Here is a 72,089-nt window from a genome sequence, read left to right as displayed (position 1 = left end):
GCATCTGCATTCTGAAGGATGCCCATCTATATAACCGGGACTGGCTTTTGCTCTAACTAGAACTTAAGGAATTCTGGCTTTTTCCTGGCTAAAAGGGGGCACACTGCATTGTGAAATCTGTCACCTAAAAATCTCCTGTAGTAGCAAGCACATGATGCAATCTTGTAAATATCTATGCTTTTCAGTAGTGGGATTTTCACATCCATTACCTCTTATTTAATTAGTGATAGAAACACATTTCCCCCCACAATCCACATTCTTGTCAACCCTCCATCCCCAGACCAGCCCTTCTCATGTGATTGGTGCAGTGTTGCTTTCAGCACAACCTGGCACCTGCAAGTGCAAATGAGCAAGTAAATGAGGTGGAAGGAAAAGCGAACCAAGTTCCCGTGACCCTCAAAAGTTTAGTTCAGATTTGTTTTAAGGTACAGTATGTATCAGCATTTGTAGTGACCGACTCATTCCTAATCAAACAATCATTTTCTTGTTCTGCAGACATAGGGTCATATCTTCACCTCACAGGCGGGTTTTCTTCCCACAGACCTCCTGGGTGAAAAGCACAATCCACATCAATTACTATACATGAGCATAAAGCATGAGTAAAGCAGATAGAGCCGGACAGTGTAAAGATCAATTACCCAGTTCTGGGGTCCAGATAAGTTGTTATGGTCGTCATCAGATCCATGTCAGTCTGATCTGATGCAAGTCCTGCATTGCTCCTGCATTTCCAGTTGTTAAACACTCATTCTTTATACCTTGGCTTGTACCATCACACAGGTGCAGATGATTAGAATAGACTGTTTATAGATGAGGTAGTTTTAAATATATTTTCATACACACTAACCCCAGATCCTTCTAACGGATCCGTTACTCAATCCAGCTGTCTGTTCATTCATGTCATGTATTCCAATATTTCTTACAGCAGTTGTCTTGTTCTCACTTATCTGCTCTTGTGGCCTTGGAGTTACTGGTTGGCTAGTTCTGGTCAGTCAGTATCCATTCTCCCTAGCCTGTTTTGCGAGGAGGGCTGCACCTTGCTAGGAAATTACACATTTGTCTGGTTTGCTTTCACTGTAGATGAGATTGTGATCAAGCGCACCTGGTAATAATACCCTAAACACTATTGTAATACTTGTTGTACAAAATATGCCTTGTGAGGTATCATTTGAAAACTAATAACTCACTAGTCAGTAATATCATGGTGAAATGTATGTACCAACATTATACATTAAGTTACTAATTGCCCCTGTATGATGATGTTGGCATGTGTTCAAACCATTCATTGCTCTGACTAGGCAGAAGTTGTTAAATATGTCTGTCCTAAACAAAGCAATGTGTGTTTACCTTTGTCATGGTACAATTCCCCACTCTGAACCTTAGCGTCCAAAAGATGGGGTACCAGCATGAATTCCTCTAAGCTCAATTACCAGCTTAGAACCAGTAGCGCTGCCACTAACCAGGAATTCCAGTGCCTTGTACACTCTGGTCCCCACAAAACCTTGCCCGGGGACCCCAAGACCCAGACCCTCTGGATCTTAACATAAGGAAAGTAAACCCTTTCCCTCACTGCTACCTCTCCTAGACTTCCCCTCCCTGGGTTACCCTGGAAGATCACTGTGATTCAAACTCCTTGAATCACAAAACAGAGAGGACAATTCACTTTCCTCCCTCCTTCTCTTTTCCCCTCCCAGATTCTCCCTGAGAGAGAAAGTAATCCTAACACAGAGAGAATTTAGCCTCTCTTTCCCCCTTCCCTCCTTTCTCCCCACCAAGTCCCTGGTGAATCCAGACCCAGTCCCCTGGGGTCTCACCAGAATAAAAAAACAAACAATCAGGTTCTTAAACAAGAAAAGCTTTTAATTAAAGAAAGAAAAAACAGTAAAAATTATCTTTGTAAATTTAAAATGTAATAGATACAGGGTCTTTCAGCTATAGACACTGGGAATACCCTCCCAGCCTAAGTATACAAGTACAAATTAAAATCTTTTCAGCAAAATACCAATTTGAACTCCTTTCAGCCAAATGCACATTTGAACTCCTTCCAACCAAATACACATTTGCAAATAAAGAAAACAAACATAAGCCTAACTCGCTTTATCTATCTAGTACTCACTATTCTGAATCTATAAGAACCTGTATCAGGGAGATTGGAGAGAAACCTGGTTGCACATCTGGTCCCTCTGAGCCCCCAGAGTGAACAACAACAAAAACTAACAGCACAGCACAAAAACTTCCCTCCCTCAAGATTTGAAAGTATCCTGTCCTCTGATTGGTCCTCTGGTCAGGTGACAGCCAGGCTTACTGAACTTGTTAACCCTTTAAAGTCAAAGAGATATAAAGTACTTCTGTGCTATTAACTTTTCTTATCTGTTTATGATGACCTTAATATACATATAAGTAGTAAACAGGGTCCTTGGGACAGAAAGACGGGGTAAACCAGTTTCACAAAGACAAAGGACAAGTTGCTGCCTTAGCCAGGTGTTAATCACCCCAGTCAAGAGGCCATTCTTTGGCAACGAAGGTAGGGGCAGGAAAAGGTTTGTTGCTAAAATGCAGATCCACAACATGGAACCTCTTTCACCTTGAGACTCCATATCTCCATCCTCACAGGAGGAAGGAACTTTATTTGGGGTAACTCTCAGGAAAATGCATTTCAGACTATAAAAGTGAGGGGCAAAAAAATACCCCAGCTTATCTATCTTTTTCTCTCTTTTACCCAAGAAGACAAAGGAACCAGCTCTTTGACTTTGGGGGATTCCTGACCTGAAAATTTGGCCAGCCATGTTGCTGGAACCTGTGGTAAGGATTTTACCTTGAACCAAGTGTAATTTAAGTTTTAGCTCCCAGAAAGCATTTTATCTTTATTTCTCTTGTAACCATTTCTGACTTTAATACCTTACAATTGTACTCACTTAAAATCTCTCTTTTTGTAGTTTCATTTTTCATTTTTAAATCAAAACTAATCCACTATTGTTTTTAAACTGTTAACTCCATTTAAAGGCTGTTGGATATTGCCCCCTTACAGGCCACAGCAGGCAGCCTTTGGACCTCTTGCATCTGCTCAGCTGCAGCAGGGATTCCCCACAGCTGCAGTTGTGGCTAGTGGATCCTACAGCTCCCAGCTGCCCGGGGATGAGGGGACCGTGCAGTAACCCAGCCCCAGGGGCAGGGGGACCCCAGAGCTCCCACAGACTGCATCAGTGGGGGACCTGGGAGCCCTAGCAGCAGTGGGTGCTGAACCCACCTACCCTTTTTGTCAGGGATATTTTTAGTAAAAATCAGGGACATGTCACAGGATTTTCCCTATTTATGTAATTTATATAATCACAGAAATATGCAAACTGCAAGAGAGAGCTTAAAGAAGGTTGTCATTTTATGCATAAATTAAATTCATTAGGCTGATGGCTTAGTGTTCTGTTCACATCAGCACCTTAACCCTGTAATTGCATAGGAGAATCCAGAGGTAGATTATGGTATGTGTGATATTTCTGAATCTCTAACACTTCAGCTGCTTTGTGTAGTTATTCATCCACAGGCAGTGATATAAGGCATTCTAGATGTGAAGGAGCTTGACTGAAACGGAGGGCATGACACATTAATGGCTCTCTACCCAAATATTTGACCTAAACATGCAAACAGAATAGTCAAGAGGTTTATTTTCATCCGTCACACATTACAATGGAACTGATTTTCCCTAGTTTACCTCATGTTTATACCAAGCCTGGGAAGTTTCAATACCAAAGGGGTTTTGTTTTGTCTACCTATTTGGAGAAAGAAGAAGATTGAAACTACTACTCAGCCTTATCTAAAGTTTCCTACCAGAGAAGAATCCTCTATCAATACAGCACATCTGCACTGCCTTCTTGAAGTATAAACATGAACATGTTGTATGAAGAGAAAAGACAGGAATAGATGTTACTTTCAGACTGAAAAATACGTATTTAATATTCTGGTATCTTCAGCCCAATCATGTAGTAGCTGAATAAAAAAAGATAACAAAACAATTTTCTTCTACACCAAGAGTTCAGTTCTTGATGTGCAGAGCACTCTCAACTGAATGGTTCTACCCTCTGGTTATGCTAACAAAATATTCAAGGTATTTGAAACAATTATGGAGAACAGTTTTAAGCAACACGCAGAAATTTAATAGAAAGAGATTGTGGAACAACTGAGAAGCAGATGCTAGAACTAAACTGGGACAAAAAGAACCACCTGAGCAAATGGAACTAACATAAATAGAAGGCAAAAGAAAGAGGACGGATGATTTTGTGGTTAATGCACTGGGTTGGGATTCAGGAGACAAACAGTTCAATTCCCAGCTCTGCCACAGACTTCCTTTGTGACCTTGGGCAAGTCGCTTAATCTCTGTGCCTCTGTTCCTTATCTGTAAAATGAAGATACTAATACTTCTCTTCCACCCTGTGTCTGTCTTGTCTATTTAGACTGTAAATTCTTCAGGGCAGGTACTGTCTCTTATTCTGTGTCTGTACAGCACAATGGGGTCTGGATCTCATTTGAAGTCTGTTGACACTACTACAATACAGCTATTTAATACTAAAGGGAGCTACATAATGCCTAACTGCACTGGAATTGTTTAAGATGCTCCTTCAGAAATGCAGAAGTGGCCATGAATATCAACAAATACATTTAAAAAGTGCAAGTGAACTAGGTAACTTTATTTGTATATTTCAGTGCTATAAATAAGTGCATACATTCCAGGAAGCAATTCTGAGATGGGGCAGACACCTGGCACACAGCTCCATGCTTCCCATCCATTGTGAATATTAACTACCCAGAAGAGAGTGTGTTGCAAAAAGCACAAACAGCAAAACAAATAATCCTTTACCACCCGATGCGGCACTTCACACTCATCAAAAGATCAGTAAAACCAATCTCCCAGCCAGGACAACAGCCTATAAAAGAACGTTGAAAAAATTTCAAGACTAAGGGCCTAATCCTCAAAGGAGCAGGCTAATTGGTAAGACTTGATAACTAAAAAGTTTATTAGTAGGATAGTATAGTTCTAAAACATTAATGGTCTCATAATATTTTCTTTTACTACAGTAAACAAACGGTGATAACTTTCTGGACACTGAATGAGATACAGAGCTTGTCTTTGTTTATTTGTGTTTTGCTTTTGTCCTCTCTCATTCTTACAGTCACGTAACCACTGCTACTGTAAACTGTTCTCTTAACATCTGTAATTTTCTATTAAAAATAAAAATGCAAATGATTATAAATGCAGAGCTTTGCTTCTAACTTTGTCATTTACTGTCATCACAGGGACAGGCAATAATAATCTTGTGTTGCATTGAGTGATAGCATTATTATATATAGTGATGTAATATTTTATGGTAATAGCTGTAAGATGCATAGGACCCTTGGAAAAGAAAAATCAGATTGAAATTTCTGTTGCTGGGCATTAGGTGGCACAATTGTTCTGTTTTTATGTTATGTAGTCTACGCTACATTGATGACATCTTCATCATCTGGACCCATGGGAAGGAGACTCTGGAAAAATTCCACCACGATTTCAACAGCTTCCACCCCAGCATCAACCTCAGCCTGGACCAATCTACACGGGAGGTCCACTTTCTAGACACCACGGTGCAAATAAGTGATGGTCACATTAACACCACCCTATATCGAAAACCCACCGACCGCTATGCCTACCTTCATGCCTCCAGCTTCCATCCCGGGCACATCACACGATCCATTGTCTACAGCCAAGCACTGAGGTACAACCGCATCTGCTCTAACCCCTCAGACAGAGACCAACACCTACAAAATCTCCACCAAGCATTCTCAAAACTACAATACCCGCACGAGGAAATAAGGAAACAGATCAACAGAGCCAGACGTGTACCCAGAAGCCTCCTACTGCAAGACAAACCCAAGAAAGAAACCAACAGGACTCCACTGGCCATCACGTACAGCCCCCAGCTAAAACCCCTCCAACGCATCATCAAGGATCTACAACCCATCCTGGACAATGATCCCACACTTTCACAGGCCTTGGGTGGCAGGCCAGTCCTTGCCCACAGACAACCTGCCAACCTGAAACATATTCTCACCAGTAACTGCACACCGCACCATAATAACTCTAGCTCAGGAACCAATCCATGCAACAAACCTCGATGCCAACTCTGCCCACATGTCTACACCAACGACACCATCACAGGACCTAACCAGATCAGACACACCATCACTGGTTCATTCACCTGCACATCCACCAATGTAATATACGCCATCATATGCCAGCAATGCCCCTCTGCTATGTACATCGGCCAAACTGGACAGTCTCTACGGAAAAGGATAAATGGACACAAATCAGACATTAGGAATGGCAATATACAAAAACCTGTAGGAGAGCACTTCAGCCTCCCTGGCCACACTATAGCAGACCTTAAGGTGGCCATCCTGCAGCAAAAAAACTTCAGGACCAGACTTCAAAGAGAAACTGCTGAGCTTCAGTTCATCTGCAAATTTGACACCATCAGCTCGGGATTGAACAAAGACTGTGAATGGCTTGCCAATTACAGAACCAGTTTCTCCTCTTGGTTTTCACACCTCAACTGCTAGAATAGGGCCTCATCCTCCCTGATTGAACTGACCTCATTATCTCTAGCTTGCTTGCTAGCATATATATACCTGCCCCTGGATATTTCCATTACATGCATCTGAGGAAGTGGGTATTCACCCACGAAAGCTCATGCTCCAAAACGTCTGTTAGTCTATAAAGTGCCACAGGATTCTTTGCTACCTCCCAATGCTCTTTATACTAAAAAAATACTTTAAAATGCACGAGTCATGGAAAAAACAGGAGACTATTTATTTTCCTTAATATAATTAGTGTAAACATAATTTGTTAAATATATACATTGCATTCCATTTTTAATTATAGATGACAAAATAATTCATAGTGAATAGTTTATTCAGCTGATTTGGCCTCTATTTTTATTCATAGGCCACCCATGAGCATCTTATGATTCTCTTAGATTTGTTATTGGAAATTATTTTGCAAATCATTTCCACAAATAAATATTTGTCTATACATTGTGAGAATTGTATATTCAAAATTCATGCTGTATTGGCAGTTCTTCACATGGCACTGCAGGATATCTGTTCCCGCAGTGCAGGTGAGAAGCCTGATGTGGCTTGTAATGCAAATATTCATGTTTAAAAGCAGCTCACTATGGACAATCATTACAAAATGCAAAATTCACTGCTTCACCAAACATTCCTGCCTGTGCATTCATTTACTAGAATAGTCACAGAAATCAAACATGCAAAACAAGGTTTCTATCTGAATGGATATTTGCAGAATACAGAGGTTTTTGCCTAGCTCCAGGAAGGATTCTTCCTTCTGCTGTTGCCACAGCTAAAGTGGCCGTGAAATCCCACCTCTCCTCCGCCTCAGTCTAGCTAGGAGATAATTTCTCTGGAACAGAAAATGAGTAGGACACTTGTAGACAGTTTGATGGGTCCCATTCTGCAAGCCCCACTATAGGTAGTATGCCAGAAGTGGGCCATTACAGATGCCACTCTCGTGATTCTGGGCAGGGCTGCTGTGCAGAGGAAGTTTAGTTTGGGCTGCTTAATTACACCTTGAATTGTCTCAGCCTTGAGAGCAGGCTGGAATTGGGAGGGCACAAAGGGAAAGCTGCTCAATTTTTTTTCCATCTCGAAGTTAGTGGCGGAGACAGAAGGTTTTTCACCCAAATTTCTGTTCTCATTTTGGATGAAGATTTTTCCTTCTTAGTAAAACATGGTTGACATTTTTCATTTTGTTTTGGAGGAGGGAAAACATCTCACTCTACTTTTAAAAACATTTTCCTTCCTTTTTTCCATAAGAAGAGGGAAAGAAAAAGAGAAAGCAGTTCCTTACACCCACCTAAATGAATTTTGTCATAAGCACACTGAAGCATTTCATGAAAATTTTGAAACCAAATGAAAATGTGTTTCTTTTCATTTTTTTCCACAAAAGATATTTATTTTTCCCCAGACGTTCTACGTAAAAAGGGATTAAAAGCCCTGTATCTTCCCTCTAGACTGCAAGCTTTAAATGGTGCCTCTTAGAATCATTGCACAAAATCACACACTGCTTTTAATATAATTCTTGAGAATTAAAGAATTCTGCCATGAGCTAGGGATTTTCCAGTTTTGTGACAATTTCCATGTGCCATACCAGGAATCCAGTCCTTCGAATACAGCTATGTGAATAACTGATTGTGCAGTCTGCTGGCCCTACCCCACAATAAAGAAATTGGTTTTGGGTTAAACTAAAATGAAAATTTTGCTGTGAATGGAAAAGTAAAGATATATTTGACCACAAACAAAGTGTTTGTTCAACCCGGAAAACTTTCATTTGAACTTTGTATTTATTTATCTATTTTACAAAACAAAATTGAAATATATTTCAAAACCAAAAAGTTGTTTGAATTGACATTTTCAAAACAAAATGTTTTGATTTTTTTGGGTCCCTCCCCCCGACTGAAACAATTTAGTAAATTCAACATGAATTTGTGAAGTGTTTGGTCAACCCAAATCTCTATTTTATTGGGCGGAAAAAAACTTATGAAAAATTTTGCCCAGCTCTACCTACAAACTCTTGCTCATATGAATGGCCTTACTCATGTGAGTAGCTGGCCTCTTTGACAAGGCCTGACAGTACTCAGCAGCTTCCCGTATCTAGGATAGGTTGCTCTCTCTCTCAATTCCTACTGAAGTCCAGGAGATTCGAGGTCATCCAGTACTGTTTCAAGGGATGGGCCCAAATATCTACATTTAATCAAGTCTTAAGCAGCTATTTCCCAGAGATATGCTGAAAACTTCAGTCCTTTCTACATCTCCCAAACACAACAATACACCTTTTCAGGCTGGCCACTGGAAAAAAAAAATACAGAGCAACCAAGACCAGTTTGTTTGCACTGCACCTGAGACAATGGAGCAGTGGTCCTCACTGGGGACTGTGAGCATGGTTTTCATACAATAAATAACATCCTCCTTCTTTTCGGCAGCTGACTTTCTCTTTCAAAACCCATTCTCATGTCATCTCCTTTCACATCACCGGATTTAAAAAAATTAAAAGCTTGGCATGAAGGCTCAAATTCCACATAAATAAAATTTAAAATCAAAATTTATTGCCCACATTATATGTTAAGTAAATGATTTCATCTCTGTTAATGCCCATACAGCGCCCATTAAAGTTAATGAAAGTTGCACATGCACACCAGCCTGGCAGTAATATATCAACAAAGATTTACATTCTATACTTGTTTCTAAATATATAATGTAATAGTCTCGGCACTTCTGTAATTGGCAGAATCATAAAATCTGAAAGGGAATTTTTATCCCTGGGACTCACTCCTGCTCCCATTGAAGTGAATAGCAAAATGCATAGTGATTTCACTGGGAATTGTAATATAAAATCTATTATGCACTTTACCAACCATTTGTCTAAAATGTTTGGAGCAAGAGAGAAAATATGCTGTTTTCATTAAACAAAACAAAAACCTTTCAAATAAAATAAAACATTTTAATGTATTAAGATCTTATTTGTGTCACATGTATAGACCTCTTAACACGGATTGCCAATTAAATACTGAGAACAGTCATACTCCGCCAGCACTTTGCCAGGAAATTTAGCCACAGCTAGATTTGATCAAAGCTACTTTGAAGCAGTGTTCCTCTAATTTCTTCCATGAATGTGTAGAATGAATTTTGTTATGTGTACCAATACAGAGGTGATGTGTGACACATCACCTCCACATTGGTGCACAAACAAAATTCATATGGTAGGGGTAGAACTGAGGAGGTTGGAGTGTGGGATACAGCTCAGGACTGGGGCAGAGGGTTAGGGTGTGGGGGGTGAGGGCTCCAGCTGGGAGTGAGGGCTCTGGAATGGGGCCAGGGATGAGAAGTTTAGGGTACAGGTTGCCCTGGGGCTATGGCAGGGAGAGAGGACTCCCCCCAATTCTCTCCCCACAGCAGCACCTGAGCTGGGGAGGCAGAGGTGCCTCTCCCCAGCTGCGGCAGGTCCGGGCCAGGGCTGGGGCCAAGGGAGGAGCACTTCTTCCCCAGCTGTGGTAGGTCTGGGCTGGGGATAGCGGAGGGGCGCCTCTTCCCCAGCCATGGCAGGTCTGGGGCTGGGCTGGGGCCGGCAGGAAAAGGCACCTCTCCTTACTGTGGCAGGTCTGGGCTGGGGGAGAGGCATCTCTCCCCACCATAGCGCTGAGCGCCTGAGCGGTTCTTAATAGGCTGCTGTGCAGCTATGTGGCCATGCAGCTTAGAGGGAACTTAGCTCTGAAGTCTCTTTTCTCCTTCTGTCTGGGAAAAACAATCAGGTGATTCCATTATAGAGGAGAAACAACAAAAATTGGAAGGATTGTTTTTCACGTGAGTCATTGGACTGCTATTCAGGAGACACAGGTTTAAATTATTATCTCAACCATAGTCTTCTTATATAAGTTTGGGCAAATCACTTGACTGGAATGTACCTTCCCTACCACATTTCCCTTGCCTCAAAATCTGCCTGTTATGGCTGAACACTATGGCTGAACACTACCACTACCGCTTGGTGGCATATCTATCATGAACAATTTGATGAAATGTTGCTTCATGGGACATATTCATTTGAATCCGACTTATGACAAGTGCAAACAGCTTTAACTGGCCTGTCATAGCACTTAAATAGTGGATAACCTAAGGTCCCCAGGACAGCATTATTACTTGGCTGCATTATGGGGTAATATTTATTTAATCATTAACCACTCTCCAAAAATGTCTCCAAAGTTTTAAGGCAAAAACATTTGCCTCTGCATCAGGCCTGAATGACTATTCCTTCTCTTTTCTCCCACCTCCTCACCATGCCCTTTCCAATTATTTGAAGTAGCTTAAATGACAACCGTGTTGTTTTTTTAGATTGAAATCCTCCTTTCCCATCACCACTCTCTCATAACACTGGCTGAAAAACAAAGTTTTGTTCCACAGACATAGCTTTTTACTAAGATAACCCTTGATGATTCAGGTTCCACAGTGTAACAAACAGTCATCTGTTGCATTAATAGGATTTAATAATCTACTTTGAGGAAGTAGACTCTAATTTGTTTCCAGATTGAGTTCAGTCTATCGTTTAGGAACAATAGCTGGACAAAGAATCATTTGAAACTATTTATGGACGTTCTGTTTGAGAAATTTGTTATTAATGATGCTGCTCCCTTTTCCCCTTGAATAAGTATTGTCAGGATGACTTATTTGTGGTCTTCTGTTTTGACCCACGTAATAGTTATTTTCTGAGGATTTACAAAGGTTTTCTGTGTGCTTAGCCATTTCAAGGGTGTTAGAGGGTAAACTGTTGGCTGGAAGATTATAGTAAGGGTTTGAGAATTTCTAGTCAACTGAGGGAATGTAGTGTGAACAGGGAGCCCTGTGAAGCATAGGTTATCCAACCCTATCTCATGAAGCTGCTCAAACTTTTTCAGTGTAATCTTCTAACTGGAATGAAGTCATTCACCAATATTACCTTAAAATGGCATATCAGACCAACTTTACTTGGCAACCTGGCCTAGGAGCCTCACAAGAGGCAGTTTAGTCATGCTGCACTAATCAACAATGGGCTGATTGTTTTATAAGGGCTATTTCTTCAATACGAAGCAACATGCAAATACATTGTGACTTGCACTGTTCTCCATATTGCTATCTGAAGCATATCTTCCACCCAAACCCTGCAAGGATTTACGGTACACAAACTGTGCATTCGCATTTATGCTGCGCTTGCACTTCGCCTTGATCTTTTGTGTAATGATATATATAGTTTTCCCCTCATCTATGACCTCCTTAGATCTCCCATTCTTAAGTATGAATCAAATGTTTCAAAAGTACCTTCCCCACCTTCATGAATCTTCTTTTAATGAATTACAATAAAACAGGTTCAGTTAATAAGTATATTAGGATAAAAGGAACCTTGATGAATTCAGGATGTTTGGAAACCCTTGATACAGTTTCAGGGTTTATACAGGGAAGTCATGATTCCAACAACATGACTCCCCGCAACACCTTTGTAATTTAAATCTGAGCCAAAACTTTCAGAGTCAGATGTCTAAAGCTGACCTAATTTTCACAGCTTCCTTGGACTTCCTTTGCAGCTTCCTGGACTTCCAAAGGAGCTGAAGATGTTCACCTCCTTTGAAAACAATCTCACTTATATTTAGGCACCTACCTTTAAGCATCCCTGTTTGAAAACATTCACTATATTTGTTCAGTGGTGATTCTATTTCGGCTGAAGACTGTGCAGTCAAGTGCTGCACAATAAGGATGGAAGAATTTCGACAAGAAATAAGGCTAGTCTTTAGGCTGCCTTTATTTTTCATTAGTATTTCTCTCTTGCCCTGTTTTTTTTTTTGGCGGTGGTGTAAATATTGGCCAAGATTTTCCAAAGTGGCTAGTGATTATGGGTACTTTACTGGAGATGCCATCGAGGGGCTTGATTTTCAACAGACCAGTGCTCAATGCTTTGTGAAAATCGAGTTGCTTAAAAAGGTGTCTCCGGTTAGATTTTGAATTTTTTTTTTATAAAAGGCTGGTTACAAGCTCCAAAAATACTCCTTTGTAAGTCCCATGACCAGCAGAGACATAACTGGAATTAGGGAAATCTGTCAGTAACAATATTAGGAGATAGTGAGTATGAAAGAAATAAGAATGTTCTTGAATGTAAGGATGCCTTTAAGGCATAGACCTACCGACCATTCTGAACAGAACCAAGTAGAGTGGGAAGATGCAGCCTTATTTAATAGAAACATTTGAAGTGACAAAACTGTACAAACTCCTGAGTAATAAGTCAATGAGCACAGAATTAAAATTAGGCAAGATAGATGAGTAAGCAGTGCAGTCCTCCGGGGGTCTGGAAACCACTTTGGTTCTTAGGTCTCTGCTGCAGGGTCGGTAGGGGAACTTGGGTCCACCTACTTCACTCAGTTCTAGTTCAAGGTCCAGAAACCAGACAGGGTTAATCAAGCCTCAACAATAACTCCTGCTGTGCCCTGACCTCCTTCGGTTCTATAGGCTTCTCCAGCTTGTAGGTCCAGTCATCCCTTCTTCGGGGTGTCTTCTCACCAGCTTGCTGGCAGGACCTTCCTTCTGAAGCCTGCTTGCTCCTCTGGCAGCTGTGACCCTGCCCCTCCGCTTCTCAGCTTTTTATTCTCCCTGCCAATCAGCACAGACTGTTGGTTGGTGCATTAGCTCTTGGTTGTCAGGCCAGCACTGGGTCTAGACGCTGCATGACACTGCACTGTGGTTTGGCACAGCTCATTCTGCTCTGGTCCTGCCATGGGCTCTAGTTCCACTGTTGTTTTGCTGATACTGTCTCACAGAATGACTTGCATCAGCTCTGGTCTTGACTCCTAAATACATGCTTTAGCTGAACAGCATGGGTTCCTCAGATCAGATGTCTCTCTGGTTACTTGTAGATGGACTGTTTATGTCTGCTAGAAATGCCAGCTTCTCTTCTGGTCCCTGTGTAGACTGGACTCTTAGTGGTTTGGTTAATTCCAAATTGGCTATAATTTTCTTTCTTGATATTGGCAGGGGCTCTTGGGCATATCTACATTGACTTTGATTACAGAGGAGTCCCTTTGGTCCTTAACATTAATGGGTTCCTCCTACGTCCCCATTTCTAGCAAGCCGACTGCTCAGATTTCCTTTGAAGAAGAGACGGAACATTTTGATCTTGATCTCCAAAATGAGTCATCAATCAGGTTCAGTAGAGAGACAAACTCATTAAAAAATGTTAGGCCAAAGCCAACATCAGTCCCCTGCTGCAACTGCTTTTTCTGTTAAATCTATCCCAGACATTTTCACGTTCCATTTGGGAAACATATTTTCAACTATTAACAGATTGAAAAGTATTTCATCTTTAAACATATTAAAAATAAAGACATCGCATTCTGCACTAAAAGTCTGTGATCAAAATATGACCAAAGGAAAAATGTTGATTTGAAATATCCCAAGATAAATACATGCAATACTAAGGAATAGAAAGACTGTGTTGATGCAGAATGGTCTTAATAAATATTTGATTAAGTATTCTCTACCTACTTTGTCCCTACATTTCTATGTGAGATTTTAATACACTTTCTTGTTCTCTCCCAGTTGCTTTAAATCCTCAGAGTTCTGCTTATCTATGATCAACCCATTTCTTGTTACCAAATTGTAACTGGCAATATTGATCCACCTGTCAACATGATGTTCATGCTAGACTGTTAAAATGAAGATTAATTAAGCCATTTTTCTCTGCAGAGGAACAGGCAGCTTGTCAGAGTCTCAGTAACAGAGCATAGTAATTGTCATCAGTGTTATCAGATGTAGAATTCAGATAGAGCAGAACCCATTCTTTCTTCAATGGGACAATTTTTGTAGGGTAATGGAGCATAATTCTCATTCTGCTGAAATTTTATATGAAATACACACCTGAACGGGAGCAGTTTTGAGACAACACATAAGCATGTTCTCTGTACATCAAATGGTGCAGATATTTATTTTTAATTATTTTTACAGTGATAAGAAGGAACCACTATACTAAATTCTGTAAAAAGCAACAAAAAGTCCTGTGGCACCTTATAGACTAACAGATGTATTCGAGTGTAAGCTTTTGTGGGTGAATACCCACTTTGTCAGATGCATGTAGTGGAAATTTCCAGAGGCAGGTTAAATATGCAGGCAAGAATCAGTCTAGAGATAATGAGGTCAGTTCAATCAGGGAGGATGGGGCCCTCTTCTAGCAGTACTAAATTCTGTTGAGAATAGACACGACTGGGTGTTGAACATTGGCTGTTATTGTTTACAGAGCATCTAACTCTTTAAGTGAATATACACAAGAGAGAGACAGGACCAGCAGTTTGTAGTCTCAGACAAGGATAGAAGGCATACAACACAAGGAGAGATATTAGACGCATAACTTCTTGTTTTTTGTTTATTTTTTAAATAAATCCACTCCTTTCGTTGTTTGGAATTGCTCTGCCTCATTTAAAAAAAATCCATCATCTCTTCCAAGCTTGCATTCCACTTTTGTATCTGAATGAGAAGTGGTTACAGACACCCGAGTAGAAAACCTAGTTATTTGCATCGTAGACAGCAAGCTATCACTTTAAGGGCTAATACCACACATTGGCAAAGGTAGAGGGCATCAAATTACAGCAGTCATAGCAAGGAGGAGACACTGGTCTGGTCTTTTCTTCTCACTTGTAGGCAAGTCTTGCCTCATGTATTCACTGTGTATGAGTCAAATAATAATTTGTCAGTGATTATATATCTGAGATGAAAGTAAAAACTTGTGGTTTGCTTCTATTTTTGGAAGAGGTGGACAGATAGAATTTGCATTAGCACTTGTCAGCTGAAACTGCAGATAAGGGAGTTAATTAGAGCCATTTGCAGTGTGGACATCTACATGAAGCTGTAGACTAAGACAACAGTTTGCTTTTCATAGACCAGGCTCTGACAGATTAGAAAAGGGCCAAAGCTGCAAAATCCAGACCTGATTTTACATTTCCCCACCCCAAAAATTCTGAAGGGTGGGGATCAGGGTTTTGGAGTTCACCAATTACACAACTAGGGGCTGAGAAAATTGAAGCCGGATTCAGATATTATAATCCTCCGGAGTCTGGGGCTATTCACAGCTAAGTGTCTGCTGTGGGGACATTACTTAGTTACTCTCTCAATGCTAACTTGGTCTGAAATTTGAATTGGTGAGCCCTTTGGAGGTAGAAAGGAATTAAACTATAGTTGACCTTGAAACCAACCCATTGTCTGCTAATAAAGAGACAGCATACATTCTTCTCACTATAAACTCTCTCCTGCCAGGATTTCCACCCTAGATAAAATATGAATTATTGACAAAAAATAAATCTGTACCAGACTGAGATATCCAGTACCTCATGTGTTTTTAAATTTATTATAATTAATTGTAAAAAATATTATTAAATTAACTTTTAAATGGCTGGATTATTGGCAGCTACTCTTTTTTCTGTGTTGTGCACACTACGCATTCTTAATCCCTAATCTTCAAGATTTTGCTGCAGCAGCTATTGTATGAAAGCACTTGTCAGCCAAGAGTAGGGGCAGGAGGCTACCTCCAAAACTAGTCGACATGACCTTTTCAATTACAAGGTCTACAATACACAAGAAAACTGCGTTGATAAGGTCAAATGAAATAGTGGTTACCACAGAGGAGAAAAGAATTCACCACGTTGCATCTAGTTTTCTAAGCAGCTTCTCAGGCAAAATGCTCCTAACAACCCAATGTGGGTTGGGTGCCTGTAGTACTTATCGTTACCAGCACTACCGTGACCCCAGGTTGGAATTTATGATTCTAATTGGGAGAGATGTTCAGTACTTCATGTTCCTAACTTGACTCCAATGTCTTGCCTTGCATTATGTCACTACATATGACCACATCATCCTGAGCCCTGATCCTTCATGACTGCTGCACCAACAATCTGTGTTGCTAGGGTTACCTTACCAATGCCAGCATTGCCCCATGGTGCTGATCACTGCTCTGCCACTCTGACTCTGCCTAAGTGTCATCTGCAAGTCTGAATAAGGGCTAATAACCTGCTCTTTTGATGTCTGTAAAGGTAGAATTGTTAAACTTCTGTTATACCCATTAGCAGATTGAAACTACTAAATAAAAAGGATCAAATCCAGTGCTTTCTGGAGGTGGCATCAGGAAGTCAGTATGTCCCTCAGCTGTTTGGGGGGCCACACAATCACCCAGATATTAGTTCCAGTTTCCAAAAGGAGGATTTGACACAGCATGACTCAGCTGGTAGGCTTGGCTTCCTGGCTGGGGTGCACAGCAGAGTCTAGGACTCCGGCCCTCTGGGCATGGGCGAAGCACTTCAACAGTCTGTAGCCCTCCACCTCCTGCCTGGGGAAACAGCAATAGACTCGGGCTCTGGCCCTCTGGCGTGGGCAGAGCAGTTAAACAGTCTATGTTGCTGGTCTTCTGGCCTAAGGGTTAGTGCGCTGTCAGCCCTCCATGTGGGGCTAAGGTTAAGAGATAGGAGGACCCAGACCTATCCTACTCCACCAGGTCCTAGTCCACGGTCCTAACAGTGGTAGGCAATCCTACTTCTTGATCAGCGGTAAAATGTGCAGTCAGCGCCTCACATCCCAGCAGTACTACCGGACCAAAGTCTTGTTTCCCTGGGCTACTTCCTATTAGCTCCTGCTGGCTCTGCTCTGTTGCCTCTCAGTCTCACGGTCAGGTTGCCCTTCCTCTGGCCTCTCCCTGGGATCTTCTGTTTTCTGGGGCCCTGGGTTGCCTTTTCTCCCCACTGCCAGTCATGGGCTCTGCTGAGGGCTCAGCTCCCTGGGCGGGACGTTTGCCTCCTTCCCTGGTCTGGCTGCAACTGAACTGCAGAGCCCCATTCTTATACTTCCTGCCTCAACCCACACTTCCTGGGAGTGGGGCAGGGTGGGGTTGGTTGCAGCACCAGTGGGAATTAACCCCCTCTGTACTGGAGGGAGGCCAATCTGCTGCACTACAAGATGTAAAAAAGAAATGGATTTTACCTTGATAGCCTGCCTATCTGCTATATCACACAGTGGACAGTTCACTATCCAAGCCTTGCTTGTCTGACAGTTCTGGCTTAAAAAGCAATTTGTTTTTACTGCATGAGTTTGAAACAAGACCTACAGTATCACTATGCTGGCTTAGTAGGTGTGCAATGGAGGAACCTGAAAATAGATTGAGTGGCATTTTCTTTACTGTATCCAAAGTAAATGTGCATTCAACGGAGAAAAAAATAAAGACTAAGGAGCTCTGCATTCCTGATTTTAAGAAGCAGCTTGTTCATGTCTAACATGCTGATAAGTTTTTTGGAGCAGTTTTTGCTCATATGAAGACTGTCTTGTAATGCTGTCAAAACGTGTTAAACTCAGCATCACCTGCTGTTATGGACCATCATGCAAGATGAAGCTACCCAAAGTAACTTTTTTAGAACATCTGTTTTACTGAGTTAAATTTTTAAGGATCTCAAAATCCAGATTTGTGCTGCAAAAACATGCATGACAGCTATAGGTGAAGGAAAGTTCAAATCCCACATATGGGGAGCACATTATAGACCTTAAACTTTTTCAGAGTGCAGAGTAGTTGTTAGGAGGTTCCCTTTGGATGACCTCCCTTCCCAAGCTCCACATCCTGCAACATCACTGTGATAAATACAGTACTCTAACATAGACAAGTATCAGAGGGTAGCCGTGTTAGTCTGGATCTGTAAAAGCAGCAAAGAATCCTGTGGCACCTTATAGACTAACAGACGTTTTGGAGCATGAGCTTTCGTGGATGAATACCCACTTCCTCAGATGCATGTAATGGAAATATCCAGGGGCAGGTATATATATGTGTGCTAGCAAGCAAGCTAGAGATAACGAGGTCAGTTCAATCAGGGAGGATGAGGCCCTGTTCTAGCAGTTGAGGTGTGAAAACCAAGAGAGGAGAAACTGGTTCTGTAATTGGCAAGCCATTCACAGTCTTTGTTCAATCTGCAAATTTGACACCATCAGCTCAGGATTGAACAAAGACTGTGAATGGCTTGCCAATTACAGAACCAGTTTCTCCTCTCTTGGTTTTCACACCTCAACTGCTAGAACAGGGCCTCATCCTCCCTGATTGAACTGACCTCGTTATCTCTAGCTTGCTTGCTAGCACACATATATATACCTGCCCCTGGATATTTCCATTACATGCATCTGAGGAAGTGGGTATTCATCCACGAAAGCTCATGCTCCAAAACGTCTGTTAGTCTATAAGGTGCCACAGGATTCTTTGCTGCTTTTACAGATCCAGACTAACACGGCTACCCTCTGATACTTGACACCATGCAAGGCACTGCATTTAGCCGTATGGAATGGAAATCCATCAACCTCATGAAGAAACTTGCACAAATACAGACAGATATCATCTTCCTTTCCAAATGCAAACGGATGGACATCATACCAAATGGACTAAAGGTAAAAAATCCACTGCTATCTACATACTACACAGACCACAGTGAGAGATTATGTCATACTCTATCAAAAAAACTGAGGAACCACCTGATCAGCATCCTATACAGCAAACAGGAAAACATCAAAAAAGAGCTCTCCAACCTGGAGACTCTCATTAATAACCAAACTTCTATACAAACGGACTTCACTAGAATAAGACAGGAGATCTACATTACTCACTTCACCTCTCTTCAAAGGAAAAAGGACTGTAAGCTGTCTAAACTCCTACCTGCCACATGGGGCCACAACAGTGGTACCCCTAACCCACCCAGCAATATCGTCAATCTATCCAACTACACACTCAGCCCAGAAGAAAAGTCTGTCCTATCTCGGGGACTCTCTTTCTGCCCTGCCACCCCCACCAACATGATACAGTTCTGTGGCGATCTGGAAGCCTACTTTCGCCGTCTCCGACTCAAAGAATACTTCCAGGACAACACTGAACAGTGCACTGATACACGGGTGCCCTCCCACCAACAGCACAAGAAAAAGAACTCCACATGGACTCCTCCTGAGGGTCGAAATGACAGCCTGGACCTCTACATTGAATGCTTCCGCCGGCGTGCACAGGCAGAAATCGTGGAACAACAACATCGCTTGCCTCACAACCTAAGTCGTGCAGAACGCAATGCCATCCACAGCCTCAGAAACCACCCTGACATTATCATCAAAGAGGCTGATAAAGGAGGTGCCGTTGTCATCATGAACAGGTCTGACTATCAAAAGGAGGCAGCCAGACAACTCTCCAATACCAAATTCTACAGGCCACTTCCCTCAGATCCCACTGAGGAATACACTAAGAAACTACAGCATCTACTCAGGACACTCCCTACACTAACACCAGAAGAAATCAACATACCCCTAGAGCCCCGACCAGGGTTATTCTATCTACTACCCAAGATCCACAAACCCGGAAATCCTGGACGCCCCATCATCTCGGGCATTGGCACTCTCACTGAAGGACTGTCTGGATATATGGACTCTCTACTCAGACCCTATGCCACTAGCACTCCCAGCTATCTCCGCGACACCACTGATTTCCTGAGGAAACTACAATGCATTGGTGACCTCCCAGAAAACACCATCCTAGCCACCATGGATGTAGAGGCTCTCTACACAAACATCCCACACACAGATGGAATACAAGCTGTCAGGAACACTATCCCTGATGATGCCACAGCACAACTGGCTGCTGAGCTCTGTGCCTTTATACTTACACACAACTATTTCAAATTTGATGACAATATATATCTCCAGATCAGTGGCACTGCTATGGGCACACGCATGGCCCCACAATATGCCAATATCTTCATGGCCGACCTGGAACAACGCTTCCTCAGCTCTCGTCCACTCACACCCCTTCTCTATCTACGCTACATTGATGACATCTTCATCATCTGGACCCATGGGAAGGAGACTCTGGAAAAATTCCACCATGATTTCAACAGCTTCCACCCCACCATCAACCTCAGCCTGGACCAATCTACACGGGAGGTCCACTTTCTTGACACCACGGTGCAAATAAGTGATGGTCACATTAACACCACCCTATATCGAAAACCCACCGACCGCTATGCCTACCTTCATGCCTCCAGCTTCCATCCCGGGCACATCACACGATCCATTGTCTACAGCCAAGCACTGAGGTACAACCGCATCTGCTCTGACCCCTCAGACAGAGACCAACACCTACAAAATCTCCACCAAGCATTCTCAAAACTACAATACCCGCACGAGGAAATAAGGAAACAGATCAACAGAGCCCGACGTGTACCCAGAAGCCTCCTACTGCAAGACAAACCCAAGAGAGAAACCAACAGGACTCCACTGGCCATCACATACAGCCCCCAGCTAAAACCCCTCCAACGCATCATCAAGGATCTACAACCCATCCTGGACAATGATCCCACACTTTCACAGGCCTTGGGTGGCAGGCCAATCCTTGCCCACAGACAACCTGCCAACCTGAAACATATTCTCACCAGCAACTGCACACCACACCATAATAACTCTAGCTCAGGAACCAATCCATGCAACAAACCTCGATGCCAACTCTGCCCACATATCTACACCAGCGACACCATCACAGGACCTAACCAGATCAGCCACACCATCACTGGTTCATTCACCTGCACATCCACCAATGTAATATACGCCATCATATGCCAGCAATGCCCCTCTGCTATGTACATCGGCCAAACTGGACAGTCTCTACGGAAAAGGATAAATGGACACAAATCAGACATTAGGAATGGCAATATACAAAAACCTGTAGGAGAGCACTTCAACCTCCCTGGCCACACTATAGCAGACCTTAAGGTGGCCATCCTGCAGCAAAAAAACTTCAGGACCAGACTTCAAAGAGAAACTGCTGAGCTTCAGTTCATCTGCAAATTTGACACCATCAGCTCAGGATTGAACAAAGACTGTGAATGGCTTGCCAATTACAGAACCAGTTTCTCCTCTCTTGGTTTTCACACCTCAACTGCTAGAACAGGGCCTCATCCTCCCTGATTGAACTGACCTCGTTATCTCTAGCTTGCTTGCTAGCACACATATATATACCTGCCCCTGGATATTTCCATTACATGCATCTGAGGAAGTGGGTATTCATCCACGAAAGCTCATGCTCCAAAACGTCTGTTAGTCTATAAGGTGCCACAGGATTCTTTGCTGCTTTTAACATAGACAAGTAATATTAGTAGAGCATTTTTCTGTATTAGTTTGTAAATAGCATTTTTAAAGTAGTATGATTATGACTATCAAAAAAATCTGCACTGTCAGATCTGATTAAAGTGTAAATGTACCAAAGCAACATTTTATTCAAGTTCAAGTACCTTGTCTTTTTAAAAATATTAACCCCACTGCCTCTCCTTGTTCTGCATATTTCTGATCCCCTCCTACTTCACCACTCCCTCATTTTTGATGCCTTGGACAAGATCTCCTTTCTTCTCTTTCAGCAAGCAGCTCAGGACCAAGTCCCCACTATCCTTGCCCTTCTGCAGCCTATAGTACTAGCAATCTCCAAAAGAGGGCTGCAATTAACAGCTACAATTTGGCCCCTAGCATATAAAGTCAGATCTCCTTACAAAGCTGGCTGAGATATGATGTCTGGAGCGCAACCCTGCCGCCACCAGTGCCTCTTTTTTCAACAACAAAAGAAACACCCCTTCTCAGAGGCCTCATTTATTTTGTTTATGTCACCAGAAAAAAGAAAGTCAGATTTAAACTTTCTGTGACATGTTTCCCGGTTAGCTACTCAAACAAAAGCAGAATATCCACAAACAGGCATCATACCGTGGATGGATGTCCAAACAGACTCCACAAGCTTCCTGGGAAAATGCAGAGCTGGCGCTAGGTACAAGCAGACTAAACTATTGCATAGGGGTCCTGAGCAGCTCAAGAGGGCCCCCTATTTACTTTTTGTTATGTGTTGTGTGTGTTGGTGGGGGGAGGCAAAAATAATCCTGCTTAAGGCCCCCTATGGGCTAGCACTGCCTCTGGGAAAATGGGAACAGTTCCTTCTGGCAGCTCCCTCTTTAGAACCTGCCCACTCCTTATGTGCCCCTCTCTTAGGAATGAATTGCAGACATCTTTAGAAAATCAGGCTCAAAGGGTTCCTAACTTTCTCTGGAGCTATCCTGCAGTAATCTATAGGGAAAATAGGACAGGGTGTATGGATCAAGGCGTGTGAGGGGCCTCCAGCATCTGCCCTGCCCATCCCAATGAGCAATACCCTTCCTAAGCCACATTTCCCTAGAAAGCTCTTCTTGTTCAATAGTCAAACGCAAGTTTTTGGCAGTATGTTGTTTTAGTGTCCATACAATTTGTTTTGTGGATTCTGAAGTTCAAGTCCCTACATTCAAGGAAACTACCTGATGTCACCTTGTCACTGTTGAGCATTTTGAAATATGAACAATCACCACCACCTCCTGATTCCTGAAAGTCAGGAAACAGTGAAATCACTTACATGAATTCCAGTTATTTTTCAATGAAAACTTCACACTAATATTTTATTATGAAACATAATTAATTAGGAGGTACATATGTTATATCTGTTTCAGCAGTATACCTTGCTAGTTCATCCTATCCCTTCCAACCCTGAACCATACCCAAGACATTCTTCTTGTAGTCTCAGAGCATGCTCACTTAAAAATTCTTACATAGTAACTTATGAGAATTAAGGAAGCCGGTGCTTGGGGCAGCCAATACAAAGGGGCAGCACTCTGGTATCAGAGTGGCACATCCGGGTCTTCAGCAGGAATTCGGTGGCGGGTCCCTCTCTTCCTCTTCCTCTTCAGCTGCCGCTGAAGTGCCACCGCAGAGGGATAGAGGGAGTGAAGGGCCTGCCGCCAAACTGCCGCCAAAGACGAGTGGTGTGATTGAGCTGCCGCCAATTGGCTTTTTTTTTTTTTCCCTTCTGCTTAGGGCGGCAGAAAACCTGGAGCCAGGTCTGGTGGCAGCATGGTCCCGTAGCCACCAGGACACTGGTGTGGGATTCAGTTTGTTCCATTCCTGGCTCTGCTAAATGCCTGTTGAGTGACCTTGTACAAGTCACTTCACCTCTGTTCTCCCCTCTTACCCTCCTGTCTTATCTGTTTAGGTTGTGAGGTCTTGGCAGGACCATTTTTTACAGCTTTGCCTAGCACAATAGGGCCCATCTCAGTAGGGTCCTTTAGGTTCTACTGTTACACAAATCAATGATCAGTAGTAGTTCACACTCTCCTTATAGACTGTGGACTCTGTCATGCTGTCTGGAGTGGTTCATGACCCTGAGTGCCAACCTCAGGGCAGAATGTCAAAAGCAGGGCAGACACCCCAAACTGGTGGTATGTTCTATAATTAGATTTCACCAAGCCAGTAACAAATGTGAACTCCTACATCACTGTCTTTTGGGAGTCAGATAGTCTACTCAGACTCTCCAGTCTATCTTGCCAACCAGGCAAGCTGCACTTAATGATAACCGGTCACTTACACCAAAAATCACAAAATATTCAGGTTGCTTCCAGTCCCAAGAGACCAGTCACTTACCCCACATCAATTGGTACCCTAGATTAGTGGTTCTCAAAGCTGGTCCACTAATTATTCAGGGAAAGCCCCTGGTGGGCCAGGCCGGTTTGTTTACCTGCTGTGTCCACAGTTTGGCCAATTGCGGCTCCCACTGGCCGCAGTTCAACTCTCCAGGCCAATTGGGGCAGCAGGAAGTGGCGCAGGCTGAGGGATGTGCTGGCTGCCCTTCCCGCCCTACCGGCCGGGTCGGGGCCAGGTCACTCCACTTCCTGCCACCTGGTGAATGCAGGGCAGGCCTGATCCCGCACTCATGGGGTGAGGGAAGTGGAGTGACCCAGCCCCAGCCTGCTCCCCTCTGCTCCCCTGGCTCTGAGCCTTGGGGCTCAAGGGGGAACTGCCCCCAGCACTCACGGGCAAAGCAGCTGGGAGCCAAGGGAGCAGAGCAGGCTGGGGCCAGGTCGCTCCACTTACTGCCGCCTGTGAGTGCAGGCCCACCCCAGCTGCAGTCCTCAGGGGAGTAGGGGCAGGGCTGGGGCAGAGGAGGGGCGGGAAAAGGCGAGGCTGGGGCAAAGCAGGGGCAGGGGCCAAGGGGAAGAGGCAGAGCAAGGGCTGGAGCAGCACGCAGCTGTGTAGGGCACCAGAAAATGTGGTGCTCCAAATTTCCTGGTGCCCTACACAGCTGCATACTTTGTGTCTTGGTAAGGACGGCCCTGCATAATCATCCCTAGTCTCTGGTATTCTGAGTATATGAATTTCCTGGCACAGAAATAATCTGTGGCATATATTCTGTAACAAAATATTACACCATAGCTAGAAATTTATTGAAGCCTGAGTGCCTGTGGTTGCAGCAGAAAATCTCTTGATAATGGAATAAAACTATTTACATTGAAGTTACAGTCCATTTCCTTATTAGGGAGCACAGGAAAAATATTCTTTTTTAAAATCAATTTATTTTAAAGGTTCTGTTCTACTTCAGCACAAGAGAGCAACACAGTGCTGGAGTATCCAATGCGTCACTTTTGGGTAAGGGTGCTAAGAAATATTCAGTACAGATAACTGTCCAACCTTTCCAATATAGATTGTTTGAAATTGAGGATTAAAACACTGGTTTAAAATCTTAAAAGCACACAGCATTCACTCCTGACCTTAGTCATGCCACATAAATTGAGCAAGGTCCATATGTACCCCCCATAGATTTAGCTGAGTGCATTCTGCTTTGTTGCATACGTCTGCTGCCAACCATAGAGTAGGATTTGCATTGTGTGCAGGCAGCAGCTTTATTAGGTTAAGGGGTTGTTTGTGCTTTCATTGAAATCAGTGATAAAAGTTTTATTGGGTGAAATCCAGGCCCCACTTAAATTAATGGGAATTTCGCCAGTGACTTCAGTGGGACTAGGATTTCATTGTTAAGTTTGTCTAGATCCTACTTTAGTAAGAGCTGGGCTAAGATTTTCTTCATGTAGAAAAAACAGTTACATCTTATTCAAAATATTAATCTGTTTAATTAAATCTTCTGGAATAAAAATGGACATAGTGTAGGTTTCATAAGGGAAGTGGACTGGAGACAATACTCAGCCAGTTGCCTTTCCAACAGTGTCATCAGATACTTTAACTACACTTAAAACCTAAACGTGTCAGATTTCTAAACATCAGCCAGTGCCTGTGGCTTTTTTGATATGTCTAAATTGATACAGGCTACTGCATCATGGATGGCTGAGCAGATTATTTTTTGCAAAAGGACAAGTACAACTTGCTTCCAAAAAGAGACTATTTATTGTAACCCGTTAGTCCTCTTGATAGAAAATGACAGCTATGTAGCAATGTATTGTTTCTGGAAGGTATTCATGAAAATGTATGTGAAATCAAAAGCTGCTTGGATGAGTTTTTACAGTCATTGTGGATGACAGATAGCAAGATTGTAGGTAGGACATTTAGTCCTGAAGTACACTTCTTGAGAATCAAGATTTTTTAGTATGTATTAACAAAACAGACTCAGTTTACAGTTCTCAAATAAATGTTTGCTTTTCTAGAACAATTACTAGACCTACTAATGTACTGAACTCAGATTAAATACATTCTGTCTCCCTCAATTCCCTAGCAATTTCAATCAAAATTTGGTATTCTTCATTTCTACATAGAGGAAAACAATTATTCTAACCACAAAACAAGAAAATCTATCTTTATTTTTAATAGCCCTACCATCAGAAGTTCAATCAGCAGAACAGGTAGGTATAACACCTACCTACAAGGAGAACATTGTATAAGACCTTTATGCCTGTTGTGAAAATAGTCTTGACACTCTACCACGTATGTCCACAATGGCAAGTGAAATCTGTTACTGAATCACATAAGGCAGCATGGGATTTGTGAGTCAGTGTGATAGGGTGTTCAGAGGACCGGGTGGCCTAGTGGATAGCTTATATAACTTCCAGTCCCTTGCCTCTCTGTCAGGACAGTAGAGTTGCCTGTTCTTCTCCCTAAACTGGGAATCTTCAGCTCTCCAACCACATCTGGGCCTTGGCCCTTAAGAGGTATGGTAGGGGGACCCAATTCTTCCTTCTTTATTAGGTCCCATTCCAGGGCCCTGTGGGAAGCAACATAGGCAGGGTCCTCCCTGCAGTGAGTCTAAGTTTACTGCTGATGCTACTTCCTATCTATATGTTCCTTCAGTTTGGGGCATGGCCCATATAGTGCAAACCATCAATCACATAACAAAAGAGTCAAATGGAGCAGGATCCTGCAGGACCCACTGGTTCTCAAAGGGTGACAGGTGGTGGTTGAGACAGCTCTGCCTGTGAGCCTTACCCACTCTGTGGTCTCCTCTCAGGCTCAGCCTTCTGTCTAGCTTCCTGGAAAAGGCTCCTGCAGCCAGTCCAACACCCTTTGCCTGGGCTTCTGAACTCCTTTTAACCCACTCCTCCAGTCGGAGCAGCCTTGGTAGTTCTGGAGGGGCAAGGCTTCTTGGGCCCAATACTGTGTTTTAACTCTCTCAGATCCAGTGTGTGGTTGGTATACCCCATCGCAGTCAGTTATGTCATATATGATTGACTATCCTTCAGAGACAGCAGATTTCACCTATTGCAATGTGTTCACAAAAATTTTTACTGTCCTTACATACCTTGGGGTTTAATAAAAATGACCAGACAACACTGAATGAACAATTTAGTCTGATCCTCAAACCATCTACTTCCTGCAAGCAAGGTGTTCACAGTCCTCGCTGAGCTCCTTTCAAGGCTGATTCCCCACTTCTGGCACTTTGAGTGCAGAAGGTGGGGGCCTGCAAGGATTCTAAAAATTAATACCAGCCACTCCAGGCTTGTATTAAACTCCCAAGGTTACATTTTTTCTCTGACCTTGGCTGGGTGGAAGCTGCCACTACCCAAATGCAAAACTCCTGGGAACCTAGGAAGGTGCACTTGGGATTTCCTTCCAGTGGGGTACCCTCAAGCCCTTTCACCTCCCACCCCACAGGGAAGAGCTGAAAAAGGAAAGCAAAGAAATCAGCTGTTGCAACCAGATAATTAAAAAACATGTGCACAACTTTAAGACACAAAAATCCAAATCCTGTTCTTAAAAAATGGTAAATTTTATTAAAAACATAAAGAAAGAAAATACATCTGGATCTTAGGCTTTTACTAGATTTAAAAATCCCACTTACAAAAATTAAACAATCAAGAATGACCTTCTTGAGGTCCAGTTTAAAGGTTAAAAGCAAAACAAAACCTTTTGGATTAGCACAAAGGAGTCCACAAGCCTTACAAAATAAAAGATAAACCTAATCACGTCTTTCTAGACATTTCTGATCTACTTACATATCTAGGTTGCCAAATAAGCGATTTCTAGGTGTGATTCTGATGATTTTCATACTTGGCCTTCAGCTTTTCACAGCATAACTGCTGCCCTATTCCCCTCTTCCACAAAGAACAACAGACACAAAGGGAAATATTTTCCCCCAATTTTAAAAAATTCTAGCCTTCTCATTGGCTTTTTTGGTCAGGTGCCCACTCCCTTCCTTTTTAACCCTTTACAGGCTTTTTTAACCCTTTACAGGTAAAGCAAGTGGAGAACAGATAGTAAGACGGATTTTATAACTAACTGGCTGGCTGGGTGTCCATAAGGGGGAGGAGGTTAGCTCCCTTTTATGGATACTCACCAGGTAGGTGTGTTTGGATCTATACTGTGAATCCAGGTGCTTTTAAGCTCCTCTGAGTCTGGGTAGGCTCCATCTGCAATGGCTGACTTTGGCCTTTTAGGCATGTTCTCTCTGTCTGATGTCATTTCTAGGAAATGAATTGCTGCAGCCCCGCTGCCCTGGGGCACAGGACCAGCACTAATCCCCTGAGAAAACCCAGTCCCTCAAACACACCCTCCTGAGGGTTCCACCCTTACAGGTACTCTAGTTTTTAACCCTTCAGGAACAGTTGACACAAGTAATGCACAGACTTTTCAGACCAACTTCTAAACCAAATAGACTTTACACATAGGTAAGGCTATGTTTATGTCATGGTAGTCATGGAATGCATGACTTCCAGAGACCTCCCGGACATTTTCTGTTCTAGCCCCAGGGGCTGTGGGACTGGAACTGGCAGCCAGTGGGGCCCAGCAGGATTCCAGCGACAGGTGACAGCACTCTCAGGGTGCTCCCTTCAAGGTTCCAGCCACAGGTGACAGACTCTTGAGGGGGCCCTCCTCAGGGTTCCAGCAACACATGACAGCCTCCTGTGGGTGGGGGAATACATAGACATCATGATCTGTTAAAAATTGTGTATTACTGCATATCTAACTACAGCATTTTTCGAGGTCGGACAGATCCAGGACTGATATGCAATCAAGCCGAAGTCTTCATATACACACCCTGTCATCCTTCTCTAGGATCCAAAAGCTGAGCCTGTAAACACATTTCTTGGGTGCACACTGTACTCTTCACCATGCAAAGTAAACATACCAATGGTATTCAAATCTTCCATCAGCTGGATGTGTAAAACAAGCTTTCCTATTAAAACAAATGCTAGCTAACTCGTTAAAGGGCAAAGTGGATATGAATCCAATACTTAACAGATCAAGAGAGCTAGTGTTGCTGGCCAGATAATGGCTACAGTCATTAAGTGAAACTCTGGCTCCACAAAAGTCACTGGTGTGACTTCAATGAGGCCAGGATTACACTCATAGCATATGAAGTAACCTCCACTCCCTGAGAGTCACTGGAATGACTAGTGAGATACTCTTTCCCCAGTCATAGTTTAATACATGACCCTCACAGTGGGTGTGCAGGTAAGGCTGTGTTAAGAGCCTGGTGTACAATAATTATAATTCTCTGTTAATTTTCATATTGATGTTGGGGGAAGGGCAGACGAGGAAATTTGCACAGAGGATAATCTGGAAAGTAATCATGATAAGCGAGGAGCTGATTCTAAGGTTCCCTGGAAAGCTGGCTCAGCAGAACTTTATGTACCAAGCTCCAGCAAAATCAATAACCAAGGCATGGACAGAGCATTTAGGTTCTTTTCTGTGCAGGATTGGCTTTAGATAGTAATATCACTATTCTTAGAACTATAAAGGAATGAAGCAACTCTCTTTACTAGATAATTACACTGTGAAGGGCACTTTCAGCAGTATGGTCCTTTCAACTCATCAGATGATGATAAGAGTGGGCAATTGTACTGCACAGCTCACTGGCAGGCAGCTATGTGTTATCAGACAGGAATCTTGTTTATTGCTCACTCATACTTGCTAATGCAGGCACCCCCACTGATCTCATCTAGGGCAGTATGGTCTGGAAAGTTGTGGTCTCTCAGATAGTAATCCCCAGGCCATTTAAGGATCTAAAGGCAGGGCTGGCTCCAGGCACCAGTGCAGGAAGCAGGTGCTTGGGGCGGCAAGTCTGGGTCTTCAGCGGCGGGTCCCTCTCAGAGGGAAGGACCAGCCGCCGAATTGCCACTGAAGAATGAAGCGGCGCGGTAGAGCTGCTGCCGAAGTGCCGCCAATTGTGGCTTTATCTCTATTTTCTTTTTCTTCACTGCTTGGGGTGGCAAAAAAGCTGGAGCTGGCCCTGTCCAAAGGCCAAAACCAATCCTTTAAAGTCTACCAGCTACTTAATTGGCAGCTAGTGCAGATCCAAAAGCAGTAGTGTCATGTGCTCCCAGCAAGATGTATCATATAACAAACAAGCCTCTTAATTCTGCAACTGCTTCAATTTCAGATAGCCCCTAGAGATGTAGTCCCATTGAGTATACTGCAGCAGTATAATCCGGAGGTGACAAAGACGTGCATAACAGTTGCAAAGTCTGCATCCAAAATAAACTAATGCAGTCTTCTGGCTGTGTACAAACAGAAAAAATGGATGTTGCCATAGCTGCTGCCTGCTCTTACATTCCATCTAGCCTCCTAGATTTTGCACCTCCCCCACCATCTGTAGAGTAAACCTCATCAATGATAGATTGTGATGTTCTCAGCCATCTCTTCCAGCTTTTTCTCTAAACCAATTTACATCACTCTCGTCTTCTCTGGATTGAGTCTCAGCCAGCTAGCTTCATCCATGCCCAGATCTCATCCACACGTAGTGTCTCACTCTAAAGTGGTAATGGAGAGTCTGCATGCACTAGCTGGAAAAGGAGGTGGGATGTAGAAGACCCTCTCCATTCAGACTTCTGCTGCTTTGAATGAGGTTGCACCAATTATTCTGTTTTCTTCCCTGAACCTTATAGAAGCAAGAGCACAATTTGGACCTAGGGCTATTAATGATTGAATGACAATTCTAGAATGCCCTAGTTTATTGTATTTTCATGATCCTTGTAGCTCAAAAAACAAAGTATTATGCACATTTGCTAGAAAAATACATTAATGTTAATTGGACAATTGTTTTCAAAGATCATCTCTAGGAATAAAAGCTTGAATTGGTCCTGAAATGTGAAGCTCTGTTTAAAGAAGTATTGAACCAGCTCCTACGGTTCTTATTCTCTCAAAACTCCTGGAGACTTTGATGAAAATTTGGCCTGAATAAGGATTCCAAGGGTCAACCCATAGCTTTTATACTTCCTGTTGACAGTAGTGTGTTTAATGTAATCAGGACTTTTCAGTGATCCTATTATACTGCTTGGTGCCATTTGGCTTTTTGTGGCCTATTGCTAGATTACATCAGGGTTTTTTTGTTGTTGTTGTTGGTTTTTTTTTTTTGCAATCCTGCTTTATTTCTTAGTCTGCCTCTTCACAAGAGCCCTTTCTGTATTTCCCAGCCTCAGTTACAAGCAATTTCTCTTCATCTGAGAAGTGAGTTATTTCTCACAGAGAATTTATGTTAGTTATGACATACTTGCTTTACCCTAAAGATATTTTTAATGAAAGGGTTTTTGGCAAAAGTGGGAGGTAACAAGGTGATTCAATAAGAAAAATAAATTCCCATGTCTATTTCAGAGACAATGTGAGACAGCAAAAGCTATATTTTTATGTTTGAAAATTGTAATACCTACAGATCTGTAAGTTACAGACATTAATTTACAGTTTACCATTCTTGATTTCTCCTTAAATCACTTTGTTTATGTAGCAGCATAGGCCCATAGATCCAAGTTGAACATATCCAAATTAGACTTAAAAAAAACACTGATTTTTAAACTAAAATAATAATTAAAAAAACTCTCATCAGGTAGCGTGGGACTATTGAACAATACTAAAAAAAATAAGCTACATTAGCTCACTCAGTTTCAGTGCTAAAAGCCTCTCATTCACCACTGAGCTACACCCTATCCATATAATCACCATTCAGTCAAAAACCTAGGGGACTGAGCATCAGACTTTTGTGTATGGGTGTGGGAATGGCATTTCAGAGCTAAAGTCCCTCAACTAACAACTCCCATTTTTTAAGTCTAGTGAGTAATAGTTCTATTTCATCAGGTGATCTCAACTGCTGTGGTGACAGTTGGAAAAAGAGGCTGTTTCTCAGGCACATGTACCGTGAGGCTGTAGCCACAGAGTACATCTGTCATGGTAGATTCCCTTGCACTCCTACTTCTTCCAATAATTCATTTGTAAACCAGAGTACTATGCCATTTCCCACTCTTGGGGGGCTAGTTTATTAAGCTTTTACAGAATACCTTTTACCCCTTCAGCCCCAAGCCTTTCCTTTCTGGGCTCTAACTCGTCCTTGTTCCAAGGCTTCAGATTCCAGCTGCCCCCAGTGCCCTTCAATGTCAGTCCCTCTCTAGCCCGTCTTTTCACTAGGCCCCCCTCCAAGCCCTAAGCTCACAGACATTTTCCCCCTGATTCCAGGGCTCCTTCCTGGAGCTGTGTTGCCATTCAGGTAGGCTTCCCCATAACCAACAGCCAGGTTGTGGTCTCACTCCAGTGAGCCTAGATTCACAAACTACTTGCCCTAGCTCCGGGGCTATGCTGTAATTCAGTAGAGGCATCCTTAATACATCATCATCCAGGCTCTGGTTCCTATACCAGGTACCTCCCTCCCAACTCCATACCCTCTACAGCTCTTGATTCCCCAAACCAAATACCCAGGAATCACCTAACAGTTTCTTTCCCCTACACCCACTAGAGAAACCTAGCTGCTTCTTACAGCTTTTTCTACCTCAGCTGAGCTCTTTCTGGCTTTTATGAGAACTCCTTAAGCTATCACCTGCTCCCTTGCACCACAGCACTGATTATTCACAGGTGGGACTGGATCTATCTTCCCCTTTGAGCACCCATCACCATGTGACAGAGGCTTTTTAGGTTAATGTTCACATCAAATTTAAATGTCCCTCTTTCGGAATGCAAACAGAACGTGTTCCCACCATATTTGTAAACTTAGCTATAGTTACAAAGCAAATGTAAATAGTTGGAAAATTCTGAACTGTGTAACGTATTCTGAGAGAACACCTGCTAAAGACCGTTGGAAAATGCTTCCTTTCCTCTGTAATATTATTTATTGTTGTTGCTAGACTTGATGAATGGGAAAAAAAAAATCCCCACAACATCATAGCACACCCTATAATTCCACTGAAGTACTAGTCAGTAAAATAAGCAAAAATGTGTGAATTAGTGTTTCTTAAGGCTTAAGACTAGCAGGTCCATACACAAACCCCAATAAATAAATCACTGGGAAAAATATTCTAAATTAAGCAGGATCTAGGAGAATAATGCCCTTATATTTTTTGTAAGTAAGCAAAATAGAACCTCTGATTAATGAGTAAAACCTCTGCTTTTGATAATCCCATACTACTGTGAAGAAGAATATATTACCATGGGCTTACTTCTTAACCCACTAAATACATGATCCTACAAGCTGTTGTGCACAGGTGGACCCCTGCACTCTTGTAGGGCCCCCTTGAGATCAGTGAGGCTATGCAAAGCCCAGGGGTTTTCCCTCATGGGTCCCGAGTGGGTAACCAATGGAAAGTGGTCTGTCCCATATCCTTTCAAGTAGCTATTTTATCCCCAATTATTCCAATTCAATCTAGGTCAGTCTCCTTAAAAAGATTCCTTTAACAGAGCTATTCTATATAGGTTTTTATACCACACTCACCACTGTAGTATCTCATCATCTTCCAGAATGAACCCAAACTCCCACGGCAATACACCCTTTTTTCATAGTAGGGAGTTCCCATATAAGTCTCTGGACCTTGCTGTGTTACACCGGAGCTGTTCAAGATTGCTCCAATCAGCATTATTTGGGCTGTTAGTGGGAGTTATCCACAGCTGTTTCTTATTTCATCCCTCTGGCTCCACTCTTTATCTTGTCCTTGGGGTGTATGCCTTTGCTTTAGGATCATCAATCTGCCATCCGAGTGAAAGTTGTGCCTCTTGACTCCTCCACTTTCTTCTTGACCATCTGGCCCAGCTGTCCTTTTTCAGTTAATTACCATACATTCTTTACACACACCAAACAGTAAATAAGGCCATAAAGCTTCTATCCTTTTAAGAACAATTATTAACACAATCAGTATAGAATAAACTCAGAACAATTTCTTCTTACTAATTCAAGGCTACATTTTCTTCTTACTAATTCAAAACTAGCAAAATGGAGTATAAAGCAAAATAAGCAAAATGGAGTACAGTTTTACTTGAGACAATTTCTTCCCATAAGGTATTTGCTTACACATTAACCAAGGTGAGTGTGACATTATCTGATTAAATCATTGTTGGTACCACTGTTACATAATTGCAATGAACCTTAAATGAAGTGTGATGCATAGCTAGAAAGGGTTAAGCATCCTTTGCAGGATAAATGACCCAGAATCAATCTTTAGAGACATGTTAGAAAAGTATATGAATGGTAATTAGGGCCAGTCCATGTTAGATGGGCTAGAATTCTGAAGTGCAAACCTGTGTTGTTAGAGAATTAGTGATACTTATTGTATGTGTTTATTTGTATCTTGTTAGATGTTAGCCATGTAACCAGACAGTTCCTGTCTGTCACTATACCTATTGATTCAGAGATCAAAAGGGAATATTAACATTTAGATGAATCTTGGGTGAAATAATGTCATTGTCTATGTGTCTCTTTAAAGTTTGTGATAAATTGCCCAATGGATAAATTGCCTTACGTTAATCTGTGTATCTAATTATCGGTGATGTTTAGGAAATAGATCTATCTCAAAGTCTCCGTGATTGCCTATTGTTCACCTAGGGACTCTGGAAGCTGTTGAGAGAAGACCTGGAACTGTTTAAAAACCCCTTTGGTCCTGATTCTGTTATCTCAGATCTGCTTGATGCTTCATGCAGGGGAAGCTTAAGCCATAAGACTGAGATCTCCAGAGTCCTGGATCACCCTGAATATGGACATTAGAATACAGCCTATGGACTAATTCTAAAAGAATTCTTTTCAACTATAAAGCTCACCATCTTGACTACGAATCTGATCTCAGAACTGTACTCATGTATATTGATCTTTTAACCAACACACACACACTCTCTCTCTCTCTCTTTTAATAAATCTTAGTTTAGTTCATAAGAATTGGGTAAGATCTGGAACATTCATTAACCTGGCAGGTAATGTGTCCAATCCTTTGGGATTGATAGAACTTTCTTATATGATTAATAAGATTTTCAGTAATCCTCATCATATTTGACTTGGGTGTCTGGTGGAGGCCTGAGGCAGAGTTGCCTTAAGGGAACTGAGTTGTTGACTTCTGGGTGACCAGTGAGGTATTATAGAGGCTGTTTTGTTCATGTCTGGTAAATTTAAGTATTGAAATATTCATCAGCTCTGGGGATTGTCTGCCCCATTCTTTTCAGTTCACCTTAATTGAGTGACTTCAGCGTGGATCCCTGGGTCCCTGGTCACAGCAACTAACACCTATTTTGTGTTATTTGTTCCCTCCTCCTCCCCCACACCTAGCTGAAGAAGCATGTGCAGTAAAGTGCCTTCTTTTTGTTGGGTTTTGTTTTTGTTTTTCAATAGATATATCTGTTGCTATGTACTTTGATAAGACAAGGTGAAAAAAATGCACCTTGCACTGGAAGTCAAAAGCAGTGAAGTTTGTGATGGTCATATTTTGGGTGAGTTCATTCCATAGGCTTGGACTAGCCCCAGAGAAGGTTCTCTCTCCCATGCAGACGAACTTTATTCTTATTGTGTTTGGGTTGAATGCTGCATTCATCTTCCCCCATCATCTCCTATTTGTACAGTATGAAAGATTATCTAGTGAATCCGAGATTTGTTTTTCTTCTTCTTTTAATATAAACCTAGCGACTTAATAGCATTTGTATTTCATGTCACATATAAAAAGGATAATCTATATATTTCAATTAAAAGTGCCTCTTACTGATGGAACTTAACTGATTTGTATGTTTATTATTATTATTATTATTGACAATTTCCATTCTCAGGTGCTGGAATGATAGTGGAAAATCAGTTAGACACAATGGTGAACAGCAGCTATAATTAAAATGTTGAATGCTCTTTTTGTGATATTATCAACAGATAATATACAAGATGTTCGAACTCTAGCAACAATGTTAATTTAAGTCATAAATAAAATGTATATGCACTAAAATTAAAACAAATGTCTTTCCAAATAATAGATGAAAAGTATGGACATACATTGAACAGGCAATTAGACACAACTCTTTGCTTCTATTTTTCCTAAAATCTTCAGAGGAAATGTTTGATCACAAATATAGTGTAGCTCAGTTACCTGGAAATAAGTTATACAAGTTAATCTAACACAAAAGATGTCAGTAGGCATGGCTGGGGTTAGTCACGGAAGAACCCAGTCTTACTTAGCATTTTTGTTTTTGGCTGAGCGTGAGTACTTCTCGCTATTCATATCTCCTTTTATTTCTTCTGCAAGTGATGTGCAATATTATTCTATATCTTACTTTAAAATATTTTGATTGTCTCAAACTCTATTAAAAGATGAGTGTTTGGGTTGAACACTGCATTCATCTTCCCCCATGATCTGCTATCTGTGCACTATGAAGAGCATCTAAAGAAGATTGCTTTTCTTCTGCTGCTGATATACACCCACCATTAGAGATGTGCACCACCTTCCATTTTTGAGTATTGGTAAAAAGGCCTCCATTTTATCTGAAATAATTTCTAGTCAGTTATTTTTCTCCACAAACACAATCTTTTTACCAAATACCAAGAAGCAGATTATGCTTCTTTACCATACTGAGTATGCATTAAGCTAGGGTAAAAATTTTTTCCGTGAATTACACTGCCGCTCACTTACACACAGGGCAGATCATAGCTATGTAGTCTGGGTGCAACCCATATATGAGAACTCCCACTGTCAACAGAAGAGACTAAGTGTACAATATGTATTACAGCTACATAGTATGGATATGAGACCCACACCGTACTTCTGAGAGAAACTATACTATTTAGATAACTATTGTTTTCAATGCTTCCTCCATGCCCCATCTGTAGTTTCAATCTAGTGTGATTAGGCCTGAATAGTTTCAATCTGAAAATTAAGCAGCTGGATCAAAGAATGAATTCTTTTCCCTTTTCCCCAGAACTCAGACTTCTGTCATGACAATGGAATTGGTGGACATGACTTACCTGCAGGAAAGAGTGTTAAGAATAGCAAAGGCACTGGACATAATGAAATGTGATCTAGAATGCTGAGAGGCCATATTGCCACTAAGCTAAGGAGGAACATGATGCACACTTCACTTTAGTTTTGAGAACTGGAATTTCAAAGAGGTTTTGAAACTGTACTGAAGGTTTTTATGTATTTGAGCCAAGATTGTTTGGGTTAAAAAGACAATTTAGAAGCAACTTTGGGAAGGAAAAGGATAATCTGGGATGCTTTCTCTGAACGGGAAGAATATCCTTAAAGGGATGGTGGGCATCTCCTTTCCTTTGCTCTCCAAGTGAGAATTTCAGAGGCTGAAATGCGTCCTCTGTCTCCAACTATGGAGTCACTCCAAACTAACATCATATTCTAAATTGACCTTTCCTGCCCGCCAGACTCAGAATTGGACCTTGCTCTTGATCTACCTTTTTAAACCTCCAGAGAAACTAGCAATATGCTGGTTGTTTAGACAGGAGCCATCTCTCCGCCCAAGGTTGATACCTCCCATCAGCCATCTGTCATATGACCATAAAAGACAACAACACAACAGCTTCTTCCTTCTCTTAGTTTTTGTCTGTCCTTGATTAGTGAAATTCATTAAATAAAAACTAAGTCCTATGTGAGTAAAAGGAGGATGTTTCATCGCAGTTCAGTTCAGCTTTCCATCATTTAAGGGTTAAGAAAAACTGGTTTTATTATTTGGATTTGGAGTGAGCCAGATCATTATCTGGTGTAAATCAGCATCGATCAATGGGAGCTAATAGAGCAAAGGAGAACATTAGAGGATGGGTGGTTATTACGGAGTTAAACTCAGCCCATGAGAAAGAATCCTGAAGTTTAGCACTGGCGGTAGTTTAGTACTAGCAATAGGGTGCACCAAGTAATAGCCAATTAATCTATAAACCAAAAGAATACTCTGAGAAATGTCTCATTGAGAAGCACATGCATTTAGGAAAATTTGTCTCCCTCTTTACAGACTCCTGATGCTGCATCTGCTTTCTCCAAGTGAAATATTTCTACATGTGCTACATCTTGTGCTCATTGTGGCCAGTATTACAGAAATTCATTTGAGGCAAAGGCAAGATCATTTCTTGCCTAGTGTACGTGGAACTTCACTCCACTGGTATCAGAATGCAACCTACAATTCAACAACTGAACATAAAAGTGAAGAAGTCACATTGAATTAATTTGGCTTTCATATAGACTTCATGCACCTCTATTATTAGCATTTAAGGGCATTTCTTAAGTGTTACTTTAGTGTACATGTATATAATGTGAATCTATATTAAAATGGCAAATAGTTGAAGTCATTTTAGATCCAGCAATTGGGAAACAAATGTCTTCTATCCCAAAATTAATTCATAGTGTATTTTCAGCCTCCTGAATTTTCATAAATTCAAAAGCTTTACATATTTTAGCTATTTTAATTCTATTAGTTATTACAAATCTAAACATACATGAATTTGAAAAACTGGAGGAAGAATTAGGCAGCAGTATAACATCCTGGGTTCTTTTCTTTTATTACTGGTAAAATTAAAGGAATCTTTGAGGCTCAAAATAATGTTTGTGCAAAAGATTAGAAATGTATCAGACATTTACATCATCTGCAGCATAATGAGTGAACTATATAGTCATAGATAATGTACTTTGCAAAGAGACTGTAAAAGAACAAAAAAAAGATATTTGTGCATGAAACTTTCCAGATCCATTTTACAGCTGCTATTTTGTACAGCCCACATTCTATCAAAATAAAACACAAACTCGTGTTTCAAGGAGCCTGAAAGCGCATCTCCTACACGCTACAATATATTGTTTAGTTGACACAGCCAATCCCTAGTAAAATCTGTAACTCAGTGGAGATATCTGCCAACTGAACAGACACAGATGATGCACATAAGATTCAAACAGAAGGGCACTAACAATAAGCTTTTGCATATAAAACCATCCCTTAACAAGAGATTGTGCTTGAAACTACTTTATAGCTACAGTATTTTTGTTCATTATGTTTAAGAGGCACTGCATAAATATGAAGTGAGTCACCTAATGCACTTAATATTTCTCAATTGAGAACTATTGCAGCTTTACTCTATGTCTAGGTGCTGATTATACTTTGGTTTGCTTTACAGTAGTAACATTGCACTGGCAACACGGCTGATACTAAGAGGCAAGCTGGAGATACTGCCAACTGGAGGACCAAAACAAGTAGTTCACTCTTTTACTTCTTTTCATGCTTCTTGGTTAATTCCCCTCTTTCTAACTGCAGACTCACACTGCTGTTTACTCTCTTCTCCTTTTGTTGGCTCTCCTGAGAGACTTGCTGAACTGCCTGCAGGATGGCAGTTTGCACAATCTGTTTGCTGGCATTCTGCAGAGCAACTTCTTCTTGTTCATTTCCAGATTTCTCACCTACAAAAAAAAAAAGTTTGAAAAAAAGGAATTTAAGTATTTTTGCTACTTAAAATACATTAAAAGTAATACAGAAAAATTCTGTTAGCAAATTGTAAAGGTAAAGATTAAACAAGACACCTGCCATAACAGGAGGTGATCTAGAAAGGTGGATCTGTCTACAAGATTATCAGAGTCAACACAGCCTTCAGCAAGAATGAAGAGGGATGGCTTGTTCCTGCATAGATACACCACCTGAATGAAGGAGGGGGGTGTGCGTCAGATAGAAGAGCTACTCAGATATGGAATGGCTACATGTTTACTTGGTAGGTTGAGAGGATAGGAGCCTTCCACCAACCCTCCTGGACAACAATTTACTTGGGCTATGCTCTTGGATGAGGATATAGACTTAGCATATCTGACACATTCTCCTTTATTGCTATATAAGACTATGCTTCTAACAGTTTATTTACCTTTAATAACAAAAAAAAGCACCAAACCCAAGTCCTGCTGACATCTGTGTCAAAATTTCCATTGGCTTCAGAATTTGAATTATTGTAAGGTGCAAATTGATTAATCTTTAACAAACTACACCTGCAAATACATTTGCATAAAAACGTTACTGACCTGTTCTGTAAGTGCTGCTCATGATGGTGCAGATGTGTATTCCACTCAGGTGTGTTTATGCCTAGGGTACCAAGAGTTGGAGATTTTTTTTCCCTGCAGCAGTACCTGTCACTGTCAGGACAGTGTATACACCCTGGGTCTCCTCATGGCCCCTTCTGAGTCTATGTAAGGATGCTGCTAATTCCTAATTCCCCCATCTCAATTCATTTGGACCAGAGAGAGAAACAAAGACTCCAGGGAACAGAGGATGGAGGGTGGGTCATGGAATACACATCTGCACCCACATTTAAAAAGAACAACAGTTACAGAATGGGCAAGTAATTATTTTTTCTTCAAATGTGTGCAGATGTTCATTCCACTCAGCTGACTCACCCCCAGTATACACTTGGAGTCTAGTTAAACAATGACTATAATATTAATTTGCCAAAATTTTCATCTGGTCCTGATGCAGTTAGGATGGCATAGAGACGCATGAATGTGTATAGTGAGGACCACATGGTAGTCCTACAAATGTCCAATATAGGAACATCTCTCAGGATAGCAACTGTTGAAGGTGGAGCCCCAGTAGAATGGGCTGAGAGTTTGGAGAAGGAGTGTCAGCTATCCAATATGCTGTCGTAATCCAGGAGGTGATCTATCTTGAAATCATCTGCATTGAGACTACTTGCCCTTTCATACAATCTGGAGAAGACACAAAAAGACAAAGGTGATTGTCTGAAAGTTTTGGTCCTGACCAGATGGAAGGCAAACATTCACCTAACATCTAAGATATGTGGAAATTCCTCGTCATTATTAGAACATGGCTTAGAAAAGAAAACCAGACGTTCTAATGTCTGATTTAAATAAAAAACTGACACTACTTTGGTTAAAAACTTTGGATGTGGCCTCAAGACTATCTTGTCCTTGAAAAATATTGTGTAAGCATGGCTCATTATCAAAGCTCACAGTTCAGATACTCGTTTGGCTGATGTAATGGCTATGAGGAATATGGTCTTCTGTTTGGGCCAAAAGTAAGCAAATGCTCAAAAGCAGGCTCCTAAGAGCTGCCAACACAAAGTTAAGGTCCCAGGTCAGCACCACATCCCTAACAGGCGGAAAAAGGCCCATCACTCCCTTGTGAAAGCTAGTTCTGGCAACCTGGAGAATACCAAGCTCCTGGGACAAGGAGATAGATCACTGAGATTGCTGCAAGGTGAACTCTCAGGGAACTCATGGGAAGGTCTGAGGATTTCAGATTAAGATGGTTCTCTAAGATGTTCTGGATCCTTGCCTCTGAAGATTGTAGCTCATAACTAGGGGGACATATGGAAGACCTTTTCTCCTTAGCCATGTAAGTTGTCCTTGTTAACTGCTTTCTACTGTTAAGCAGAACCTCTTGAACTGCCAAGGAACATGACTTCTCTTTGTCTAGCCACTCACAAGCCATGCAGTGAGGTGAAGGCTCTTGAGGTCTGGATGCAGTTTGTGACCATACTGCTGTGGCACTAGGTCCTGGAGGAGAGGCCGAGGGTGAGGAAATTAAACTGAGAGACTGAAGTCTGAGAATCAGCATGTCCTGAGCCATTCCAAGTCTACGAGGATGAACCTGACTTGATCTTGTTTGTTTGTAAATGACTGGAGGATCAGGGAAATGCATACATTAGATCCAGTCTCCACACCAACAAGAATGTGTCGGTGAGAAAGTCTGGACCGTGGCCCACTTGAGAACAAAATGGATGATTCTTCCTATTGTCTTTTGCAGTGAACAGATTGACTCAAGGAACACCCCATGTTCAGAAGATGGATTTCAGCATCCTGTTCTTGAGAGACTACTTGTAGTTGTGGGAGAATCTTCTGTGGAGGAAATCAGTGTGCTGCAAAACTCCCAAAAGCTCATGTCTTCTTGACAGAGCTGAGTGGAGCAAGCCCCGCCCCCTCTTGTTCAGATAGTACAATGCAAAGATATTGTTGGTCCAAATTTGGTCCAACAAGCCCCCTGATATGAGAAAGGCAGACTCAAGACACTCTGCGAATAACTCAGAGCTCAAGGGCAATCTGCTATGCAGATTGGACTCTTCCTCCAACCAAAGCACTTGAGTTTTTGAGCACCCCAGCCTATTAGAGCGGTTGGGTGAGAAAAGGGAATGCCTACACATCCATTGTCTGGGGCCATTCACCACTCTAGGGAACATATTACCGCAGGCAGGAGCTTTTTAAGCCAGAAGAACTCATTATTTAAGCCAGAAGGTGGCACAGGAAGTAGTCTGAGCAACTAGGTAAATCCATAGCTGACTGCTAAGTTGGACTCTCTCACTTCACTCCTGAGCCCTACCTTTTTCCTGATTTCTGCCTTCCTGTCCTGTTCCCCTGGTTCCCGCCTTGTTCCAGATCCCTACTTCTCTGCCCTACCTACTGACTTTGGCTCTGACCCTTGGATTGACCTCTGGCTCTGACCCACACTTCTGATTCCTGGCTCCTGACTCTTGCAGCAACCATTAGGCCTGACCACCACTGGTCTGACCATCTACATCCCAGCCTATGACACCAATCTGTTCAGGTTGTGTCTGGGTGATAGATTTCAACCATGAGGCTGTGTGGCCCAGCAATCTCAGGCAAGTCCAAGCTGTGGTGGACAGATGAGATCTGAGGGATTTGCACAAGTCATGAATCATTTAAAACTTGTGAGGAAGAAAAGTAATCAAATTCATAGAATTCAGTAGGGTCCCAATGAACTTGAGCCTCTGAGTTGGAATAAATATAGACTTTTCCTTGTTCAGAAGGAGTCCCAGATGACTGAAAAAGCAGATGATTAACCTGATGTGGCACCAAACCTGATCCTGTGAAGAACCTTATACCAGCCAATCATCCAGGTAAGGGAACATGTGGATACTGCTCTTCCTTAAGAAGGCCGCCACTACCACTGTACATTTGATGAATACACAAGAAATCGAAGACAAGCCAAATAGAATTACCATGTCCTGGCAATGGCGGTTCCCCCAACCCCTCACCAGAAAACTGAGGAATCTCCAGTGATTGAGTAATACCACCACAGGGAAAATACGTATTTCAAAGATCAAAAGCAGCAAACCAACTGTTGATATCTAGCGAGGGGAGTATAAAAGCAAGGGTAAACGTGGTATCTCAGTTGCTTGAGGAACTTGCTGAGAATCTTAAGGTCCAAAATAGGTCTCAGTCCTCCCTTGGACTTGGCAATAAGGAAATAATGGCAATAGAAGCCCTGTCCTTGAAACTGCAGGGAAACTTTCTATATAGTCCTTAGAGTGAGTGGAGATTGAACTTCTTGAAGGAGCACAGACTTGTAAAATTGGTCTCTGAAAGGGGATTGGGGAAGGGGGACGAATAAGAACTGGATCAAATATCCCAGTCCCTTAGTACTTAGGATCCACTTGTCCAAGATTATGGTCTCCCAAGTGAGGAAAATCTGTCCCGAATGGGTGGTTGGGGGCAGGGGGAAGGGATGGGTAGATCATTGGTGGTTGCATTGCTGGTCTTGAAGAATTCATGAAAAAAGTTGTTTCCCTACAGCACGTTGAGGGCGATACGACTGGTTAGACTGGAACTGGATGCTCTCCTCTTCTGAGGCATCTGTCTCTTCCTAGGAGAGTCATAGTGCCTTGGGGGATAAAAGGGTTGCCTCTGATATCATTGAGAATATTATTGAGGAGGCTTATACTGACATTTCTTGGTGGCCAGGTGTAGGACACACACCGCCTTCCATCCCCAGAATGTGTGAGTCTTAAGAGTGCAACACCTCATTTGTGTTGTCTGAAAACAAATATTGACAGTAAAAACATAAGTCCTCAATAGACTGCTGAATGTCCAGCACTATCCAGGATTTACATAACCTTTCTCATTATAATTGCAGAGGCCACAGCCTTGGAGGAAGCATCTGCAATGTCTAGGGCAGACTAGAGTGAAGTCTTTGCCATCATTTAGAAGGCCCTGAACTCTTCCTTTGTATTGTCCAGCAATGTGTCCAGGAACTTTGACATCACCTGATAATTAAGAAAATCATGTTTCACCAGAAGGGTTGCTGGTTTACTATTCTCATCTGGAGTGAGGCAGTAGAATAAATCTCTCCTCCTAATGCATCTAGTCTCTTAGACTCTTTATTTGGGGGAGGAGGGATTGCAATTTCCCCTGCAGCGATCTCCCATTAACAAGTGTTGACAACTAGGGAGTTCAATGCTGGGTGGGAGTAAAAACACTAGAACCCTTGAGAAGGGACATCACTGTCAGAGTTAGAGATGCCGATGTGAGTCACAAAGTTTTCTCCAGTTGCAGAAGGGCATCATTAATCAGGAGAACTACCTTTCCCAGTGCAGATGCTTGGAGGATGTCCAATAACTTGTGGGTATTTTTCCTATATCAGTTCAGGTTCAATGTCCAGGGCTATAGCCATTCTTATAAGTAAGTCTTGGTAGAATTTAAAATTCTCTGGGACTGGAGAAAAGGAAGTCAGTACCTCTGAGTCATTCAGAGAGGGCAAAGCCAGAATTGTGGGGGCCAATGTAGCCTTTTAAGGCAAAGGTTGATCATCTGGCAAGGGCTCACCCACAAGAAGTGGTTCAGGAGGAGGGGTATCCTTCTGTATCTGCATCAAAGGTAGCTCTGGAGGTTCATCTGCCTCACAACTGGATGGGAGGGGGAATCTATCCTTGGAAAAGTGCTGAGGTCCTGACCTGAGGGAAAGAGATCCACCCCATCAGTCCCCTGAAGGCCATTGTGGGAAGGGCTGTGGCACAGTAGGCCAGTACATATTGGACCAGGATGGTCTTCCCTTACTATAAGAGTGGCTGTGCTCTCAGTACCAATTTTTATCCCCTAGCTGATGCTTGGATGATTTGCCTGACCCCTTTCATTGAGAATGAGATGAATGAGAGCTGGAGTCTTGACTCAGAATTTGATGAGTTCTTAGTGTAGTTCATGGGCATTGGTGGAGCGCACCCCAGTAGGACCACTGGATATCCCAATTTGTGTACTGACCAAGGAAGGGGAGGTACCATCAGTTACCGTAAGGGTGTCCTGGGATGCCTGGATGAATGGGTCCAGGACCAGGAAGGAGCATACCGCTGGTACTGATGAGCCTGATGGAGCCAGTCCCCACTCCAAAAAGCAAGTAGGCACCAAGCAAGTAAGCAAATAGGTATCAAGGTCAGAAGTGTAGCAGGCACTGAGGACAGAGGGGGCAATTGTACCAGCCCCACAGGCACAACGACCATGGACAGTGCCTGTTTCTTCATCAGTACTGGGGCCATAAGCATTTGTAAACTGGGTCCCGAAGTCAAAGGATGTGATGGACAGAGAGTCACTGTGGGTCCCAATGTAGAGCTCACCTCTTGTGTAAACAGAGATGCAGGCACAGAGAGACATAGCAGATCTGCTGCTGCCATAAAGGATTGCAGAGCAAAAGGCTACTGAAAGGGATGGCACTGCTACAGTGTTCCTAGGTGCCGAACTCGATGTCTGTCTCTCGGATGGCTCTGGAGTCAATAGTATCGTACCAGGATCCTCCCGCCTCATTACCGAGGAGACAGAAGTTGATGGTCCAGATCTACCTTGGGTACCTGGGTCTTGATGTCACTTAGTGCCTGTTGAGGATAATGAATTTCTCTTCAAGGTCTGCTGACTCTGATCTATTTTATGGGTCCTCTTATGGGGAACCCCAGAAGGTGAACGACCCCTTTCCCTTCTAGGGGTCTTCCAGAATTACCGCAGAGGTAGAGGATGCCTGATGATGGCTGGCCAAATGATCTGACGAAGGTCCTGGTGCTGAGGCAGGCCTCATAGTTAGGGACCTACCAAATTCACAGCTGAAAAACGTGTCACAGACCTGTGGAATCTGGTCTTTTGTGTGCTTTTACCCTATACCGGGGATCAGCAACCTTTGGCATGCGGCTTGCCAGGGTAAGCACCCTGGCAGGCTGGGCCGGGCTGGTTTGTTTACCTGCCACATAGGTAGGTTCGGCCGATCACAGCTCCCACTGGCCGTGATTTGCTGCTCCAGGCCAATGGGGGCTACGGGAAGCAATGCGGGACAAGGGATGAGTTCCCTCTAATTTTTCCCACACCTGTGTGGAATGAATATTGTTATGTGCACCAATATGGAGGTGATGTGTCACACATCAGCTCCATATTGGTGCATATAAAAAAAATTCATGGGGGGGGCAAGGGTTCGGCGTGTAAGAGGGGGCTCAGGGCTGGGGCGGACAGTTGGGTGCGGGGTTGTGAAGGCTCCGGCTGGGGGGGTGGGGTCTGGGATGGGGCCAAGGATGAGGGGTTTGGGGTGCAAGAGAGTGCTCCAGGACTACAGTGGGGAGAGAGAGGACTCCCCCCACAGCTCTAGCTCCCCACAGCAGCACCTGGGCTGGGGGGAAGAGGCACCTCTCCCACTGCGTCAGCTCTGGGGCTGGGGCTGCGGGATAGGTGCCCCTTCCCTGGACGTGGCAGATTTGGGCAGAGGCTGGGTTTGAGCCAGGCGAGGGATGCCCTGGCCACAGCAGGTCTGTGGCTGAGTTGTGGCCAAGGGCTGGGTGCCACGGCCACGGCAGGTCCAGCCATGACTGCATTCGGGCCACCACTCCCCCAGCTGCGCAGCTTACAGGAACTTAGGTCACGGTATTGCCACCCTTACTTCTGCACTGACTTGGGAACTGGGTGGCCAGAGAGCGGCGGCTGTTGGCCAGGCACCCGGCTCTGAGGCAGCACCCCACCAACAGTAGCACAGTAGTAAGGGTCTGAATACCATACTATGCCACTCTTATTTCTGCCCCGCTGCCTTCAGAGATGGGTGGCCGGAAGTGGCGGCTGCTGACTGAGGGCCCTGCCCTTACATGGCCTTGGGAAAGTCCATGGAGAGGAGCAGGGTGTGCGCTATTCCCCGATGAGTACTGCTGTGGGGAAAAAGTCTCTGGCTCTCAGTGCACCAGATGTGAACACATCTGAGTGGAATACCACTTGAAGAACTACACAAATTACTGAAAAAACAACAACTAGAGGTGCATATTGCTAACTTAAGAAAAGTTGGCTTATTGATTCTTGTTTCATCAGTGTTACAATCAAGAGAAGAATTGGAGTAATGAAGCAACAGAGGGTCAGGATCCTCAATTGGTGTAAACTTGGTGCAGCTCCACTGAAGTCAATGGAACTACAAGGATTTACGTGAGCAGAGAAGCTGGCCAAAAGTTTGCAGTGAAGTAAACGTAGATGGGCTACAGTCAGGACTAATTATTCAACAGGAAAAACATTGTATCATGTTAAGGATTTGTCTTGATCCAAGAAAAGAAATGTCAGTGTTAAGGACACAGGACCAGATATTTTTAGGCATGTAGAAATACAGATAGGCACCTAATGGGGTTTTCAACAGCAAGAGATAGATGCTTGGACCCAGATACTTGATTTCAATGGGAGTTAGGTGCCTAATTACCTTTTGAGGATTGGGGTCCTAGATGATTTTGAAAATCCCATTAGCTCCACCTATCTGCACCTTTAGGCACCTAAATGTTTTTGAAAATCTGTCTGAGAGCGCTCATAAGGCTGCGAGTTTGCCACGGAAGTCACAGGTTTCATGACCTCCGTGACTTCTGTGGTGGCCACCACCCCGCCCCCCCAGCAGCAGAAGGAGCTTGAGTGGGGTGCTGGTGGTTGGCGTGTGGGAGGGGGCGAGGGCTCTGCGTTGCGCTAACCTTGCGGTTGGGGGGGGGCTCCCCAGAAGCAGCAACATCCCTCTGCTCCTTGGGGGAGATGTAACCAGGGGGCCTTGCACGCTGCCTCTGCCTGCAGGCACCACCCTCACAGCTCCCATTGGCCACAGTTCCTGGCCAATGGAAGCTGCGGAACCAGCGCTCAGGGAGGCAGTGCACAGAGCTGCATGGTCACACCTATGCCTAGGCATGTTGCCACTTCCAGGGAGGCATGGAGCTGGGTAAGGAGCCTGCCAGCCCAACCAACGCCTGCCCCCAAAGTACCACTGCAAGTCCCAGGCCATGTGGTGCCACCTGCTCCCCCCCGCCCTGAGCACTTGCAGGGGTCCTGGGCCGCATCCCACTGTCCGCCTCCCCAAGCACCAAAGGGGATCCCAGCCTCCCCTCCCCAGCGCCCACAGCACACCCCCGGGCCACATCTCTCCCCAAGATGTAGTCAGGAGTATATAGTACAAGTCATGGATAGGTCATGGGCTATGAATTTTTGTTAACTGCTCGTGACCTGTCCATGACTTTTACTAAAAATACCCAGGACTAAAATGTAGCCTTACTCATAATGCAAACTCTGCATAATGAGTGAACCCATTTCATTCTTAATTGGCCCTGTTGTGCCTCAGTATCAGGATATGTAATTGGCTTTCTGTTCTGAAGCCACATGAGAGGAGCTCTTTACATAATAACTAGGGTAAACCAGAGTCCATTGAAGATTAAGTTCTGTGTGAAGCATTCTGTGAGAAATTCCCAGTCTTTACTACACAAATCTTTCAAGATAAATTTTAAGATTCTTATGACAGCATAAATAGCAAAATGTTGTTCACACCTGATGGAAAACAATGCAAAGTCTTGGTGTTATATGTCCAAATCAAAAGCACGACACCATCCAAACTACTAATCTTATGAGAAAGAGGGAATTTGTGAACTCTAATACTTTAGTTTTTGTTTAGTTTTAGCGAGGTCATTTTGAAACGTAACTATTAACTTAATGTAATTTTATTTTTAAATTATCATACTTTAAGATAGATTTTGGCCAAAATATAAAATAGGAATGTGGTTTACAATTTTGAAAGAATTTATACTTAGTATTGGAGCTGACAGCATTTGGTCCCATGTTAAAGAAGCTAAATCAAACTCCTAGAAAGCCAGATTTTAGATGAGAACATTGACACAATGGAACCACTTGAATTCTTGGCACTATCTGCTCCCTTCTATTCAGTTTCTTCCATTCCCAAGCATTTGAAACAGTAAGTGTTTTCTGGATGCAGTTCAATGTCATTTAACAATAAAATGCACAATATTTCTCTATTATCCAAGAACTAATGTATCACAGAGCCAATTTTTTCTCCTTTAAGGCAGTCAGAGGTCATCCAACTTCAGCTGGTGTCCTAAAGGTGATATTTTATCAAGAGGAATGGACAAATATAAGATTGAAAACATAGCAACATGTGTTAAAGTAGGGTTTATGCAATTTCATATAAATTTCTAGAAGCTTGATGTGTGTCCAAAAACTTCGCTTCATCCACCAAATCAGTTTTTATTCCTAACAAAACATACTGCTACCAAGCATGATGCTGTTGAATGTTGTCCCCTCTCCCCGCATTTATCTAGGGGTACTTCCATGTTGATTTCACAAGTTCTTTCTGATTATCTGCATTTCGTTTATATTATATAAATTTGAACTTGAATTTATTTCTGAAGATGATAACATCAGGGTCTTGTCCACAATAATACCAGAGCTTCATAGACATTTTTCACACTGTGAATAGCTACATGTGAATTAATTTTCTTCCTGTGAAGTTTGTTCTCCCCACGCCCATGAAAAATGGGCAAACAATTAAGTGTGGTATGTTTCCCAAATCCATGAAAATGTGACTTTTGTGACTTTTTTTTTTTGCCTGTGATGATAGAATTTTTGCAGAACTCCAGACTGCAGCATGCATAATGTAACGTGATTAATTCGTTGTTTAGCGTTTTGAAAGTGTCCAGCAAATCACTGATTTACTATGCTGACATTACATAATGGATCAGCCTATGAAGTTTGGAAATGTGTAACAGTACGCAATTTACTAAAACTCCACATGCTATTGCTGTGTGAGTATTTGCATGAATGTTTGATCTAATTATTTTACAAAGGGAAAATCCTGTCCCCTGCCACATGTGTGTGTGTGCGTGTGTGTGTAGGGCAGGGGAAGGCTACATTCCCAGAGTGGTGCTTTAAAGGGCTTGGTCCATGGCACCAGGCTGGGTGCTTTGAGGGCAGGAAAAGGCTGTGGCTGGTGCTGAGGTGTTTTGTTTTGCAGCAGGTCCACTTCCAAAAAATTCTAACTCTAATACATCTTTCAGCAGAGGGGCTGTAGTAAGGTAACAGCATTGTGTCCAGAAACTAGACTTGTTTAATGACTAAGAACCTGATCTGGGTATCAAAACTAGACTTGTTTAATGACTAAGATCCTGATCTGGGTATCAAAGAGTAGGAAGGGATGATTTGGTATCCATATATTTTAATCTAGGTTCTTATACTGGCACCCATCACTATAGTTCCTCTATCTGCATAATAGAAATTTCTAAGTTATCTGACTATTAAGTAAAAAAACTTAGCACTTGCAGACCAGGGAGTGGTTATATTATCACTAATAAACAGCACAGGCTTCCCTTTAGCTAGTTGTTCAATTCCTGAGACTGCATTTAACTTAACTTTTACTCCAGCTAACACAATACATGGAAAATGGTTTGCAGAGTCAGTAGTTTTGTACCCCACCCCCCAAAATAATTTGAGAAGTTCACAAAGCCTCAGACTCCAAGGGTACATCTATACTGCTGCTGGGACCATGCTTCCCATCTGAAGTAGGCAGACATATGCTAGTTCTATTTGCGTAGTGTGGCTCAGGCTAGCTACCTGAGTACAGACGCTGGGGGTCTGGATGGGTTTGTAGTCAGACAGCTGGCCAAGCTGCCAGCTGTTCTATCCCTGCTGCACTGCTATTTTTAGCACACTAACTCAAGCAGACCTGTCTTTCTACATAAGCTGCGAAGCATGTTTCTACCTGCAGTGCAAATGTACCCAAAGAGTCACCAATCTCAAACTTAGAGTTCCAGTTTCACCAAAAACTGGCACTGTACATCAGCAGCTAAGCTTTTGAAGTACTCTTGGCTGGGATCAAAGCTGCTCTCCATGAAAGAAAAACTATTAATAATTTTGGGAAAATATAGTATTATAAATAGATTCCAAGGCTTTTTTCCTGCAAATCAATGGAATTATTGTAATTAAAAATCAAGAACCTCTTGTGTGGAAGATCTCACATGCTCTGTGGTGTTTCCCGGCTTCAGAGTACACATAGGAAATGCTTTCATGAAAACTGAGTTATAAACTAGGATTATAAAAACAGATTAAGATTTGCAGAAGGTGTCAACCCAGTCTGCATATACTCACCTTCACACACACACATACACCTCTGCACCTACTCCACCCCCTCACAAGCATCATGAGTCTTCTTGCATGACCTTGAAATCAAATCCCTCTCCCACCCCCTATACTGTGGGCCTGCATTCAGACTTTCTGCCTTCAGCTTGCTACAGACTAGCTTTAATAATGTGTGTATGCCACAGGAAGTTAGTTTTCAACAGACAGTCACGCTTCAGTAAGTCTCTGAATCACTCATTTCTTTCCACATATCCATGCGAAAAGTTGTGGAATATTATTGTGAAGTTAACCCATTAAAGACACAAGCCTGCTATTACACACGGATAAATCAGAAGTAGCTCCATTAAGATCAATGAAGTTTCAAAGTTATAAAATTGGTTTAAGTGGCAGCCAAATCAGGTATTTAGCAGGAAACAGAAGCAGCACATCTGGTGAACTGAAGGAGAACAGTGGCAGGATGGTAAATGAGGAGTGATCGTGAGGGATCTTAGACTAGGAAAAACTGAGTAGACATCACTCCTCACTGCCAAGCAATGTGGTGTTTATTCATCCCATCATATCTTCTTACGGTATAAGGCTGCACTGAAGGCTCATAAAATGAATGGTACCTTTTCCTTTTCACCAACAAAGTTGTGCCTGCTCACTAGCAATTAGGATCCCTAAAAGCAGCTGTAGTAAGTGGAGCCAGGGGCTTTATCTTTAGTAGCACATATTATGCATGAACACATATGACTGTGAGGAGAATGGCTGAGCACATATAGCAGGTTACATAAATCCCAAGCATTCAAAGAAGGAAGTCGGAGGTAAAAGCTTAGGTTCTGCTTTGTAGCAGCAATGAGTGTAGTTTCGTTTCAGCAAACATATACACTGGAAACTGTTCTTTATTCAAGGTTCTTTTCGTGTAAACAGCTTTCAAGTTACTCATATTTAAAACTAAAAATCACATTCTTTTTGGCAAATTTCTTGGTAATAGTTTAGAACTTTTAATTGAAGCAATGGGGATTAATTTCTCTGACTTGGTTACAATCATAATTTATGTAAATACGTTTAAGTCTGAGTGAATCTTGAACCAGATCTGCATTCTGAAACTGCTTATCAGTAGTACTTGCGTATATTCGCCATCCTTAAAAATGTACCATTTAATTTTATAACCATACAGTTTTGGATTAGAAGACTAATGATTTACATAAATCTGTTTACGCATTTCCATTTTCATGGGTGTTATATAATGTATTGTGCTATTTATTTGCAATATGATAGCACAATTATGATTTTATTTACACAATTACTCCGATAAAGTCTGGATACAGCAAATGGAGAAAAATATTGCTATCTAGAAAATCTCAATCATATATTAAAAGTTACTAAAATTAGATGTATAAGTTCACAACTAAAAAGTCCTAATGAAATTTCAAATTGAGATGGAAGTGTGAGAAAAGAGACTATGATTAGCTAAGAACTATGACAACCTCTTTTTAGGCACACTTTTAATTAAGGCAGAGAGGAGAGAATACAGTTTAAGAAAGATATAACTGGCGTAGATGTATTTTGTCTCTGTGGAAGAAGCTACAGGATGTTTGCCTGTAATATAAAGTAATTGCTAACAGTTACAATAGTAATTTAAGCTGTGTACAGGTGGATCCCTGTATCTACATGGAGTTCACTGCAGAATTAGGACCTTAGTTTGCAACCCATACATCTTCCTCTTGGTTTGTGCCAGTGGAAAAATTCTTTGAGGTCATATTGTCTTCATTTTTGCTACATTAACACCCTGTAGGCGGCTGGCGTGCTGAGACCACTGCCTATCATGCTGACCAATATTATTTTATTGTTTCCTTATACTCCTCTTTCCGTCTATCTGCTGTCTCTTGTCTTATACTTAGGCTACATCTATACTATGAACTAGGAGTGTAATTTCCCTGCTTGCGTACATGGAGCTCACACACAACTATAAATGGCAGTGTAGCCATAGTAGCATGGGAAGCGGCAGCAGAGGCACAGCTTAGAGGTGCCAAGTACATCTGAAACCACCGAGTTTCAGGCGAGTTTGCACTTGGCCTGTCTATCCAGGCCTCCACTGCCACTGTCTGTGCTACCACAGCGGCACTGCTGTTTATAGTTGTGTTAGCTTAACGAGAACTAGCACAAGTATGTGCACACGAGCAGGGGGATGATGCTTCTAGCTCGTAGGATGAGAATGTAGAGTCTCTGGGGAAGGAACAGTCTTTTTGTTCTTGGTACAATGCCTAGCACAATAGGGCTTGGTCCATGAATGGGTTTATGACAGGGTAGCTGGTCTCTGTGGATAGACTGAGCCCAGCGCCCCTGGACTGGAGCAGGTGAGCCTAATCAAGCTAATTAGAGAGGTCTGGGCTACCCCAGGCCTATACAGGGCTGCTAATAGGCAACTGGGAATGAAAGACTGAGACAGACTGAACTCTGGGCAGCAAAGGTCATACTGGAGTCGCGTTAACTCCTGTGGTGAGTCCCTGGAACAAGGTGGAGCCAGAGTATCAGGAAAGCAATCCTGTGGCTGTTGCTCCAAGCCAAAAGCAGAGCTGGCTGAGGGAAGGAAGCTGCCAGGAGCTGGAGTGGCAGAGATCCCTGGGACGGGTGGCCCTGAAGCCTAGGGGCTAGCTATTGACTTAAGATTGTGTTCTGTTTGTTTAACCTTTGTTATAAAAGAATAAACGTCCTTGCCTGGGAGTGGCAGTGCATGCTTGGAGATGAGGTGCAGCAGCAATGGTACCCAGGGACAGGATTTCTGAGCATTATAATAATACAAATAATTAGGTTGGGTGGTGTGTGGCAATAAAGTGTACCACAAAATGGGAAGCTGAGGTCAGTTCCTCATTCTTAGGTTGGCAGTAGGTGTTGGGAAAGTGATATCTTCTTCCATCTGATGATTCTTCTTTGTTTACATATTTTTGTGTATGTAATGTGTGTAGCATGATTTGTTTTTAACATATAATTTAATATAAGATGATGAAAAGCTTATTTTCCAATTACTTTTATAAACTGGTTGAAGAGTTTCAGCCCTGGAAGCCCAATCAAAATAAGGAGGATTTCAAGGAGAGATTTAAAGGGTGAGGTTGTTTGGTGTCCAAGATCAGGGAGTTAATTAGTCATGTTGCTTGTATATTAAGAATGAATGAGGCAGTCACCAGACCCCAATCCTGCAAACACTTATGCAAATACTTAACTTTATGCATGAATAGTCCCCGCTGAACTTTGTGCTGGATTAGGTGCTGCTTTGGACACATCTGAATCTAAATGTATGACAAGAAACCTTCGGTGTACATTATAGGATTAAGTTGTAACCTTAACAAAAGTATATGTTTAAGTGACTGAAATGTCTCTTTCTTGGTATTAGAGTTAGTTGTGTCTAATATTGCCTCTTATTCTTTATTCTGGAGTTATATGGAGACATGACTGACTAGTGTGGAAAGTCTGAGGGCAATACCCAGCTGATTCTACAGCAGAAAGAGAAGGGAATGAAAAATGCTTAAAAGCAGTTGCACAATCAGATTATTATGGGTATTTCAGCCTTTAAGCTGTGAATGAATAAGGTTCATTCATTGGTTCCATATACTCCTGGGGAAATTCTGCTCCACTGCGCATGTGCAGAATTTATATCTGTGACACTGACACCCCAATATTCACTACTGTCATGTAATTAGGATATGCTTTGTACAGAGTATGTCTTGTGAGGTATCATTCTAAAAGTCTTGATCTGCTAGACATTAATCTCTCATTGGATTGTATGTGTTATCTTTGTATATGAAGTTTCAGTATGTGTGTTACACTGAAACATGTTATGAGGTTGAAAACACGCACAAGCAGCCTTTCAGGTACAACAGTAAAAAGGTCAAACAATGTTAATGGCTTATTGAGGAAATGAACACAAGCAAGGATTACCTCAGGACCTGTGTACAATAGAAACCTGTCAGAGACAGCACTACACAATGGGAACTTCTGACCCAGGTCACAGCAAAAGAGCTTTCAAGCAAGTGGGGAGAAGATACAAAAGGGGGACAATGACATTGGGGCAGGACCTCAGTCTCCCTGCAACAAAACACCTGGAAACTCCTGATGGGCAAGGACTGAACTGTTGGAAGTGATGGTCCTAGGCTAGAAGGCTCGTTAGCTGTGTATGAAAACCTGGGAAAGCCAAAGCAACTGGTGCCTTAGGAGTCAGCCAGCCAGTTTATCACTCAGGGTGAGAATTTGCTAATTTATATCCTATCTATCTAGTGTGTTATCCTCAATTTGCGTTTTTTGTTTATTTATAAGGTAATCTGCTTTGATCTGTTGGCTATCCATTATAATTACTTAAAATTAGGATGAACATACAGCAAGTGTGAAAAATCAGGACAGTGAGTGGGAGGTAATAGAAGCCTATATAAGAGAGACCCAAAATTCAGGACTGTCCCTATAAAATCGGGACATCTGGTCACCCTACTTAAAATCTACCTCTTGTACTTAATAAACTTGTTTTTGTTTTTAAACCAGTTTGTGTAAATCATAACTGGGGGGCAAAAAGCTGTGCATATCTCTGTCCACAGTGAAGGAGAAGGCAAATTTCATTTAGCTTACACCGTACAGTTGTCGGTGCAGCACAGGACAATACCATTTTGGGTTTACTCTCCAGAAGGGGAGTGCACTTGAGTGCTGGGCAAAATTCCTTAGGTGAAAGCCTTCCCATGCAGCACTGATTTCAGTGTCTGTGTCTTTCTGCAGGGGGGTGTGTCCGTACCTATGTGTGTGCTAGAGGAGGCTTGAGGGCCGGGCTTGGCAGGTCAGGGTGAGGGAGCCCAGCCTGCTGGAACAGGCGGGCTCAGTGCTATCCCAGTACATCAGGTGGCACCCCAGAAGGGGTGGCCGGGGAACCCATCACAATGTCCTCTGCAGATTTCTTTGCTTCCCAGAAGAAAAATGACTTTCTGATGGGGAAGCAAAGGGAAGCCACAAGAGCAGTCATGCAATCCTCCCCAGCAGTATGTTTCGCTTGCCCAGGGCAGCCAGCAGAGAGGTAAATCACTGTGGGGGCAGGAGGCAGAGCTGGGGAAAACCTGGCTGGTGGCTCCTACCCTGTGCTGGGCTCCAGTGTTAGTCCTGGCTGGGCTGATGAGGACGGGACTTCCTCTTCCCCTGCATGGCATCCAGGGCTGGGTCAGACCCACCCCTAGATTTCTCCCCTGGCTACAGGAAGCTCTGCAAAGTCCTTCCTTCCCCCCTCCCCCTGCTTCCTACACCCATTGCTCCTCAGCTGCAGGTGGAGGGATCCCTTTACAGGGAGCTGCTCACCATTCGCCCAACCCCTGTGCATACAGAAGCCTTCATACCCAGACCCTCCCAGCAAGCCACATACCCCACACACCCAGAACCCCCCCGGATGAGCCCCAGTCTCCCTGGACCTGCACCACCCCAACAAACCATCCAGATCCCCTTGCCAAGCTCTGTCCCCCCCCCCACAACCAGACCCCTCCGCCCCCGCTGAGCCCCAACCACCTTCACTGGACCACCTGCAGAGTCCCATTACCACTGCACCCAGAACTGTCTCCTCCCCCCCCCCCGACCCCGCTGCAACAAGCCCCTGTGTATCCAGATTCCTCTCCATACCCGGATCCCCCACTGAGCTGTCTGCACCCAGATGGTCCCACACAGAACCCTCTGAACCCAGACCTGGATCTCCCCCACACTAAGTCCCTCCACACTTGGATCTTGCCTTGCTGAGCTTGCCTGACCACTCCTGGTGCACCTGGCATGGAGGAGCAGGGCCCTGGGTTGTTTCTAGGGCAGGCTTCGTCTTGGCACTATGTCAGGGTTTGATGCAGCCTCACCTCCGAGTCTGTGTCCCAGGGGAGGGCGGGAAGCTGCACAGTGATCTCTCACCTCAGTGCAGCCGGTGGCCTGTGCTCTTTAGTACCATGCTGGAGCCTCCACATTTATTTGACAAATAACATTTGCAGAATTTTAAAATACTGTGTGCAGAATTTTAAATTTTTGGGTGCAGAATTTCTTATTTTTTGGCACAGATTGCCCTCAGGAGTAGTTCCATATTTTCCTAACTTAGTTTTGGAGGATATTTTAGCATTCACTCTTACTAGAACATTCAGGGCTCAGTAATCTTTTTCTAAAAGATATGTTTTAGTTTAAACAAATTTAATTTATGGAAGTCCTATGGCCTCTATTATACAGGAGATCAGACTAGATCAGTGCTCCATTCTGGCTTTATAATAACCTATGAACCCAGCATAGCTCCTAGCACAGCCTGCAGTCCCATCAGCCAAGATACTGGAGCCAGCGCTGAGCTAGTACAGATAACTTTGCCAGCAACAGTCAGGGGCTGATCGATTGTGATTCAGTGTGATCCAATTCTGAAAGAACAGGGAGATGAGTATAACCTGTCCCATAAACTCTGATTTAATGCTGAATTCATCATTCACATCTTTAAGAAGTATCTAGATATAGCATCCAAGCAAGAATCTCATGAAGCAGAGCTTTCATGACTTCTGTCTGATGGTTTTTTGCTACTTAACAAAAACCGAGGAAAAAATCCCCAGGACTTTCAGTGGCTATGTTAGTTGTATCAACACTATATTAAAAAGACTTCTGTGAATTTTCTTGTTCTGTTTGAAATATGCTCACTATAAATGAAGCATCAGGAATAAACCTGCATTAGGAATTCATTAAGTTTCTCAGTTTAATACATTCTAGAAGAACATTCAGGTTCTCAATAGGCCAACCATACAATTTACCAAAAAGTAAAGATTCAGAATTCTTTCATTATGGACTATTCAAATTAATCATCTATAATAAAAATGTTCTGCAAGGAGCTATATTTATTCTTCACCTGCAGGGGCTGGATACAGTTTTAGTTCTTTACTTTAAACAATTTTAGCCATTAGAAATCTTGTAGTACACAGACTATTCATATTTGTGCTATACGTTTTATTGGAGATAATACATCAAGATAAAACATTTTGTTGTGACTTCAGAATATGGGTGATACACAAGTCTGGTAAGCAGACCTGGCTCCAAGAGAAAGCTGTATGGAACTAAATTTAAAGGCTAGTCTAAACAAAGTCTTCTTACAGCCAGAGTTCAGCAAACAAAGCTGATTCTTACAGAACATCTGAGCCTAGTTTTTCTAAAGCTAAAGAGAGACTTTAATTTCCATTATTACAGTTATTTCCTTTAATGGATAAATTAAAGCTTCAGGTTAACCTCTCTCTCTCCAAGAGCACAATCTCTGCAGCAAATTCAGAAATCTGCTGAAGGGAAGACCTGAGCAGAGTATACAGCTTCTCTAGAGTGGAAAACTATTGTGGGCCCAATCCAATTCCTGCTGAAATAAAGAGACTGCTGACTTCACTGTGATTAGATCAGGTCTTATATGCACCATTGTATATTTAAATTATAAATGAATGGAAGGTCTCCAACAAAGAGAGCATAGTGGATATTAGATTTTGCCATTTGATGTAATGCGTTACACATTTTATAGTGATTTGCATTTGAAGAGCTCTAAGAACTTTACAAACACTAATTAAGATTTATAACAACCTCTGTGTGGGGTAGGAATTATCCTATCTTTATTTAGATGGAAAAAGAATCAGTGAGGTTAAGTGACTTAACCAAAGCCAGTGACAGAACAAGAATAGAACTAAGATCTCCTGGTTCCCACTCCCCAATCTATTAGAAACTATATATGTGGCTTCCTGTCCAGTTAAAGATACCTGGCATTCAAATTACCAACATGATAGCCACAAACAGCAGTTGCTTCTCGTTTGAATACAGAGAGATGGGTGAATTAATGTGAAAATATGCTTGACTGGCCTAGACCTCCCCCGGTCATCTTGCTTGCTTAGTGAACACAAACATGAGCTTTTTCTAAATGCTCTTTAAATTATATATAACTGCTTAATATCCCTAATCATTAAAGGGCAGTTCTACTCTGAAAATGGAATGTGTGTCTGTCAATTTGTGTATCAGATGTGCTCAGTCTAAAAGTGAAGAGACTTTTCTCCTCTCCTCTCAGCTGCCCGCACTGCAAGCTGGACTCTTAGGCTCCTTACTAAATGTTTACTCTGACCCACTAGCACACATTAAAACTAAAAATTGTCTCATTTTACTTGCTAAAAACACATTTTTCCTGGTGTGGATTTACCTGAGGTCATTTTCCATTATTGTATAACCAGGTAAATTCATATCTGATTTGTTGTCCGTTATTCCTTTTAGGGGTCTTTCAAGCTGGGTCACTTTCAGACGATATATACATAGTCTAATGAAAATTGCTCAGTTGAATCCTGACTATAGGAGAGTTCTTCCCTCCCCCTGAATCCATCTAGTAAAAGGAGATGACCCTTTTGGCATACATGGAAAAAAAAAATAAGAAACCACTGCAGAATTTTGGGAAAGAGGCCTGGTTATTTTAGAAAGCCAGCAGAAAATTCGGCCTCTTCAGGAGGTCTCTCAGTAATTCAGACTAATTATTTACAAGCAAGGTCACAACTGACAATAAAGCAAACAAGATTATGTACATGTGGAGTACTCCTTCAATCAGTGAAGAGTAGTTCTCTGAACAGCAGCTGCTCCCCTCTCAGGAGACTGTCCTCTTTATAAGTGCTGTTAGAAACTGGGTGCAGCTGACCTGCTTCCTTTCTGTGAACTCCTTTGGGTCCTACTTGTAACTCTCCAGACAAAGGCAGGGAACCTGAGCTTGCAGGGCATTAGGGGAGGAAATCATAACCAGGAAGCCTTTTTTTGGGCTAACAGATGTGCACCCCCTTCCCACTGACAAGTTATGAATGGAGGCAATAATCAATAGCAACCATTTCATGTTTTCAGCAGCTGCTCTGAATTAGAAAAGTAAGGTAGAGTTTGTTGTATTGCTATGTTAAAGATTCATCTCAGAAAAAGCACCATTGTAAGTAGCATATAGTACACCACTTTCTGCCTCACACATTTGTGCATCCCTAGGAAAGAAAATCTTATTCCTTCGAGCAGAATATTCCAAGATCTCTTGTAGACAGAGGTAGAAAAAAAATCTGATAATGCTACTTCAGAGATTAATGAGGTTATATGAGAGCAATACAGAGCTCACCTTCTTGGACTTCAAAGACTGAAGAATCCTGAAGCAGTGTACCATTGTTAAGGTCAAACTAGTCATTTCTGCCAGCACTGACACAGATATTGCTCCAATGACCATTTTTTTTAAATGTAATGCATGCTGTTTTGTACAAGTGTACAAACTACTACAGTATGTGTATCAAGGCTGATTCCCCACTCTGGCACTTTGAGTGCAGAAGGTGTGGAGGGGGGGGCATAAGGATTCTAAAAACTAATACTGACCACTCCAGACTTCTATTAAACTCCCAAGGTTACAGCTTTTCTCTGACCTTGGATGGGTAGATGCTGCCACTACCCAAGTGCAAAAAAACCTTTTTTGGAATCCAGGAAGGCGCACTTGGGAATCCTTCCTGTGGTGTACCCTCAAGCCTTTTCACACACACCCCTCCAGGGAAGAGCTGAGAAAGAAAAAGGAAATTAGCTGTTGCCCACAGCTAATTAAACCACATATGCACAAACCTTTTAGGACACAAAAATCCAATCCTGTTCTTAAAAAGGGTAAATTTTATTAAAAAGGAAAAAAATACATAGAACTTAGGCTTTTTGCTAGGTCTTAAAAAAATACCAAAAATTAAGCATCAAGATAGCTCTCCTGAGGTTCAACTTAACGGTTTCAAACAAAACAAAAGCATTTTGGGATTAGCACAGAGGAATTCACAAGCCAATAAGAAAAATAAAAGATAAACCTAATCACCTCTTTCGAGACATTCCCTGATCTACTTACATATTCGGAGGTTTCAAATAAGTAGTCTCTAGGTATGAGCAGATGTTTTTTCATACCTGGCTTAAAGCTTCCTACAGCATAGTTCAGCCCTATTCCTGCTTTGCATCTCCTCTCTCCGGAGAACAACAGCAGCAAACAAAGGGGAAGTTTTTTCCCAATTTAAAAAAGTTATAGCCCTCCCATTGGCTCTTTTGGTCAGGTGCCCATTCCCTTCTTTTTACCTATGGGCTTTTAAAAAAAAACAAAAAAACAAACCCTTTACAGGTAAAGCAAGTAGAGAACAGCTATTAAGAGGGATATTATAGCCAACTGACTGGCTGAGTTTCCATAAAAGGGAGCTACCCTCTCCTTCATTTATCACAGAGTGTGTACCCTGATCATAGACTGATCACTTTGAGGCAATTTATTTCAGTCAGTCAATATACAGATAAATAAAAGTTCTTTTCAAACTACAAATTAAACTTCTTATTTGTACCTTTAATACAAGGGAGACCAGGTCAACAAGAGTATATGAATAAATCCAGCTTTCACTATAGTTGATAATACATTTAGGTGAATTTATTTCCCATTAATGTTGCTAGACTGAAACCACTGGAAAACGAGTTATTTATCCATAGAGCAAGTACAGCAGAAATTAGCAAGCAATTTTCTCTAGAAGAACAAATTCTCATTCCTGACCTGGAGGGACAAACTGTAGAGGTAAGAGTAACTCATTCTTTTTTTCCCCCATTCACTGCTTTACTTATTTGCTTAGTAGATGCAGATTATTCCCAAGGCCAGTAGTTGATATGTTTGGAACAAAAAACCCCACCAAAACCAACACTAAGACCATCTCATTTAACATGACTACTGCACAGAAACCTAATTTCCATTATTTCTGGTGATCACTAATGATCTACTTTGGATTCAACCCATTGACCTGAAAATGAAATGTGCCTTCAACTATTTATCTGAATTTGACTTAACATATGATCAGGATAATTTAAGAAAATAAATTGTATTTCAACTCTCACTATATTAACACATTTAAGATTTTTTTTGACAAATTAGATTCAGATCTTAAATTAATACTAGAGCTAATTCTGACCACACATTAATCTTTTTGATTTCATTGTATATTTCACGCATAACTTAACCACTCAGCCATACCAAACTCATTGCAATTCAACCTTTATATCATACTGTGCCAAGCTTGTAGGGTTTGCAAACCCTATCTTATGACCAGTAGAAATGTTGCTATACAATGAGTTCTGTCAGTCCCGAGCCAAGGAGCAGTAATCTTACACTGTGCATGCTTTTAAATCTTACATTGATCTTCATGAATTGGCTTCTCTTTCTACTTTTGTAAGAACAGACTAGAATACTGGAGGGCAACATTTACAGCCATAAGGGATATTGCATGATAACCAGTAGGCACCTAGTCCATGCTCTACCCTGCTACTGCTGTTTTCAAGGGTCAAACTTCCTTTGGAGGTAAGGCAGTTCATGCTAAGGAACTATCAGGATCTTACAATAGGGTATCTTCAGAGAAGCAAAGTTACAGGTGTGTAATTCTCTCTTTGTTTCTTACTCCCCCAAGGGCTTGGTGGTCCATTGGAGACAGAGTTTAGGATTGAGAGCAGCCACTGCAATCATTAGTAACAAGCAAAAAACACGATGTAGTATCATGTGGTCACATCAGACTAAACACCAGACCCCAACCTCTGCAGCTTTTAAATTAGACAGGATTATGACTATTCAGACCAGTAAAAACATCTGTTTAAGTATGCAGCTGCTATCTCTTCAATTGCATTTTAATGTGACTTCTAAAATTCCTTTGGTACAGGATGCACTCACAATCTGCAGTGTCTTCGTGGCAGTAGGCAATACTGTTATTTTACTTTTACTTTACTTTAAACATTTTATGTACAGCTGTGTCAGTGACAGAGTTATTGTTGCAGGAAAATGGTGCTGAGCAGTGAAAACCTTGAAGTAAAAGTCCAAGCTAGTTAGAAGTTATAGAAATATGCTTGCTCAATGATCCTCATATATAAATACTGCCAGGTTTCACTAACCTCTACCTTTTCTTCCCTCTTTCATGACTGCAAGCACCTTTACAGGTAGAAAATACTAGGTATTAAAGGGCTATAATCTAGCAGAGAAAGGTGTAACAAGAACCAATGGCTGGAAGTTGAGGCCCAATAAATTCAAATTAGAAATTAGGCACAATTCTTTTTAACGGTAAGGATGATTAACCCCACTGGAACAAGCTACCAGGGGAATGGTAGATTCTCTATCTCTTGAGGTCTTCAGATCAAGATTGGATGCCTTTCTGGAATATATGCTTTAGCCAAACACAATTTCTGGTTTACTCAGATAAATTATTGGGCTCAATACAAGGGTAACTGGGTGAAATTTAATGACCTGGGATTACAGGAGGTTTGACTAGATGATCTAATGGTCCCTTCTTGTTTTAAACTTTAGGAAACGACCATTCTTGGCAGCTAATAAAGATGGAATAAAATTTATGCAAACTTATATTATCCCAGCATTAGATCATTAGCAAAATAAATACATTTTTATATGTTTAACATTTTCAGACTCACTTCTGAAAACAAAAGCATTCCTTGTGCAGGAATATACACATACACATTTTGAAGGTTTAAAACAACATGGATCTGAGTGCAAAATAATGTCAGAAAATTGCCTTAAGTATGAAAGACACATTCTTTTTGCTAATGCCCAGACAAATCAAAATTATTGGTTTTGATTCAATATTTCCACATTGGAGACGGGGGGAGAGAATCACATTTGGGTTGAGAATAAGCATATATGGCTACAACTTGAAAGATACATTTTGATAAGTTACTAAAAACACGATATTGGAAAGTAATTCTTAGTGGTGCTATAATGTACTTCATAATTTGTAAGAGACATAATAAAATGTTACCTTTATTTTGAAATATGCCTATATAAAATTAATGTTTATAGATGAACATCTTAGGTTTAATGAATGGACAAGACAAATTAGTTTGTAACAGTTAGGTAACAGCATTGTATTGTCACTTTATAGGTAGGGTGCCCAAATGTCCCGATTTTATAGGGACAGTCCCAATTTTGGGGTCTTTTTCTTATATAGGCTCCTATTACCCCATATCTCATTTTTCACATTTGCTATCTGGTCACCCTACTTTATAGAATCATCTTTTCCTAGTTTGTGCCAGCTACTGAATGCTTTAATAATTTGGTATTCATTATACTATGAAAACAAAGTGGTAGGTAGTGGAATTATTTATAATAATTGGCTTTATATGGCATATAGTTTTGCAAGCTTTTTTTTTTAATATCTGGAATTCATTGTAAGACAGACTGCAGTTTGGGCAGTGCAGAGTTCATTTTCATGTGATCTGACCCTGGTCCATTGCAGTCTCCCATCCACCCAATGACACAAAGAAGTGTGTGTGTGTGTGTGTGTTGGGCAGGGGGTAGGGGCGGGACGATGGAAACTAGTCCACTCTGTAGGCAGGCTGAAATACTGTTGCTGAATTCAGCAAGCAGACAAAACCTCAAGGCATAGACCCCAAGGTTTGGTTCTGGCTGAATTGAACTGTACTGCAACTATGACTTCGGGTGGGGAAGATGGTGCTAAAGGATTTCACATCTCTTTTACAGCCTTCTAATTTGGGCCAACAAAAGGCCAATTCACTCATTGGCATGTGTTCAAGCAATCACCACTGGGGTTAGCCAGAACACAAGAGAACTTTGTCCATGCCACCTTCTCATGGAGTATACCCCTTCCACTGTGAGGAGCTACATTACCAAAGGATGTCCTCTACAATGTAGGACCTCCAGGTACCTGTCTGAAATGGCTTTACAGTCCCTGTACATCGGCAAAGAGCCTGACTCATAGCATCTAAGTGATTAGCAAGTCAACCAATGCAGTGAACCATAGTTAAACAAAAAAAAATCTCTTCTCTTTGGATTAGCTTCTCCATTCCTTGGCACCTATCTTCAGTGAATTAAAAGTGGGTGTAAAACACTATCACATCAAGGTGGTAGCATCTTATGCCCATTTTGCACAGGTGTAAACAAGACACATCGTGGAAATCAGTGAAGGGTTAGGCCCATTTTCTTCTGAACACTGAAAGATGCCCCTCATTTACTGGCTTTGGTCCATCGGGTCCAATGATTTATAGATACCTGTATATTGGTAGCAATGGGTGCGAGAATTTAAGGAAATAGGTATAGGTAGCAGGAATTTAAAGGCAAATATCAATTTTGTCAAGAGTCAGTTGGGTTAGCCTTTTAAAAGTTCTGTTTAAGTCAGAAGATTTACTTCTATTTCACAATTTATAATCTAGTATAAATTAGTGCTGTGGAGTAACTTATTTATTATTATTTCAGAAGCTGATAGATTTTTGACTATGAACAAAATGAAGCTATAGCTACCTACAGCTAAATAAGATGCATTATCCTAAATCCTATTTATTTTCTGGAACCAAAGGCTACTGAATGTTTATCACTGTAGACATTAAGCTTAAGGAAATCACTGCATAACCATTTCCAGTTATACAAACAAACAATCTTTATGTGCTGTGAAAGGCACATAAATGAAACAGAGTACCAGCTCATACATCATAAGATAAGAGCAGAAAATTTAAGACAGAATGAAACTCCTATTCTAAAGCAAACATGGAAATTGTTTTGCAGCACAGCTACTATAAGAAAGATAAAGGTTTACAAACTATTTCCCCAAATTTCTTATAAATTGTAAACTTCTTGTATCTAAAGTAGAAATAATACCCAGACTGATTTGTAATAAGAAAACTGATTAAAAATGCAATCCACTCAAACTTTTTCCTCTCATTTTAGGACAATGTCAAACTCCCATGATTGATTTCTAACCTCCTAGATATCCCTATTCATTACCTTATCTATGATATGGTACCAATTGTTATAAGGGAACATGAGCAAAGGAATTGCTGATTTTTCTTATTGACTGAAACAGAATCGTTGCATAAAACAATTTCCTATTTATGGATTAGGCATGTGAAAAGAAAGTTCTGTGTAACACAAGTTATCAATGGAAGATTTGTTGTCAGTTTATTGCCATCCTTGGGGGCGGGGGAAGGTGGAATTGTTTTCATTATTTTATCTCTTGCTGCAGTACTTCAGTCCCATGGTGCCTTTTTACAATGCTTAATGGTGAGAGACATCTGGACTGTCAGATAAAAGGTGTATGAAGGTATGCTACAATAAACAGAATCTGGTTCAATTAAGACAAACAACTTGTTTCCTTGGTTTTCTTTCCAATCCAAAATAGTCTGTGGGGGGGAATGTATCTAACTAGCAAGCAACTCCGCAACTTGAAATACAAGACTAATATTTTGATTGTTGAAAACAGATACTTTTTCAAAATGCTGTGTTTTTCAATTGTCAGGCTGACCAAACAGGCTTTCTGAGGCTATTATATCTTTCCAGCATTTCAGACTCCTATCTCTTTAACTGACAGGACACACTCTCAAAGCAAAAGAAACTTGAGATTAGGAAAATGAAAACTTTAAAAATTAAACCTGTCAAGTCTCTCTTATCTCTCTTCTGCTACATTGGTCAGGACCAGTTATACTAGTACCATAAGTTTTAGGGAAAAAGTGAGCTCCCCCTTACAAATGCCATTTTACACAAGTTACGTTTACGCACACCAGCCAGATTTTCTTCAGTTTCTCCCCATCCCACCAAACTACACTGAGTCCAATGCAACTCTGGTGATGATCTTTTCAGCAATGATTGTGCATCTTAAGCCTTTCGGGTCAGATACTACAAGGCGCTCAGTGGAGTTTGACTAAGGATTGCAGGAGGGGCCTGAGTGAACTCTCCCATTCAGATACTCTAGTTCTCAAGCTATCTGATGTGGGGGACCAGCAATTTTTTTCCCCAATGTGCCAGGGACCAGTGCCATATTATTATCCTATTTGACGCTCTTATGCGGAAACTTGCCATGGACTGGCAGCCAATGGCTCGCGGACCGGCACCGGTCCGTGGACCACCAGTTTGAGAAGCACTGCTCTAGATCTCTTCAATCGGCAAGTAACATTTTCAGAAGGACCTGGGTGTCTTAGAAGCCTATCCCTGAGGGAAAGCCTCTGGAACCCTTTTGAAAAGCAGAGGCAGGCTCCCCCCTCCCTGGGGCACCATGCTGTGCCCTCTCCCCGCTCTCTGGCACAGCTGCTCTCTTGCCTGCCCCCAAGGATCTTTCTCCTGACAGCAGCCACCTAGGTGACCTTTTGTTTCGAACTCACTCAAGTTTAGCCCTAGGCAGCCTCCCCTCCTCCTCCTCCGCCTGGAGACCACCAAGCCAGCTAGCAAGACTAAGCGTTTTCCTTCTCTTCCCCCGCCCCCCAAAGAGCCTTTCCAGCCCCCCTCTCTCAGCCCCCGGGCTGGAGGCTGAGCTGTCTCGCTGCCCCACAAGCAGCTGTAGCCAGGCGCACTCGGCAGCAGAGCCTGAGCCCCAGCACCCCATGCTCCCGCCAAACTCAGCCCTGCCAGCTGGCCCCGACAGCTGCTCCAGGGGGCGGAGGGGCTGGGGCTCCGCCCGGCGCTTGCTCAAGGGGACCGCAGCCTCCGCAAAGCCAGGGCCGGGCGCGGGGAGCCGCTGGCGGGCGCGCGGCGCTCCCAGGTGAGCCGCGAGGGGATGCTCAGCCCCCGCCCCAGCCCAGGAGAGCAGGGCCCGGCCCGCCTGCACCCCGGCCAGTGGGCGCGGGAGAGGGGAGCGCGTTACCTGGAGCAAACACCATGCTCGTCTCCGGCCGGGCGCCGCGGGAGGAGGCGGGGGGGCCGGGGTGCAGGAGCGGCCAGGGGTGTCGCAGGGGCCCCGGGACCTTGGACAGCTCCCAGGCGAGGCGCTTCCCGAGGGCAGGAGGCTTCTCAGCGGCGGCGGGACGCGGGCTCCCTCCACAATGCACCGCTCCAGCGGCAAGGGGAGGAGGGGGACCGGGACTCGGCGCATTTCTCGGTCCTTTGCCTGCTGCACACGCCAGTCCTGCGCAAGGAGCCAGCACAAGCCACCCCTAGCCTGGCGCAGCAGCGGGAGGAAGGGGAAGGCGGGAGAGGGAATAGCAGCGCTTCCCAGCGGGGACAAGCTAATTGCTCCTAATTAACTCCTGTCAGTGGCCTCACTGGAAGCTGCCTGACATTTAGGGGTTTGCCTTCCAACCGTCTGCAACCCTGGCTAATGGGCTCAGGCTTCGTGGGACTCCGTGAGGCTGGATTTAGTTCCCTAGGGTTAAGATTTGAGAGACTTCACAGTTGATCTCCTGGGCTGGCCGCCGTCTACCTAGGTGCTGAGGCGTTTAGGCCACGCGAATACGGAGAGAAGAAATGTGAAAGATGCTGGGAGAAGTAAAGAAGAGGTTGCTGATGCCCCAAAGAGCAAATAAAGGGTAGACAGAGACACAGTGGTGGAGGAGACAACAACTCACTAACTTTTGGACCCTCCTAATCTCTGTGGTTGTTCTGAGGGATAAAATTTAGCACCCACATTTCTCACAGAGCAATTTCTTCCCCACCCACCGTGGAATTTAGAACAACCCCTAGTCAGACAGAGATGGAACACAAATGTAGGAGAGCTGCTTGTAGACTGACCCCTAGCCCTGCGTGCCATGTTCCCATGCAGGCTGTTCAAGCAATACAAATTAAGCAAAGTAGAAAGCAAGTGGCAAAGGTGCATTTCTGCAGGGCACAATACAGTTTTGCACTCAGTCTTCATAATTCACACAGACTCCTACAACCTCACCTTCAACTTCCTCCTTTTCTACTCAACCATCTTTCTCCCTAACCCGCTCCCCTCCTTCCCCCCAAAAAATAAATATGGTGAAATTCAGGACTCTGTGTGTGAGTTATGGAAATCAACTAAACTTATAGTTCTTAACATTTTTTTAAAGAAGTAATTCACACCTAACAGTAAATTAACTCAAATGTGGCATCACCAAACTCAAGATACTACCCTTTTAGTGATAACTCCCACTACTTCTTACTGCTCTTTTTCAGGAAACTACATTTCCCCCTGGTTATGGAGCTATCCTTACTGCCCTCCAGGCTCCTTTTCATCCACCATCATCTCAGATTTTGCCTCCTGGCTGCCCTCATCCTCAGCAACTTCAATTTTCTTATGACCATCCTGTTCATCCCATTAGCCATCTGCCTCCCTGATTTTACATCTTTGCCTGCACTTCAACTCTGGATTACCTCTCCCAAAGAGCCACTCACTTGACACAGTCTTCTCTAAACCTGGTCCCATTTGATCTCTCCATAGCTGACCTCTCTCTCTTTGACCACAACCTCTTCACCTTCAGCATAACCAACCTTCCATCGGTTCAAATTCACCTCAGTTCTGAAAACTGTTATGGAAGTGAGTTAGTCTTAGTCCAACTTCTAGTAGATAGTGCCTGGATCCACAAAGGTACTTAAGTGCCTAAGTGTCAGGTTTAGGCACTCTGATGCACAAAACTCCCACTTGGCTGGTGCCTAACCATATAGGTACTTAAACTCACTCCGCACCTAAGTACTCAGCAATAGAAGTTCTGTAGGCAGAAACATAGGCTCCTCTGGGCATGTGCGCTGCTGCCTCACTCTAGGTGTCTGGACACCTATCTCTGGCTAAGCCCCAAAGCAATCCATTAACCAGGGGAAGCTAGATGCTCAGTGTCATAATGCCTACATTTCTTTGTGGATCTGGGCCTAAAGTGGCTATGTCATACATAGAAAGCATGATATTAGCACAAGTTAGCACCTGCATTGGTAGTTTCAGCAGGAAGATCAGGGATTGAGTAGGCATGCTATCATTTCTGAGAAGTTCAGTGCTCTAGGTCAAGACTGGGACACAGTTTTAGGATAGCATAGGAAAATTTGCAAAGCTGCTTTAGTTTATGATGTACACTTATGTGGACTCTTTCTTCGAGTTCCAAGTATTTAGTGGAGATTTGACCTCAGCAGGAAGAAATGAATTCAAAATCTGCTTATTCTAAAATAAAATCTATTAATTTCCATCTATTAACTAGACTATTGATGGGGTTACTGATTTGTCATAAGATAATGGGTTCCTGGGAGGAGAGCAAGAGGTGGTTGGGAGTGGTGGCAAGGGAGGGAAGACAAATATCTCTTGCTTAATGAAGCCTGTTTCCAAAAAAAGATTTCCAAAAAATTGTATATCATCTTGTGACATGAACTTCCATAGTTCCTCATTGTAACTCTAGGTAGATGTGTTGGATTTATTGAGAAACTGAAGTGTTTTTTTTTGTTGTTGAAGGACAGATGATTGCTATCCACTGTTTATATATGAAGTTGTTTAATTTATTTGATTATTGGAATTCTATATTTAACCTCAAATTATCCAATGAGTAAGGCACAGTGGACATTTTATTTCAGAATCTTAGCATTTCTGGCTCATATTCAATGCCAACACAAATCAATGCTTTCTAGACTATGATAAATATAAAAGGCATCTTATGATTTTTTTTCCTATCTAATGGAAAAATTTAAAAACACAAGATTGTGTCACAGCCTTGAATATTAAAAAAAATGAGAAAAATGAGATGTTATACAATTCAGGACACATCATCATAGAAGTGGAATCCATAAGTACTTACTGAAATAATTGCAAAGGGCATAGTTCTGTACTGAATGGTTATACTCAAGAACTGAAGTATTAATGGAGAGAAGCTTTTCCTTCCACGTAGGCAGCTGATAGACACAGTAGGCAAGAATTATAATTAATACAGTATACTCTTATCCAGAGAAAATGCTGTAATAATGATTGATCTCTCATTCAACTGCAAGTCAGTGAAAAAAAATACCATGTATGGTCAGGTTACTGAAAAATGTCCTTAACATTTTAGGGCCATATATTATGCCAGATATATTGTTATGTAGCAAGATATTTGTACTTGCTCATTTAAACGGTACTATCAAGGAGGGTGAGGGGGGAAACCATATATCTGTGTGAAAGTTTTGTACCTGCTACTGTTGCAGCACCTAAGATTACTAAAACTGACCCATAAATTAGTGATTTTTTTGTTTAGTCAGTTTTATTGTTTCCCTTGTATATCAGTCAGGTTCTCCCTGGCTGAAGAGACCCTTATAAACATCAGTAAGAGAGCTGAAAATCTCTTATTAAATATTTTAAAGGATTGTTGTAAAAAGTTTTGACCTGTTTAAAGGGTGCTCCATCAGGAACTGAATTTTTGTAAAACAAGTCAGTAAAAAAAAAACATCAACTTGATAGTGTCCTGTTAAATCACATATTTTATTAGATCTCCTGTTATTTAAGCTTCTTGTCTGTCCATTGTAACACTATGGATTTACTTCTAATCCCTTCATTTTAACCCTGATAAATGCCATTATATGGTCATACAAATTCATAAGCTTAACAATAAAAATCTGATCCCCCCAGCACTAATAGGCACAAGTTTATTAATACATTTTTGATCAAGAAAACAATTTTAGACTAAGAAACTCAAGATAATTTAAGTTATGTATGATAGCTCTTTAAATGCTATTTTTTCCCAATTGGAAATTTGATGCCCAGCTTTTGGGAAGGATGAAACTCTCTCCTATCAGTCTCTCCAGAAACTCTGGAATGCTTGCACCTGAATTGCTATTAGCTCTAAATTCCAGTTAGCATGATCTAGCAAAGATGTTCAAACATGTTTTTGCTTTTTTAAGAGCGTTTCCATTCCTTTCTCCTTCTGTATTAAGTGTCCTCCGAATTGCTTGTGTGATACCAAGCACAGCAAACCATATGTAAGAGGTTGATGGAATCAGACAGCAAATGAAAACATTTTATGATATCAGAAAGGTAGACCAGATATTTTACATTATTTTAAAAAAGCTTCCATCCCAGCACTGAGAATGAAGCAGACTGGTAGACATTATCTTGTGTAAGTGAATGCCTCTTTTTACCCCAACCCACCAAAAACCCAAAGCATTAGATTGCTAATCTAATCAGTAAATTGGTTGAACTATTTTAGATACTTTATAGTGTTGGGTATTATTGTTATAAT

At 42.2% G+C, this 72,089-nt stretch overlaps 1 protein-coding gene across 1 annotated transcript; it reads right to left on the bottom strand.

Moving 5' to 3' along the window:
* Nucleotides 1–38,495: 38,495 nt before the first annotated feature.
* Nucleotides 38,496–67,874, bottom strand: AKAIN1 (A-kinase anchor inhibitor 1). The gene is made up of 2 exons (XM_050942209.1): nucleotides 67,811–67,874; nucleotides 38,496–39,470 (listed from the first exon to the last, which is right to left on the bottom strand). Exons 1-2 carry the CDS (start codon nucleotides 67,824–67,826, stop codon nucleotides 39,280–39,282), a joined length of 207 nt encoding a protein of 68 aa, XP_050798166.1. The 5' UTR covers nucleotides 67,827–67,874; the 3' UTR covers nucleotides 38,496–39,279.
* Nucleotides 67,875–72,089: the final 4,215 nt, after the last annotated feature.

The sequence above is a fragment of the Gopherus flavomarginatus genome, chromosome 2, assembly GCF_025201925.1.
Source record: "Gopherus flavomarginatus isolate rGopFla2 chromosome 2, rGopFla2.mat.asm, whole genome shotgun sequence".
NCBI classification, from domain to species: Eukaryota; Metazoa; Chordata; order Testudines; family Testudinidae; genus Gopherus; species Gopherus flavomarginatus.
This window is presented reverse-complemented; position numbering and strand designations above follow the sequence as displayed.